Source organism: Bos grunniens, chromosome 19 (genome assembly GCF_055505025.1).
Source record: "Bos grunniens cultivar Pamir isolate PY7600 chromosome 19, Bosgru_T2T1.0, whole genome shotgun sequence".
NCBI lineage: Eukaryota > Metazoa > Chordata > Mammalia > Artiodactyla > Bovidae > Bos > Bos grunniens.
Window position 1 is genome coordinate 25,807,600 of NC_141183.1, and position 69,261 is coordinate 25,876,860.

General features: G+C 44.4%; 4 protein-coding genes and 2 long non-coding RNA genes across 15 annotated transcripts; 3 read left to right on the forward strand and 3 right to left on the reverse strand.

Moving 5' to 3' along the window:
- Positions 1-14,805: 14,805 nt before the first annotated feature.
- Positions 14,806-17,521, forward strand: ATP5MC1 (ATP synthase membrane subunit c locus 1). 6 transcript variants are annotated; one of them, XM_086358078.1, is made up of 5 exons: positions 14,806-14,935; positions 15,227-15,469; positions 16,370-16,447; positions 16,825-17,003; positions 17,304-17,521. In XM_086358078.1, exons 2-5 carry the CDS (start codon positions 15,431-15,433, stop codon positions 17,416-17,418), a joined length of 411 nt encoding a protein of 136 aa, XP_086214204.1. In that variant the 5' UTR covers positions 14,806-14,935; positions 15,227-15,430; the 3' UTR covers positions 17,419-17,521. The 6 variants fall into 6 exon arrangements, with proteins under 6 accessions (XP_086214204.1, XP_086214201.1, XP_086214202.1 ...); XM_086358075.1 differs by having other exon boundaries at positions 15,421-15,469; XM_086358076.1 differs by having other exon boundaries at positions 14,806-14,907.
- A 693-nt stretch (positions 17,522-18,214) lies between these two features.
- LOC147351812 (uncharacterized) lies at positions 18,215-24,479 on the forward strand. Its single transcript, XR_015147689.1, has 2 exons — positions 18,215-18,434; positions 24,256-24,479. It is a non-coding gene; the product is annotated as an uncharacterized LOC147351812 (long non-coding RNA).
- LOC147351813 (uncharacterized) lies at positions 21,077-25,433 on the reverse strand. The gene is made up of 2 exons (XR_015147690.1): positions 25,279-25,433; positions 21,077-22,022 (listed from the first exon to the last, which is right to left on the reverse strand). It is a non-coding gene; the product is annotated as an uncharacterized LOC147351813 (long non-coding RNA).
- UBE2Z (ubiquitin conjugating enzyme E2 Z) lies at positions 24,792-39,971 on the forward strand. Of its 2 annotated transcripts, XM_086358068.1 has the most exons (7): positions 24,792-25,135; positions 27,261-27,333; positions 29,284-29,471; positions 31,759-31,870; positions 34,259-34,371; positions 35,419-35,509; positions 37,915-39,971. In XM_086358068.1, exons 1-7 carry the CDS (start codon positions 24,813-24,815, stop codon positions 38,083-38,085), a joined length of 1,071 nt encoding a protein of 356 aa, XP_086214194.1. In that variant the 5' UTR covers positions 24,792-24,812; the 3' UTR covers positions 38,086-39,971. The 2 variants fall into 2 exon arrangements, with proteins under 2 accessions (XP_086214194.1, XP_086214195.1); XM_086358069.1 differs by lacking the exons at positions 27,261-27,333; positions 29,284-29,471.
- A 980-nt stretch (positions 39,972-40,951) lies between these two features.
- On the reverse strand, positions 40,952-48,839 carry SNF8 (SNF8 subunit of ESCRT-II). Of its 4 annotated transcripts, XM_086358070.1 has the most exons (8): positions 48,695-48,839; positions 48,291-48,341; positions 46,190-46,328; positions 45,260-45,364; positions 44,583-44,655; positions 43,492-43,633; positions 42,569-42,643; positions 40,952-41,554 (listed from the first exon to the last, which is right to left on the reverse strand). In XM_086358070.1, exons 1-8 carry the CDS (start codon positions 48,746-48,748, stop codon positions 41,417-41,419), a joined length of 777 nt encoding a protein of 258 aa, XP_086214196.1. In that variant the 5' UTR covers positions 48,749-48,839; the 3' UTR covers positions 40,952-41,416. The 4 variants fall into 4 exon arrangements, 3 of the variants coding, with proteins under 3 accessions (XP_086214196.1, XP_086214198.1, XP_086214197.1); XR_015147688.1 differs by lacking the exon at positions 43,492-43,633; XM_086358072.1 differs by lacking the exons at positions 43,492-43,633; positions 44,583-44,655.
- A 14,367-nt stretch (positions 48,840-63,206) lies between these two features.
- On the reverse strand, positions 63,207-67,629 carry GIP (gastric inhibitory polypeptide). Its single transcript, XM_086358080.1, has 5 exons — positions 67,520-67,629; positions 65,905-66,051; positions 65,262-65,351; positions 64,414-64,515; positions 63,207-63,351 (listed from the first exon to the last, which is right to left on the reverse strand). Exons 1-5 carry the CDS (start codon positions 67,609-67,611, stop codon positions 63,342-63,344), a joined length of 441 nt encoding a protein of 146 aa, XP_086214206.1. The 5' UTR covers positions 67,612-67,629; the 3' UTR covers positions 63,207-63,341.
- Positions 67,630-69,261: the final 1,632 nt, after the last annotated feature.

Consider the following 69,261-nt stretch of genomic DNA (forward strand, 5'->3'; position numbering starts at 1 on the left):
GTATAACCATCAGAGTGGGTATGAGTTCAATTCAGTTCAGTCGCTCAGTCGTGTCCCACTCTTTGCGACCCCATGGACTGCAGCACACCAGGCCTCCCTGTCCATCACCAATGCCCAGAGTTTACCCAAGCTCATGTCCACTGAGTTGGTGATGCCATCCAACCATCTCATCCTCTGTCGTCCCCTTCTCCTCCTGCCCTCAATCTTTCCCAGCATCAGGGTCATTTCCAATGAGTCAGCTCTTCACATCAGGTGGCCAAAGTATTGGAGTTTCAGCTTCAACATCAGTCCTTCCAATGAACACTCAGGAATGATCTCCTTTAGGATAGACCAGTTGGATCTCCTTGCAGTCCAAGGGATTCTTAAGAGTCTCCTCCAACACCACAGTTCAAAAGCATCAGTTCTTCGGCACTCAGCTTTCTTTATAGTCCAACTCTCACATCCATACATGACTACTGGAAAAACCATAGCCTTGACTAGATGGACTTTTGTTGGCAAAGTAATGTCTCTGCTTTTTAGTATGCTATCTAGGTTGATCATAACTTTTCTTCGAAGGAGCAAGCATCTTTTAATTTCGTGGCTGCAGTCACCATCTGCAGTGATTTTGGAGCCCAAAAAATAAAGTCAGCCATTCTTTCCACTGTTTCCCCATCTATTTGCCATGAAGTGATGGGACCGGATGCCATGATCTTCATTTTCTGAATGTTGAGCTTTAAGCCAACTTTTCCACTCTCCTCTTTCACTTTCATCAAGAGGCTCTTTAGTTCCTCTTCACTTTCTGCCATAAGCGTGGTGTCATCTGCGTGGTAGCTTATTGCAGTTTTGATTTGTGTTTCTCTGATGGCTAAAGATTGAGCATATTTTCATGTGCTTACTGACCATTTGTGTTTTGTTTACTTTTGAATTTTATTTATTTATTTAGGCTGTGCTAGGTCTTCGTTGCTGTGCTCAGGCTTTCTCTACTTGCAGCAAGTGGGGGCTACTCTCTGGATTCTCTTGTTGTGGAACATGGGCTCTAGGGCACATGGGCTTCAGTAGTTGCCACTCCTCTGCTCTAGAGCACAGGCTCTAGTTGTAGTGCTCGGGACTAGCTGATCTGAGGCATGTGGGATCTTCCCAGATCAGGGATCCAAACTGTGTCCCCTGCACTGGCAGGCGAATTCTTAACCACTGAACCAACAGGGAAGTCCCTGTATATATATTTTTAATTTTGTTTGTTTGGTTGGTTGGTTTTGGCTGCCCCGTGTGCAAGATCTTAGTTCCCCAACCAGGGACAGAATCCATGCCTCAGCACTGGAAGCTCAAGTCAAGTCCAGTCTAACCACTGGACTGCCAGGAATTTCCCCATTTATATATCTTTTTTGAACAATGTCTCATCAGATATTTTGTCCATTTTAAAATTGGTTATTTGTTTTTTATTATTGAGTAGTAAGCACTCTTCATATATTCTAGATATGTCTCATCAAATATATGATTTGCAAAAATGTTTTTGCATTTTGTGGACTGTTTCACTTGATGTCATCCTTTGAAATGACATCTAACTGTCATTGATTATATCCAATTTATCTGGTATGCTTTGTTACTTGCATTTTTGGTAAAATATGTAAAAACAATTAGTCTAAGACATGGTCATGAAAATGAATGCCTCTTTTTCTTTTAAGAGAATTATAGTTTTAGCTCTTATATTTAGGTTTGTCACCCATTTTGAATTAAGTTTTGTACACGGTGTGAGGTAGGGGTCCAACTTCATTCTTTTGCATGTGGATATCCAGTTTTTCCAGCACAATCTGTTGACACTAGTATTCTTCTCTGCCCCCCTCCCCAAGTTGAGTTATCTTAGGTCTCGTGTTTAAAATAAATTGACTGTAAATATAAGGATTTATTTCTGGACTCTTAATTCTATTACACTGATCTATTATTGTCTAACCATATGCTGGTACCACACTGTCTTAATTCCTATAGTTTACAGAAGTTTTGAAATTGGGAGATGTTAATCCTCAGACTTTGTTCTTCTTTTTTGAGATTATTTTTGTTGTTCTGGGAACCTTGAATTTTCACTTGAATTTTAGCCTCAGCTCTTCAATTGCTACCAAAAAAAGCCAGGTGGGATTTTGATAGAGTTTGCACTGAATCTGTAGATCAACTTGGAGAGTATTTTCAATTTTAAAATGTTGTGTCTTCCAGCACAAGAACCTGGGATGTCTTCTTTCTTTCAATAATATTTCTATTTTTCAGCACACAAGCCTTATAATTAATTACTTTGCTATATTTGTTCCTGATAATTTTATTCTTTTTGATGCTATTGTAAATAAAATTTTAATTTCATTTTTGGTTATTCATTACTAGTGTGTGGAAATACAATTGATTTTCATGTATTGCTCTGGGTTCTGCCACAATTGTTGAACTTAAAAATTTTTTTTATTTATTTAATTATTTATTTTTAGCAGTACTGGGTCTTCATTGCTACATGGGCTTTCTCTAATTGTGACAATCAAGGGTTACTCTCTAGTTGCAATCTGTGGGCTCCTCACTGAGTTGGCTTCTGTTTGCGGAGCACAGGCTCTAGAGCATGTGGGCTTCAGTTAATTGTGGCACGTGGTACTTCAGATTAATTCTAAATTAATTTCAATAGTTTGTAAAAACTTTACTTCACTATATCTTAATTCCCTCTCCTCTCCTTTGTGCTATTGTTATCATACAATAGCTATCATACAATAGTTATCATACAATAACATTACATCTTCAAGAGTCTCATGCTCTACCAACTGAGCTAGCTGGAGCTCCAAATTACATCTTTAGATGTAAGTAAAGTAAATTCCCTACATATGAACAAGTTCTGTTAAGAGAAAGCATTCATAAATCCAATTTGCCCATAAGTGCAGCAAAGTTAGCTTAGACACTCAACTAACACAACTGGCTATATCAGCTCAGTTAAGTCACTCAGTCATGTCTGACTCTTTGCGACCCAATGGACTGCAGCATGCCAGGCTTCCCTGTCCATCACCAACTCCCGGAGCCTACTCAAACTCATCCATTGAGTCGGTGATGCCATCCAACCATCGCATCCTCTGTCGTCCCTTTCTCCTCCTGCCTTCAATCTTTCCCAGCATCAGGGTCTTTTCCAAAGAGTCAGTTCTTCGAATCAGGTGGCCAAAGTATTGGAGTTTCAGCTTCAGCATCAGTTCTTCCAATGAATATTCAGGACCAATTTCCTTTAAGATTGACTGGTTGGATTGTAATAGGTTTATAATACTTTTCACACAAATAATACATTAAAAACAAACACAAAAGATAAAGAAAAAATTTTTAATCTTATAGTACAGTACCTTGAAAAGTACAGTGGTTCAGTACAATAGCTGGCATACAGGGGCTAGCACTGAGTAACCAGGCAAGAAGAGTTACCTACTGGAGGAAGGAGAGGATGGGGGACATGCTAGAGCTGAAAGATCATCAGCAATAGGATTCAGAGGACAAGCTGCAATTTCACTCACAGCTGATGATGATGGAACACATATTCGAATACTTGAAAGTTCCCAACTTGAAGGTTAGTATGTAGGGGATTTACTGTATTATAAACCTCATTAACACAACTTTATAACTGCTGCTCTATGTAATGGTCTCAGATCGGGTAGGAGAGGAAAAGAGCATGTAGAACTTCCCCAACCAAGGACTGAACCCATGCCCCTACATTGGAAGTATAGAGTTTTAACCACTGGGCCGCCAGGGAAATCCATCCTTACATTGTCTTTTATATTTACTTATGCACTTATATTTGCTAATGCTATGTATTTCTTCATGTGTATTTGAATTACTGTCTAATGTCCTATCATTTCCACCTCAAGGGCTCTCTTTAGCATTTCTTTTTTTCTTAATTTTATTTATTTCTTTTTGGCTGCCCTAAGTCTTCACTGTAGTGAGCTGGGGCTACTCTGTAGTTGTGGTACACAGGCTTCTCACTGCTGTGTCTTCTCTTGCTGCAGAGCACAGGTCTAGGGTGCACTGGCTTCAGCAGTTACTGCATGTGGCTCAATAGCTGCAGCTCCCAGGCTCTAGAACACAGGTTCAATAGCTGTGGCACACAGGCTTAACTGTTCTATATCATGTAGGATCTTCCCGGACCAGGGATCAAACCCATGTCTCCTAAATTGGCAGGCACATTCTTTACCACTGAGCCTCCAGGGAAGCTGTCTTTAGAATTTCTTGTAGGGCGATTCTGCTAGTGGTGAATTTTCTTAGTCTTTGTTTATCTGGGAATGTCTTAATTTCTCCGATAATTTTCAAAGGGTGTATTTGCCATAAACAGATCCTGGCTGACAGTTCTTTTCTTTCAGCACTTTCAATGTGTCCTCTCACTGCCTTCTGGCCTCCACAGTTTATAGTAAGAAATCAGCTGTTAATTTTATTGAGGATTCCCTTGTCCATAATCAGTCACTTTCCTCTTCCTCTTTTGAAGTTTCTCTTTGTCTTTTGACAATTTGGCTCTGATGTGTCTAGATGTGATATACTCTTTCTTTGATCACCTCATCCAGTCTCAGGGTGTTAAATGCCAACTATTTACTGATAACTCCCAAATATATATTTCAAGCCCAGACTTCTTCTGGACCCCAGACTCATATATTCAAACGCTGACTGTTGTCCTCACTTCAGTGTGTAACAGTCACCTCAAATTAATATGTTAAATTGAAATCCTAATTCCACCTTCAGAAAAAGAAATCTACTCTAAATATGGTCAAACCTTATCTCAGTTCATGGCAACTCCATTATTCCAGCTATTCAAGGCAGAAACCTTGGAGTCATCTTTAATTCCTCTCTTTCTCTCATCCTCGTCCATTAATGTGTTGTCTCTACTTTTAAAATAAAACCAGAACCCTATCATTTCTTACCACTTCCACTGCTACCATCTTGGTTCCAGCTACATCATTTTTCATCTAGATTATGACAGTAACCTCCAACTGGGGTCCCTGCCTGTCCTTGTCAGTATTATTTTCTCTGAATTACCCTTTCAAAATGTATGTCAGACTATGTCACTCCTCTACTCAAAACCCTCTAATGAGCCACCATTTCACTCGGAGTAAAAGTCAAAATTCTTATAAAGCTAATATTTACAGAGCTTCCTCTTCTACCCCCACGCCCACCATCATTATCTTTCTAACTGCATCTACCCAGTTGCAGCGAGCGGGGGTATCTGCACTTTACTGCCTCTTCTATGGTTGAGTTGTCATCTGAATATTGCGTTATCTGAAATTCTTGCTGTTTTTTAATGTTTGCTGATCCTTGCTCATTGTGGATTGTTTCTTAACGGAGATTACTTTTCAGTTATCATGAGAATCTTACACAGGTTCAAAGGAGTTTTATGTTGTCTCATACCAGGGACACCCCCAGCCTAGAATAACTTTTGATGTCAATTCCTTAGCTTGAGCATTCCTGGACCCAGGGTATATATCTGAATCCAAAACCAACATAAAGTATAATCTTGTAGTTATAAATTCTCAGGAAAGTTTTAGTTTAAAAAATATATATTATTTATTTATTCTTCGATGCCAGGTCTTAGTTGCAGCATGTGGGATCTAACTCCGTGACCAGGGGTCAAACCCTGCCCTGGGAGAAGAGAACCTTAGCCCTGGACCACCAGGGAAGCCCCTAGTTTTACTTTTTTGTTTTTCCCCACTGAGAGCCAGGAATAGGCAGACAAGCTTCTTTGTCACCTCCCTGTGGATGGTAGTCCACATTTAAGTCCACCCTTCAAAGGGTGTAGCCCTTTGATGATCTTAGGTTTATTTGGAAATTTCAATTCTAACTCCTCTTATACAGACTCCAAATCCTTTTCTCCCCATGGGGAATTAAAACTCAAGCCAGTTAATTTCTATAACTGATACCCCTTTCTCTATTCCACCATATTTCCAGACATGGCAGCTTCAGTTTAGTATACATGTTTACGGCTCTAATTTGCTTTCTCTCTCTTTAGGGTCTTTAAGCATGCTCCTTAATTTCTTGTGAGCTCAGCTATGCATTTAAAAGCTAGCATTTATCACCATGAATCGTCTCTCGCCTAACTACTCCCCTCCCCCCAAAAAAATCCTTTTATATTCGTTACTATTGTTGTCACAGAATATATCATCACCAGCTGGGTCATTTGACAAAGGAGGTTTTTTTTTTTTTTCAGGCTGTGGGAAATTAGCAATTTGGATATAATATAGAATGTATTTTCTTTTAACTGTCAAAAACAAGGTTATGGGACTTCCCTGGTGGTCCAGTGGTTAAGAATCTGCCTGCCAATGCAGGGGACACAGGTTTGATCCCTGGTCCAGGAAGATGCCACATGCCTCACAGTAACTAAGCCTGTGCACCACAACTAAGCCCTCATTCTAGAGCCCGTGCTCAGCAACAAGCGAATAACGTAACCACAGTGAAAAGCCCAAGCACCGAAACTAGAGATACCCCCGCTCGCTGCAACTAGAGAAAGCCCTGGTGCAGCAATGAAGACCCAGAACAGCCAAAAATAAACAAATAAAGATTTTTAAAAAACAAGTCTATGCAATATATGTGTTATATTTTATGTAGTGTTTTTAGATCTCATAGCAAGAGAATTTTCAGAATACTTAATCTGGCCATATTGCCAGAATTGGAGTGTGGCAGTGGCACCCCACTCCAGTACTCTTGCCTGGAAAATCCCATGGACGGAGGAGCCTGGTAGGCTGCAGTCCATGGGGTCGCTAAGAGTCGGACACGACTGAGCGACTTCCCTTTCACTTTATACTTTCGTGCAGTGGAGAAGGAAATGGCAACCCACTCCAGTGTTCTTGCCTGGAGAGTCCCAGCGACGGGGGAGCCCGGTGGGCTGCCGTCTATGGGGTCGCACAGAGTCGGACACGACTGAAGCGACTTAGCAGCAGCAGTCATATTTCTGCTGTCCCAAGACCATGACTGATTAGTCTAAGTTTGGCTACACCAACTCTCCTGGGTTTCTACACATATTGTTCACTCTGGCTGGAGTATCTTCATCCATTCTCACTCTCTTCCTTGACATATCTAGGTAACCTATTTTATCCTCAAAGCTAGTCCAAGGCTTCCCTGGTGGCTGGGTGGTAAAGAATCCACCTGTCAATGCAGGAGACACGGGTTCAGTCCCTGATCTGGGAAGATCCCACATGTCACAGAGCACGTGGGAAAGCCAGCGCACGGCAATTAGAGTCACCCCCACTTTCCACAACTAGAGAAAAATCCATGCAGCAACCAAGACCCAGCACAACCAGCACTAACTAAATAAAATTATATATACGTTTAAAGAAAAGCTCAGCCAGAATTTTTTTTTTTTTCAGAAAGGTCTTCCTTGGTTCTCTCCAAATGAAGTTCTTCCCTCCCTTCGTTGTATTTTGCAAGTAGTTTTCTTGTGACGCTCATTAAGATACTAGTATTTAGTATTTATTTGCCTATGTATTTTCTTGCTAATTCTGAGATTTCTGCTAATCATTGGAAGGACTGATGCTGAAACTGAAGCTCCAATACATTTTGGCTGCCTGACGCGAAGCTCCGATTCATTGGAAAAGACCTTGACGCTGGGAAAGATTAAAGGGAAAAGGAGACGGGAGTGGCAGAAGACTAGATGGTTAGATAGCATCACGGACTCAATGGACATGAATTTGAGCAAACCCTGTGAGATAGTGGAGGACAGAAGAGCCTAGCATGCTACACTCCATGGAGTCACAAAGAGTCGGACACCACTTAATGTGCAAACTGGTTCTATTCATCCATATATTCCGGCACAGTGCACCACTTGAAGCTGTTAAGTGCTTTAAAATGTTTGTTACGCTGAATTCCTAAAGGAAAAGTGAAACTGGATTGGAAGGAAAAGAAAGATGATCTGAGATAAGATTCTGGGTGGAAGAGGTAGGTTTTGAAGAGTCAAAAATGTCTTTAGAAAGAGGGACCTGAAAAAAAGAAAAAGAAAGAGGGAACTGCTGGTATTGTTATGCATTAGTTTGCCCTTTGTCACTGTCATCTAAAGCTTTTTTTTGCCATACAAATGAACTTATTTACAAAGTAGAGATCTACAGACATAGAAAACAAACTATGGCTACCAAAGGGGAAAGTTGGGGGCGGGGAGGAGGGATAAATTAGAAGTTTAGGATTAACATATACACACCAAAAGAGATAACCAACAAGGACTTACCGTATAGCACAGTAGGTGCTTGTACTTGTATAGCCAATATTTTGTAATAAGGAAAAGAATCTGTAAAAGATATATATATATTTTTTTATAAAACTGAATCAATCATTGTGCTATACACCTGAAATTAACACAGCATTGTAAATCAACTATATTTCAATTAAATTTTTTTTCTAATAAATCACTTTGTAGCCATTAAAAAAAAGCTTTTTTGCCTACTATGGAATCCTCTTACCTCTCAGAGTTCCCAAAGAAGTTTGTGGGCTTCCTCCAAGTCAGCTGGTACAATCCTGAGATGTCAGGTCTGAATTTGAGCTTTCCTAACTACCTTCCACTTCCTATAGCTTCTCCTAGCTTACCAGTACTTTTTACTTCAATAATTAAATGAGCACCTCTACATGTACTACCTCATTTACTCATAACAATTCTTTTATAGATGATGACAGAGCCTTAGAGAGGTTAAGAGCCTTGCCCCAAATCACAAGGCAGTAAGTGGCAGTGCTAGGACTACTGCTTCAGTTCAGTTCAGTTCAGCTGCTCAGTCGTGTCCGACTCTTTACGACCCCATGAATCGCAGCACGCCAGGCCTCCCTGTCCATCACCAACTCCCGGAGTTCACTCAGACTCATGTCCATCAAGTCAGTGATGCCATCCAGCCATCTCATCCTCTGTCGCCCCCTTCTCCTCCTGCCCCCAATCCCTCCCAGCATCAGAGTCTTTTCCAATGAGTCAACTCTTCGTGTGAGGTGGCCAAAGTACTGGAGCTTCAGCTTTAGCATCATTTCTTCCAAAGAAATCCCAGGGCTGATCTCCTTCAGAATGGACTGGTTGGATCTCCTTGCAGTCCAAGGGACTCTCAAGAGTCTTCTCCAAAACCACAGTTCAAAAGCATCAATTCTTCGGCGCTCAGCCTTCTTCACAGTCCAACTCTCACATCCATACATGACCACTGGAAAAACCATAGCCTTGACTAGACGGACCTTTGTTGGCAAAGTAATGTCTCTGCTTTTGAATATGCTATCTAGGTTGGTCATAACTTTCCTTCCAAGGAGTAAGCGTCTTTTTATTTCATGGCCGCAGTCACCATCTGCAGTGATTTTGGAGCCCAGAAAAATAAAGTCTGACACTGTTTCCACTGATTCCTCATCTATTTCCCATGAAGTGATGGGACCAGATGCCATGCTCTTCATTTTCTGAGTGTTGAGTTTTAAGCCAACTTTTTCACTCTCCTCTTTCACCTTCATCAAGAGGCTTTTTAGTTCCTCTTCACTTTCTGCCATAAGGGTGGGGTCATCTGCATATCTGAGGTTATTGATATTTCTCCCAGCAGTCTTGATTCCAGCTTGTGCTTCATCCAGCCCAGCATTTCTCATGATGTACTCTGCATAAAAGTTAAATACGCAGGGTGACAATATACAGCCTTGACGTACTCCTTTTTCTATTTGGAACCAGTCTGTTGTTCCATGTCCATTTCTAACTGTTGCTTCCTGACCTGCATACAAATTTCTCAAGAGGCAGGTCAGGTGGTCTGGTATTCCCATCTCTTTCAGAATTCTCCACAGTTTATTGTGATCCACACAGTCAAAGGCTTTGGCATAGTCAATAAAGCAGAAATAGATGTTTTTCTGGAACTCTCTTGCTTATTCAACCCCAAATCTCATGTCTAAGCATAGTAATGAAATATCTGATTTCCAGCAGGCCACAGGATAAACTTGACAGTGTTGAAGTTAAGCTATGAGTAGAGCTATGTAACAAATCTGGATGTGGAAAAAAAAATACATGCAAAGTTAGGGATTTCCTCATGAAACTATAACTTGTCCTAGAGTAGTAACAGAAAGGGAACATTCACCAAATATCAACCTATGCCTGGGATTTGTTTTATCTCACATTTCTAAAAGGTGAATAGTATTAACACTGTTTTATAGGTTCTCCAGTTTCAGGGAGGTTCAAGAACTAATGATTAAGTGCTTTGGACCCAGACCTACCTGGACCCACATACTGACTTTACCTCTTACCAAATATGCCAAACTGGAAAAAATGATGCTCTGTAACATGGGGGTAATCTGTAAAATGGAGATAATAATATCCACTTAAAGGGATGTTGTAAATATTAAATCATATAATGGGTGAATGCACCTAACCCAATGCTTGCTATATGGTGAGGCCTCAGTAAACAGTAGCTTATTACACTAAAGCCAAAAGAGATTTGGTAATCTGCTTAGAGAGAGACATATCTAGTTATATGATATAGCCATGATGGGAACTCAAGTCTGTGTGATTTCAAAACTCCATATTCTTTCCATTGTACCATTTTGGCAGGATATCTTAAATCTCAAATCTCAATCTTAAAATATTTTTTCTAAGAGTCCAGAGTTCTGACTTTCTGGACTGGCATAATTGTTAATACATACAATCAAATTGCCAACACCTGCTGGATCATGGAGAAAGCAAGAGAGTTCCAGAAAAACATCTATTCCTGTTTTATTGACTATGCCAAAGCCTTTGACTGTGTGGATCACAATAAACTGTGGAGAATTCTGAAAGAGATGGGAATACCAGACCACCTGACCTGCCTCTTGAGAAATTTGTATGCAGGTCAGGAAGCAACAGTTAGAAATGGACATGGAACAACAAGAGTACGTCAAGGCTGTATATTGTCACCCTGCGTATTTAACTTTTATGCAGAGTACATCATGAGAAATGCTGGGCTGGATGAAGCACAAGCTGGAATCAAGATTGCTGGGAGAAATATCAATAACCTCAGATATGCAGATGACACCATCCTTATGGCAGAAAGTGAAGAAGGACTGAAGAGTCTCCTGATGAAAGTGAAAGTGGAGAGTGAAAAAGTTGGCTTAAAACTCAACATTCAGAAAACGAAGAGCATGGCATCTGGTCCCATCACTTCATGGCAGATAGATGGGGAAACAGTGGAACAGTGTCAGACTTTATTTTTCTGGGCTCCAAAATCACTGCAGATGGTGACTGCAGCCATGAAATTAAAAGACGCTTACTCCTTGGAAGGAAAGTTATGACCAACCTAGATAGCATATTAAAAAGCAGAGACATTACTTTGCCAACAAAGGTCCATCTAGTCAAGGCTATGGTTTTTCCAGTAGTCATGTATGGATGTGAGAGGTGGACTATAAAGAAAGCTGAAGAATTGATGCTTTTGAACTATGGTGTTGGAGAAGACTTTTGAGAGTCCTTTGGACTACAAGGAGATCCAACCAGTCCATTCTAAAGGAGATCAGTTCTGAGTGTTCATTGGAAGGACTGATGCTGAAGCTGAAACTCCAATACTTTGGCCACCTGCTGTGAAGAACTGATTCATTTGAAAAGACCCTGATGCTGGGAAAGATTGAAGGTAAGAGGAGAAGGGGATGACAGAGGATGAGATGGTTGGATGGCATCACCAACTCAATGGACATGAGTCTGGTTAAACTCCGGGAGGTGGTGATGGACAGGGAGGCCTGGCATGCTGCAGTTCATGGGGTCGCAAAGAGTCAGACATGACTGAGGGACTGAACTGAACTCATAAAAATATAAATCAACTTTATTACACCATCCAGAAACAACTATTAATATTGTTTTCTTTTCTTTTTAATCTTTTTCTTGTTTTTCTTCACAATGCTATACAACTCTGCATGTACATCCTTAAAATTTGTCTTACATCATCTAGATTTTCTCAATATAAAATGTAAAACCAGAAACATGATTTTACTGGCCTTGCCTCAATTTTTGATGCTGTTTCCTTCTTCCTGGCAGCTGCCCACAGGGAGGGTTCACAGAGGACCTGAAGTAGAGCTAGGCAGGAGCTATCTTAATGCAACCCTGGATCTGAGAGCCCAGAGGAAGGCTGGGAAAGTGGAGTGTTGCAGTGGAAAGAAAAAGAGAGGAATGAGTTTCTTTCTTTCCCTTTCCTGAGAAAAAAATAAAATAAAAAGAACAGTGAGCAGGCCTGAACATTCCTAGTTTTTTTTTTTTTTTAAACTTTAACTGCTCCTAGCTCTTAACTCCGGAGAAGGCAATGGCAACCCACTCCAGTACTCTTGCCTGGAAAATCCCATGGGCGGAGGAGCCTGGTAGGCTGCAGTCCATGGGGTCGCTAAGAGTTGGACACGACTGAGCGACTTCACTTTCACTTTTCACTTTCATGCATTGGAGAAGGAAATGGCAACCCACTCCAGTGTTCTTGCCTGGAGAATCCCAGGGACTGCGGAGCCTGGTGGGCTGCCCTCTATGGGGTCGCACAGAGCCGGACACGACTGAAGCGACTTAGCAGCAGCAGCAGCAGTAGCTCTTAACTCTGAATGCATGTAACTAAGTTTGCTTTTCTGCCCCCTATCCCTGCAGGAACTACACTTCGCACCTATTTTCCTTTGACTCTATGCTAAATGCATCCTGTATCTGGTGTTTACCCTTACAACACCCTTCCCCTTGTAGTTAATATCAGAAAGAAGGCCACAGAGCACCAAACTGCCAGACTCAATTACTGGGTTACTGACACCAGCCTGCAACAATTTTTGAGAAGATCCTAACACCTTTGTCCCTCATCACCAACTCCTGACTGCAAGCCATCATCTTATATAAGCCCCTATACCCCTCATGGAGGGTGGCACAGTTCTTGAGGCACGAGTCTACTTTGTTTCCTTCTCTGCCAGCTGAGAATTAAAGTAGCCTTTCTATTTCCTCCAAACCCTGTCTCTGTAATTTTTATTCGGCTTCAGTGGGCAGAGAAAGTCAAGATTTTGGCCAGCAACAGGAGTTGTAAGAATGGGGCCAGGGATTGAGACTTTGTCTTTTTGAACCCACCCTGCTCATCTCGGAGGAGTGAGCAAGAACCCAGGCTACATCAAAACTGCACAAGATCTAGGCAGCCCAGAACATCTCCAAGACAATTGCCACATCACACTAACATACCTACCTCACTGCCGACAACCTTGTGCTGAACTTACACCATGAAAATTTCACCCAGGGAAGTGACATCAAGGGTAAGAAATGAGCCTGGTGACCCAGAACTTGGCCTCCAGAGAAGTGGATCTGTTTTGCCCCCCGATTTTTGAGGAGACAGTTTGGGGTCCAGCACACCCCCCTCCTTCCCCCTAGCAACATTTGATGGCTCCCCTAGCATCTGTCCTCCCAGTCCTTCTTGGATGAATGAGGACCGACCCATTTTCAGAGAAACAACTTTTCCTCCTTATGTGGGCCAGGGATGTTGGGACTGTGTGATTTCTCAGTGATCTCCTAGGGCTCGCTCCTCTAGAGGTTGGGTGCCCACAACCACTATCCTAGGGTTTTTTGTTGTTGTTGTTGTTCATTTGTTTATTCGGCTGTGCCAGGTCTTAGTTGTGGCACACAGGATCTTTGATCTTTTTGCAGGATGCGGGATCTGGATCCTGGACCAGGGATGGAAACTGGGCCCCTCGCATTGGGTCCCCCATCCAAGGAATTCTAAATAAATTTTAATTAAACTGAAAGGAAAAGAAAGAAACATAATTTAAAATATCTGCTTATTTCATCAAGTGAAAATATGGCAATTTATTTAACCATTTACTTGTTTCCAATTTCAATAAATTCTTCAACATCCTTTGAAGAGAATCTTTGCATTTCTGATTTTTTCCTTCAAGATAGATTTCTATGAGTGATATTCCTGGGTAAAGGGATGGAGAGTTTAAAGGCTCTCAGTTCCTTGAGAATTTCGGGGTCAAAGATGGGCCATTCAAAGTCTGTCAACAAATATTGCCAAATAGCTTTCAAGAAATGTTCTAATTCATATATTCTCACCAGCAAGTACACAAGTACCTGGCTCACATTAGTAAAAAGAACTCTGCACTTTTGATTAGTGAGAAAAGTTGCATTTAAACTTCTACTTCTTTGTATGGTTTAATTGAAGATTCTTTTCCTTCAATTTATATTTCTTTCTGCCTGTTCCCATCGTTTTCCTATCAGGATGTTAAGTGTTTTATCCTTGTAATGTTCTTTTTACAATACGAAAATACTTTAAACAAACAACCAGTTGCTAGTCCATGACTGCTCAACGTTGGCAGTGGTCCACAAAGCTGCGCCAGCCCACTAGCGAACTTACAACTAGTCAGCCGGCCTTTATGCTTCATTGCGGAAGCAAGCCGCCCACAACTCTTGAGGGCGGGAATTGCTGCAAAGGCGTTGGCTCGCCCAGCCTGGGAGTCTCGCGGGATCTCAACCACCTTTGGGGCCTCTGAAGCGACTACAAATCCCAAAAGACAACGCGCCTCAGGGCCCGAGCGCTCGAATGAAGGCTAAGGTCCAAGGTCATGTGTTTGTCTGCGTAAGCCGTCCGGCCTCGCTCCCATGCCTTTTTCTTCAGCTTTCCACCTTGGCCGCCATTTTGTGGGGAAGGTTATGAAACCTCTTAGTCCAGCAGACTCTATGGTCGAGCACTTCAGAAACCGGCCAATCGGAAGCCAGATCTCAAAGGAAAACCCCGCCTTTGCACTCATGGAGGCGGGAACTGCCACGAAGCTCCTGTGGAGAGAGAGAAAGAAGTTCCGCAAGACCAATAAGAAAGGAGGACTAGAGGGTGTTAACCAATGAAGGCGCGGGGGGATTGCGGCCAATGAGAGTTGGGGAACCCCGGGACACGTGGGTCCGGGAGCAGTGTGCCGAGTCCTAGAGCTAAAGCCGGGACGTGAGTCAGTCACCTTGAGCCGGGCGAGCGCTGTGGTCTGAGCAGGGGCAGCAGGGCAGTGGGAGTACAGGTGACTTGAAACCGAAAGCCAGCAATCGGCAAGGATATGGCTGGGTTGTATGGAGGGGCATTTGTCCGTAGGGCGGGGAAAAGCGATGGGTATCTGTAACCTTAACAATTAATCTTAATTACCAACGGTAATGAGCGATTAACTGTCCCAGCTGAGGCGGGCGGTAGAGTGCTGTTTGAAATGGGCAGGACCCTGAACGGCATCTGTCTAGTTCCTACCTCCCCAGTCTATCCCGGAGATCATCCTCTTTGAACATCATTTCCCTGCTGGGCTCGGGCCTTCTTCTTTTACTTCCAATCTCCATGACCTTTCTTTACAGACCTGTCGCGCTGAAAGAGGTGGAACGGGAGTTTGCGCTGTCCCTCTGACCTCTAATGTTCTTCTCGGCTGGGGCATGATTCGAGGAAGAGCGTGGTCCAGGGAGGACGGGCGGGGTGAAGGGGACGACCGAAGGTCACAACTGTAAGCAAACAACCAGGCTGTCAATGGATTTTTTTTTCCCCCCCTCTGCAGACTGAAAAAAATGCAGACCACCGGGGCACTACTCATTTCTCCTGCTCTGGTAAGCTGCGGCTCCTGGGTTCTCTGTAGCACCAGGTGTGGGAGCCATTCGTGTTTAATGAATGAACTGAGAGGAGCTTGCATCCTGATGATGTTGCTCCTTTAGCAAAGCAGTAAGATGGATGCAGTTAACCCCTGATTATTTGTGCATGTAAACCAAGCTATCTTGGCTTTGGAATGTGGTCAGAGTCTGGATCTGGCGTGTACCCCCAGTCTAGCTTGGCCACAGCAAGATTGCCCTCTAAAACAGTGATTCTCAACCTTGGCTGCACGTTGGAATCATATGGGGAGCTTTAAAAAACACTTGATGCCCAGGCTGCACCCTATGGGGATGAAATTCATGCATCTGTATTTTTTTTTTAGAACTGAGGTGATTATAATGTTCAACCAAGTTTGAGAACTGCCACATTATATTTCTTAAAGTAACTCAAGAAAGCTTTGTTACAGGAGTCTCTGCTTAGGTGACTGTTTCAGGAGCCTCACCAGGCTTACTGGCCCACTCCATTCAGGGTGTGTAACAGTGACTACATTTTTAGCAAAATAAGATTTTCCCTTTCTGATTCCTTTGGTGGTCTAGATACAAACCCTTCCTGTGCTTGATTTGATGTTAGTGTGTTTTTGTTTTGTTTTTTCTATTCTGGGATACTGATTAAGGACTGTGCCCATAGAAGTGAACTTTGTTACCCAGTTTTAAACAGAAAGATTTCCACTGCTGACTGCACCAGGGTCTCTGGTACAGCCATGTCTGATAGAAACAGTAATGCATTGATTGACCTTGAAATACCTTGGACTTGTTTTATTTATAATATTTGTAATCTTTTTTGACAGAAGCTCAGCAGTTAGAGGGGTTTTTTCTTTTGTCTTGCCTGATTTGGAGGAATGTGTGTTTCTGATTTTATAGATCCGTTCTTGTACCAGGGGTCTGATCAGGCCTGTGTCTGCCTCCTTCCTGAGTAGGCCAGAGATCCAATCTGTACAGGTAAAGGAGAATGGGCCCTCTAAAGAATGTCCCCAGACTAGGTTCCTTTAAGTTTGCCTTTAAGGCAAAGTGGGAGGACAGTCAGAGAACCGGGTGCTTTAATAGTTCTAAGTACCCACAAAATGAACATTGTAGGTGAAACTAGGAAAACTGAAATTGAGTTTTCATGAAATTTCCCTAGCCCTGTCTGGAAATGGACCTTAAGACTAATTCTAATCACACCCTGCAGTCTGAGCATTCTGTACTTGCTAAGCAGCCTTCCAACAATTTCCGAGCTCAGGTGGGTGGAGTGAGGGGCGGAGTCAGCCACCTGTCCTTGAGCCTCACTATCTCCTTCTCTCTCCTTCCCTACTTCCCTCTGTTCCCCCTCCTTCTAGCCTTCCTACAGCAGTGGCCCACTGCAGGTGGCCCGGCGGGAATTCCAGACCAGTGTTGTCTCCCGGGACATTGACACAGCGGCCAAGTTTATTGGCGCTGGGGCTGCCACAGTTGGTGTGGCGGGTTCAGGGGCTGGTATTGGAACAGTGTTTGGCAGCTTGATCATTGGCTATGCCAGGTAAGGTCCAGGGTGGTCTAGAGCATCTCCTACTGTAAATTCCACCTTCAGCAAAAGATCCTTCTAGCTTTGCGTTGATTTCATCTACCTCCTATTTTCTCAGAATTTAAATGTTTCCAACTTGGCTCCCTTAAAACTTACCATGCTGATACTCTGCTTGCCTGTCCAGTCCCCAGGATATATGCAAGCTGGGCCCTCTCCCATTCAGCACCCCCTATTCACCTAAACTACTTGAGTCTTTCACCACCACCCATGAGCCATGCCCTCACGCTTTTCTTTCCCTGTCTCTGTGTCTGACAGGAACCCGTCTCTGAAGCAGCAGCTCTTCTCCTATGCCATTCTGGGCTTTGCCCTGTCTGAGGCTATGGGGCTCTTCTGTTTGATGGTCGCCTTCCTCATCCTCTTCGCCATGTGAGGCTCCGTGGAAGTCACCTACCCACCCCTGCTGCTTCGACTCCAGGCCATGCCCGGTGCTGGAGTGTGCTAACCTTTACCATTAAAAACAATGTTTCTCTAAACTCATATGCCAATGCCTCAGTCCTTTGCCCTTGGGGAGGGCCTTCATATATTAATAGAAAGGTGAGACAAGGAAGTAGGATTGGGGCAGCCACTGGTGGTTAAAACTCCTCAGGGCTGAGAAGTAGCACTGCTGTGACTGTAATAACATCTCCCAGAGGAGAGAACATGGATTTGCCTAATGATGATTGGTGATTTTTCAAATTTAGTGTAATAATATGTAACATTTTTGAGGGGCTTAATTTGCACCAAGCTCTTTACAGAATGTTTTGCATTTCTTATCTCAGCAAGCCTATGAATTATAAGTGTAGTGATTATACCTGTTTTGCAAATGAGGGAACTGAGGCTTAGGGAAACAAGATAACTTGTTCATCATCTCAGAGCTGGTAAGTGGCAGAATTAGGGATTCCCACCTCAGGCCAGCTTAAGCCTTTATCTGCTGTGTTGTCCCATCTATTTTCATTTTGGCCACACAATTAAGGTGGCACAGACAGGGAAACTGTCCTAAAGAAGTTGTATAGCACCTTAGAGGTGGGCCTCCATCTGCCAGCATTTGGCTCCACTGTTTCATTTCCATTCTCAATTAGAACATTTAGAGTGCCTAAATGTTCTTGAATAAAGCTGATGAGGGACATGGTCTGTGTTCCTGGAGAATTTAAAATCTTAGCTCTGCTGATAAAAGGATCTTTTGGCAGGAGCCAGTGCGGGGTGAGCAGGCTCCGGGAGTTGGTGATGGACAGGGAAGCCTGGCGTGTTGCAGTCCATGGGGTCGCAGAGTCAGACACGACTGAGCAACTGAACTGGCTGAGTGCGTGGGTGAACAAACTGCTTACAGACCTCCTCACAGTATCTTCCTGTGGTCTCAGTCTGTTCAGCCAGTGTCCCACACTTGGCCGAAGTGGACTTATAACCCAGGTAAAAGAAAGCTAAGCTGATATATCCACAGAATGAACTCAAGGGTGCTGGTAGACATGACCTGCCTCAAATATGAGACCCACTTTTTGAAAGTGGTACTTAAATATACTGTAAAACTGTGAACTAGAAACAATAATTAACACCTTCCAGCTGAAGGGCAGCTAGCAAAGGTTAAAACACCAAAAAAAAATGTGAGTCAATAAGAATGAATTCAATTTACATGCAATTTAAATACAGTCGTGCAGGTATTTAGGTGTTAAGCATTCTAGGAGTTTGGGGGAATGCTGAAAACCAACAGAGTGGAAACAATACTGAACAAGGCCACAAATTATCGGCTCTGTGGGTAGACAAGCTATGTGCTGAAGAACAGGGAAAGCAAGGAGGCAAGTGTTGGTTGTAATAAAATCAGCTAACATTTGGGCACTTGCATGACAGGCATATATGTGTGTGTTAATCGCTCAGTCATGTCTGACTTTATGACTCCATGGACTGTAGCCCCACCAGGCTCCTCTGTCCATGGAATTCTCCAGGCAAGAATAGTAGAGTGAGTTGCCATTTCCTTCTCCAAGGGATCTTCCCCACCCAGGGATCAAATCTGGGTCTCTTGCATTGCAGGCAGATTCTTTACCATCTGAGCCATCAGGGAAGCTTCATGACAGGCATCAGTTCAATCGCTCACTCGTGTCTTGACTCTGCGACCCCATGGACTGCAGCACGCCAGGCTTCCCTGTCCATCACCAACTCCCAGAGCTTGATCAAACTTGTCCATCGAGTTGGTGATGCCATCCAACCATCTCATCCACTGTCATCCCCTTCTCTCTTCAGTCCTTCCCAGCATCAGGGTCTTTTCCAAAGAGTCAGTTCTTCACATCAGGTGGCCAAAGTATTGGAGTTTCAGCTTCAGCATCAGTCCTTCCAATGAGTATGCAGAACTGATTTAAGATTGACTTGTTTGATCTCCTTGCAGTCCAGGGGACTCTCAAGAGTCTTTTCCAACACCACAGTTCAAAAGCATCAATTCTTTGGCACTCAGCTTTCTTTATAGTCCACCTCTCACATCCATACATGACTACTGGAAAAACCATAGCTTTGACTAGGCGGACCTTTGTCGGCAAAGTAATGTCTGCTTTTTAATATGCTGTCTAGGTTGGATATAGCATGACAGGCATGGTGATAAGCATTCTCAAATAATAACTTTAACATCCCTAGGAAATAAGTCGCTCTATTGGTAAGGAAAATGAGGGAGGCACAGAGCTAAGGAATCCTATGAAGGTCATTCAGCTGGTCATTCAAACTCCAGAACCTGTATTCCAATCACTGTGCTGACTCATCTAAGGTTAGTGACATGCTCAAGGTCATATAGCAGACCAACAGTTTCAATCCTAGACTACCTAACATTCAATAATCATGGTCTTCTCCCACAGGTTTGCTCACCTGGCACATTGGAGGTCAGATAATTCATTGTATGAAGATGTTTAGTAACATCCTTAGTCTCTACCGCTAGATGCCAGTGACAACCATCCCCTCCCCGATGGTGACAGCCAACTGCAAAATGTCAGATATTGACAAATGTCTTCTAGTTAGGGGACAAAATCACTCCCAGTTGAGAACTATTGGTCTACCATAATCTGCTGCTTGTACTCTTAGCCTTTTCCCCTTATGTAACAAGATTGTCCACAGCAACCCAGTGATAGAACCTAAAGCAGAGCCCAGGAATTTCAGGGCCAAAGAGAAAGAACCAGACAGGTTGAAGTGGTAGCTCAGGTATTATCAAGGGAGCAACTGATCAACTGGTAATGCTGTTGTGGAAATGGAATACAGTAACCTTTTGGGATGTCAGGCTAGCATCCTTGCCAGGTCACTACCCTCGGGCAGTAATCAAGGAGCAGCCCTTAGGGAAGATGGTTGCCTTTTCCTTCCTGTGAAGTTCTGGGAACCTATTTTTTCCCAAGGGGCTGGTAAGAATTTCCTTTCATCATGGGTTCCAATCAGCTTTGAAACTGCTGGGGTTTCAGATCCAAAACAGCAGGACTGGGAATGTGGTTCGTGAGCCCATGGAACCTTAGAGTCAAGAGAGAATGTGCTCCTAGCCTGAGCCAGGCGAATAGTCCATTACCGTTGAGGTTCTTTATCTAAGGTCTATGGCCCATGGGTAGGATCATTTTGCTTACAGCAAAATATCTGAGTGGAGACAAGGGTACATCGTTCTTGGGACAGGGTCCTTTGTTTTCATTATATTCTCAGAGGAATAATGACATTGAGTAACCACTGCCTTAAGCATGGTGGCAAAGAGCACGGACTTGCGAGTTAGAAGGGAGTGCAAATCTCAGCCCTGCCATTTCCTATGAAGTTAATTTTCTCTCCTGAGTCTTGATTTTCTCAGCTCTAAAATGGGGATGAGAACAATTCATGGTGGTTGTGACAACAAAGTAAGATAATACAGGAAAATATTGGGTTTCCCTGGTAGCTCAGATGGCAAAGAATCTGCCTGCAATGCAGGAGATCCGGGTTCAATCCCTGGGTTGGGAAGATTCCCTGGAGAAGGGAATGGCAACCCAGGCAATCCCACTTGCCTGGAGAAATCCATGGACAGACCATGGGGTCGCAAAGAGTCGAACAGGACTGAGTGACTAACATTGGCCTCTAGAAGGAATCTACAAAGACCTTTATTAAGATGTCAAAAATATCACCTTTTGCAGAAGGAAATGGCAACCCTGGAAGGCTACAGTCAATGGGGTCACAAAGAGCTGGACACAACTGAGCAACTATCACTCACTCACATATGCAAATGATAATACATGTAATATATACATGTACAGATTTTTAATATACATGTACAGTATTAATGTAATATAAAGATGTATTGATATATGTAATAACAATACATATTTTCTTTAAAATTTTTAATTTAGCTATTATTACCTATAATCAGAAGTCTCAAGATACCCAGTCCAAGCTGATTTTTCTGTTTAGTCCCCAATTTACAACCTGGGTGGGAGTTCTTCATCTGTTCCTGGCACCCCAAGACAAAAGGCTAGGCACTGGGGAGGAGAGGCACGCCAGACAGCAGTGGGACACAGGACCCTGGGGAAGGACCATCTTCACGACGTATCGATTTAGAGAGGGTTGAGGCACAGCAGTGACCTAAACTCCAGGGTACTTGCTGGCCTCTGTCCTGGGGAAGAGTTTGCCAGGTTGCCATAAGTAAGGTGCTACCAAACTGCTGCCCTAAGAGATGGCTCAGTGCAGTCCAGTGTGTTGGGAAGGAGAGAGGCTTGGAGCCAAGTTCCCATCTCCCAGTTCTCCCATGGAGACTGCTTGGTTGTGTCATCTATCCCCAGAGGCCATGGGACTGGCTCCAGAAAGCACTCTTGCCCTCTGGCCAAGCTGCCAGGGAAAAGCGCCAGGTACTGCCTTGAAAAAAGTAGCACTGGACCAAGCAAAGTCCTGCTAGCCTCTCCCTGGTCCTTCTTCTTCCCAGTTTATAGGCCTTCTGGAGTTCCCTTGGGAGTTAGTGAGCTGGTCCTTTAAGCAGTTGCAGCCCTTCAGGCCTTGAGTTGATGAGTCTTTGTACAAGGCTGGCCAGCCCTTTGGAAAGAAAACAGGCATTTCTGAGGAAAAGGAAGTGATCCATGATAAGGGGAAGAGCAACTGGCTACCATGTCTTAATTTCCATTCTGTTCACCATTTCTTCAATAATCACGGACTGTCAAGTCCTGGAGATGAAGGTTACTCCATGCTTACATCCCAGAGAATGTCATGCAGTAACTGGACAGATGAGTAACCAAACCACCAAAATAAAAAGCAGTATGTGCTGTAACAAAAATCTGAGTTACTTCAGAGGATGGAGTCATTTTAAATGGCTAATTAATAATAATATTAATAATATGCCTGGGGGTATTAAAGCTTGGAAGAGAAAGTAATATTACAGCCAGCCTTGACAATGAGTAAGAATAATAAGAATTAATAATTACTGAACACTTACTCTGGCCAGGTATTATGTACATTCGTTATCACATTATCTCTTCTTTACAGCTGCCGTTACTTTATCAATATTACTGATGAGGAATAGAAGCATAGAGAGTTTAAATAACTAGGATTTTGCCTAATGAAGGGAAAGAGTATTCCAGGTAGAGAAAATCATGAGCACAGGCTCAGAAAAGGTACATGGGCAAGTGTGGTGCCAACTATTTAGACAATGCTTACCACTTTGCAAAACACATCTTAACGGGCCATACTTAATCTTCAGAAAAACCCTGAGAGGTAATAATTTATCACCATTCTACGGATGCAGAAATTGGCTAAAAGAGGATATTTGCAGAGTGCTACAGATCAAAGGTTGAACCTCATTCTTCTCTAAGGTTGTGTTTTCTGTCATTGTCCCATTGCTAATGGACCTTATACTTGAAAACAATGTCCCAGTAATAAGGAAGAGACTCACTGAGGGTGAGAGGGAAGAGACTCTCACCCATGGGCCTCTGCAGTCTGTAGCCCTGGAGAAGGTATGGAGTAGTGTTTTTCTTTGTGTGAGGTTACCCTGTGAGTTGACTTTTGATCATCTAAGTAATAACCAAGAAAAATTCTGGAATCCTTTAAAAACAAATGAAATGTATACTTTGAATAGGCAATAGACACACAGCACATATAAAAGGTACAAGTGTGTGAATATGTGTGTGTACGTATGTATGTTGCAACCAAATCATCAAGCGGCAACCACTGTTGCCAGTTTCTTGAGAATCCTTTCACAGATATTTGGGCATTTTTATTATAGAGAGGTAAAACACTATACCAACAAAACACAAAATCTGTATAGCGTATCAATTCATTTTGCTTCCTGTTAAGTACCTAAGTTTATGACAGGGCCCCTGCTAGATTCATAGATAATACATGATCTAAAGTCCCAAGAAACAGGGGTGGGGAGTAGAAAGCAACAGGTATCAAATTAGTTGTACCTTTATATACCATAATTAGTACAAGGTACAATGTGATAGTGTGAGAGAGTTCCAAGCTATAACAATATGCCACCTATCAGAAGGGACTAATAACAATACTCACTTCACAAGTTTGTTGAAAGGAATAAAGAAAACAAAGTATATAAAGCCCTTGGCACATATTAGGCACTCAATAAATGTTTTTTTTTTTCTTTTTTCTTTTTACTCAGTAAATGTTAACACAACATTTTAATTCCCAATAAATGCTGGCTATTATCATTCAGCTTCACAGTCCCTTGTTGGAAAATTCACAAAACTGTGAAGACAGGACTTCCTTTTTACAAACAAATTTGGCGGCAAAAATATAAAGTGAAGCTATTCGTTTTAGTATGAATATTCATAAATTACCAACTAGTATGAATATTCATATGCTTTCCGGCAGAAATATCAGTATGGTTACTCAGTGCTGCCCCAGGTCCCGCTAGGAGTGTTAGATTATGATCCTGTACTCTTGCTAGGAAGAAAAGGGAAGGCTTTTATTTCTTGATAGCTTGTGTTCCTTAGCCCATGTGTTTTTTCAGCTTACATATCTCAATAAAGTCCTGACAAATCCTTCCAGGATTTAAACTCACATCCCCTTGAGTCCTGCATATTCAAAGACTTGTGGGAAGAAATGCTGAGCGTGGAGTCAGGAGGCTTGATTTTTTTTTTTTTTTTTTTTAACCAAGCTTCTCTAGGTCTGTTTCAATATCCCTATGGCAACGCCTAGCAAAAGTGCCTGGCATTTAGCAGGCCCTTCATAAATATAGATCGAATAAATTCTAAAACGAGGTAGTTTTTCCACTCGCAGTTTCTGATTCCTTTCTTCCTTCCTCTTGCTTGTGTTGCAGGCAGGGGGCAATGGCAGCCCGCCCTCCGTGAGTGAGGGTGCAGGAAGGATAAATCACACAGACTTTTGGACAGGAAGGGCCCTAAGCGAGTCAACTCCTCTATTCAGCGCCTCCCCACAAAGAAGCTGGAGCCTCAATCCTCCCCCTTGCGCAGGTCTGAGGGTAGCGTTCCTAAATGTGGTAAATGGTCCTCCTCTCTTCCCCTTTCAACGATTGAAAACAAAACATTCCTCAGAGTTGGGCACCCAACCCACACCTAGGAGTTCCAACCGGCCTCAGGACCTACTCTCCCAAAGCGCGGGATGCGCGCAGGCCCAGTACACACTCTTGCCTGGCGAGCTCAGACCCCCACCCTCTCTGGAGGACTGTGGGTGGACGCTCTTGCAGAGCGCTTCTCGCTGCTCTGGGAGGGGAGGGGCGGAGCCAGCGCCGCCCGGGCCAGGGAAGCGAGGGTGGGGACACTCTGTCCCCGCTCTCGGTGGTGCAGGAGCGGGAGGGAGCAGCGGCCGCTCTGGTCGGCGGACGTGCTGCCTAGCAGTCCCGGAAGCGAAGGAGCGATGGCGGAGAGTCCGACTGAAGAGGCGGCGACGGCGACAGCAGGCGCCGGGGCGGCGGGCCCTGGGGCAAGCGGCGTTACCGGTGTTGTTGGTGTTAGCGGCAGCGGCGGCGGCTTCGGGCCGCCTTTCCTGCCGGATGTGTGGGCGGCGGCGGCGGCAGCGGGCGGGGCCGGGGGGCCGGGGAGCGGCCTGGCTCCGCTGCCGGGGCTCCCGCCCTCGGCCGCTGCCCACGGGGCCGCGCTCCTTAGCCACTGGGACCCCACACTCAGCTCCGACTGGGACGGCGAGCGAACCGCGCCGCAATGTCTACTCCGGATCAAGCGGTGAGCCGGGGTTTTTCCTCCCCCAGCCCCGGGACTCGACCTTCCCCGCCCCCCCCACCTTTTCCCACTACCACCTCCTCAACCCCCGCCTCCTCCGCGCTGCCCTCGCGGTGGCCCAACTCCAAGGCCCACGTCTTGCTTACCTGGAGCTTCGGGATCCAAGTCCTCTTTCCCCTCGCCCCACAAGCACCAAGCCCCTCCTAGCCTGTCCAGGTCCGACCCCGCCCCTCAGTAACCTCTCTTGAGCCCTTGGTCTCCAGTCCGGACACCCTCCCCCACACCACCCGACCTCCCGCCCGAAACCCGACCCTTTCGCGCTTCAGTAACACCCCCTCCCGCCCTCTGTACCGCCTCACTCCCCTCTTCCCCACCCGAGCCTTGCTAGATGCTGCCGGGAGGCCCCACCCAGCGGTCCCCTGCGTCGTCTCCTCCCGAGCCCCGTTTGTAATACACACACCGCTTGCTTTGCCCGGGCTGAGACTCCAGGCCAGTCTGGGTTTTTATTCCCGGCCTCCTCAAACCCCCTCCTCAGAGTCTCCTCCCCAAGTCTAGGTCTGTTCACCCATATGCCCGCAGCCTTCCCTTGAACCACTTTTCTAGAATCCCAGAACTGTCTGCTCTCACACCTGTTCCAGGAACTCAAGCTTCCTTCACACCCAGCCCCCACCCCTAGTCTCACTTTGGCTTGTAATATCCCACTCAAGACTTTTGTTTTCTGTAGTCTTTCCCCTGAGTCATGTGATTTACTTTCTGAAGCCAATATACCCAATTCAAATATAGGAACAAAGGTCCAAGTCCCTTCTGTCCTTATTTCTTGGGTGACTGGTCTTAGATCATATCATTTAATAGATAATGTTTTTGCGAAATTGTTTAGTGTATAGTACCTATCACAGAGGAAAAGGGAATGCTTTTTAGTTACTGTCAATCCTGAAACCTGTTTGCTGACAATCAGATTCTCTCCCCATGCCCCCATCACAGTCATCCTCATCTGGGTAATCACATTCCCCACATTCCAAGTTCCTTCAGATGTTTCTACCTACTGATTGTTCTGAAAATTAAAGAGCATACTGTGTGTAAAGTACCTGGCCCAGTGCCTGACACAGTTTGCCAACTCCATCGAGGTTGCCACCACTAACTTAAATTCAGCATTCAACTCCTGTACTCCTTTGGCCATTTTCAGCCTTCCAATCCTAACATACCTCTCAGTTCTACCAATACTTCTTTTCCTTTATTCTGTTGCTTATTTGCACTTTTTAATGTCCCTGTGTATCCTCAGTTCAGTTCAGTCCAGTCACTCACTCGTGTCCTGACTCTTTGTGACCCCATGGATTGCAGCACGCCAGGCTTCCCTGTCCATCACCAACTCCAGGAGCTTGCTCAAACTCATTGCAAGAGCAAGTCCCTAAACTTTCCAACTAGAACGTCCTTCTGTAGATAGACCCTTGCTCACAACTGATCCATTCTAGTTCATGAGTTATGACCTAGAAGTTTTCTCTCATCTTATGTAGTAATGGTTACATGTCCTCTTCCACATGTGCGATTCTCAGCAATTTCAGAGGATCCCTTCCCCAGCCTGAAGACATTTGTACCCTATTAGTCTCCTGGGCAAAAAGGCCGTTATTGCTCCCTGTTAGCTCACTTGCTTCATATAATCCACATGCCAACAACGATCTACTATGTGGTTTATAGAATTGGATTTTTAATGGAATTGATTAAGCCTTCCTAGTAACTGAAAAGTCTTCATTTAGCATTCAGGAGTAGTACCTGGGAATCTCGGAGGAGGGGAGTGAATGAAGTGCCATGTGGGAGGATGTGAGAGTAAATGGGATGTGGCTTTTCCAGGGTGACATCTGATGCCATCGGGATCTCTGAATTTTTTTCCCCCCTCTCACTACCCTCCCCCTGAGGAAACAGTGCCCCTTTGATGATAATTTGCTCTCTGCTTGCCTGACAAGTACTCCCTCAGCTGAGATTTCTCAGCCAACAAGACAGTGCAAACATTTGTGGTACCAAGCACCACCTTCTCAAACCCTGGCCTCATTGAGGTGACAACTGTCCTGCTCAAGGGATTCCCCTTTTTTCTCCTCTCCCTCACTCCCTTCCACTTCCTCTTGGTGTTATACAGGGATATCATGTCCATTTATAAGGAGCCTCCTCCAGGAATGTTCGTTGTACCTGATACTGTTGACATGACAAAGGTATGTACCTTGGTGGGGTTTGGGGAAGTTGGGGCCATAAAGTTGAAAGAGCCTGAAAGAGATTATCCAGTTCACATCTTTGATTATACAGGTGAATAAATCAAAACTGCAAGAGAGTAAGTGGCTAGCCCAAGGTCACACAGTGAGGTGGAGCAGAGCCTTGAATAGGTTATTTGTTTTTGGGGTGCCAAAGGGTTCTAGTTGGCTTGGAAAATCCCAGTTTATGCCTATTGTCCAAGCCTAACTATTAATAGGGCTCTCTTTCCCTCAAAAATGGTCCAGTTTGGGTGATAAATTATATGAACATCCTATTGTACCACCCAACTCTCCCCCTATCCTGCCATTCTTGACCTTTAAGGGTGGTGCTGTAAATCAGATGGAAAGATGGTTGGGGATGGGGCAAGCTTGAGTGAGCAGTGTTTGTAGTTGCAGGGCCTTGTTTAGGCTCCTGTCCTTACTGATCCTTTTGAATATCCCTTCCACCCCAAAGACCATTCCTGTCTTGTCCACACACAAACACAGAGAAAGCTTAAATTCTCTGGCATAGATACCTAGACTTCTCTGTCACTGATTACTCTATCTTAGAGATGAATTTTCACTTAAACTGATATTAGGAAGAAATTGGATTACATAAATCTTGTGTTGTTTAAATGAAAATTCTATCATATAAAGTATCATAGAAATTTCCTAGTATAGAAATTTCCACATGTTTAACCTAGGCAAGTCCAAATTTCTTACTGTAAGAAATTAGAGTAAAAATTCAGATTTGGTATTTTTTGTGTGTCTCTTTTGTTTTAAATAGGTTTTCCTTTAAATTGAGATTTTCCTTTTTATGTGGTTGGAAATTTTTTCTTGGGACATCTTGTCCTTAGTCAAATATCAGTGTTATATACTAGTCCCTGGGACCCCAGAGTTGATGTCATGTTGATACCATTTGAGCTTGCTATTCCGAAGAACTGAAGGCTAAAAGAAAACAAAGGATGCCACCAGGACAAGGTGGGGACTATAGATGGAGGCATTGGATTGCAGGTTCTTTTTCCTTTTGCTGTTTAAATTCTGAGCAGACTTAAGTGCCTAGGAGCCTTTGCAGATGAAGAAATATAACTGAGTCAGTTAAGGTTTTCCTCCCTTGGAGAAGAGAAATCTTGTTTGATAATCACAGCTGGAGGAAGAGAATTTAGTTCTAAGTGCTGATTTTTTTTATTATTATTTAACCTATGGTTTTGGGGGAAGTTCTGGGGATAGTCTGTGGCTCTGAGTGGACCCTGAGTTTCCCCATTTTTCTTTGTATCTTTCACACAGCTGGATGCTGCCTGAGCCACATCCTCTACAGTAGGTTTGATCCTCTGCAGAGGAAACAGATACCATAGGCCCCCATCACAAACCTCAGCTCTGCCCTGTGATTGGCACTGTTGTTGTGGCCTCCGATCCCTTTCCTCTTTTCTGCTCATCTACCTCCCCTTTGTGCTACATAACTGGAGGGTGGAGTTGCATCGTACACGTTTAACCTAGGCAAATCCAAATACTCGTACTCAGTTAAAAAGAAGTATTGATTTCTTAAACATTGCTAGGATAATATTTTACAGGTGTGTGTGATATTTTGTATGTTGGTGTTCTGTTTGTTACATAAAATGCTGATCAGCAAAGTCCAAATGGAAAACATACTTTAAGGGACACTCAAGGGTGATTTTTGGCTAGATCCAATGTTCACCCTGGGCTCTAACTTTAGAATGTAACCCCTGAGTAAGATGCCACTCCACTGTAGTGGGGGTTCGTAAAATTCCAAAAATATTAGTGTGAGTGAGCACAGGCCATTGATTCTGCATGGTGAGGATATGAAATATGGATTCAGATGAAGGTCCTGCTTCTGGTGTGGGTAGCAAGTGGAAGTCAGGAGGGTTTGGGATGGGACATCACCTCACAATTTTGAGATGGGGTTTTATTTTGCAGATTCATGCATTGATCACAGGCCCATTTGACACTCCTTATGAAGGGGGTTTCTTCCTGTTCGTGTTTCGGTGTCCGCCCGACTATCCCATCCACCCACCTCGGGTCAAACTGATGACAACGGGCAATAACACAGTGAGGTTTAACCCCAACTTCTACCGCAATGGGAAAGTCTGCTTGAGTATTCTAGGGTAAGAGGAGACTCCTAAGTGGCCAAGTTGGTTGTCAGCCAATACTACTCTAGGCCAGCCTTTATCAACCAGGGTTTCTCATCTGAATCACAGAACATGGAAAATAATTGGAATGACTGTTTCCTTAATTCTTCCCTGGATGGTACTTGATTATTATCATTCTAGATGCAAAAAACAGAATTTATGATGTACAATGGATGCCTTAGTGAAGTGGTTCACCCCGAGCAGCAGTAACACCTGGAAATTTATAGCCGTACAGAATCTGGGCCCCACCCTAGACTTAATATATCAAAAGCTCTGAGGGTAGGGCCAGCAGTGTGTCTTACAGGCTCTCCAGGTGATTCTGGTGCAGACTGCTGGAGAACCACTACCTTAGGGCATCAGGGCTTAATTCTTTTCTGAGCAGGTTGAGAAAGGCTGCAGACCCTGTGCCATTCAAGGGTGTGAATGTCTTATTTCTGAGTTTCTCGTGAGTGGCTTTGGAGGAAGTGGTGGTGGTGATGATGATTATTATATTTTAACAACTGAATAAAAAATGTTAGATTGGAAATCATACCAGATATGAAATGTTTAGAGTACATTTTTGTTTCTGGGTGATGCCAAGATTTTGTTTCATGTAGTTCTCATCCATTCCCTTTTAATCACCTTTGGGGGTTAAAAATTCAGAAAGAAAATATCTTCTAGCATATTCTGGATTGGTCTTTTTAGTGTGATCTGAATTTCCCTGAGTCAGAGAACAAGTAAAAACTGAAGTTAAGAAAGTTGCCCAGACTGGTGATACTGTTCTCTTTCTTCCTGTCCACTCCAGTACTTTTTAGGTTTGTGTAGGGAAAAGGCAGCTGAAACAAACTTCTCCTCATCCCCATTTCTCTCAAATGTAGGGATATGTTCCATGATTGTGGCAGTGAGAAAGTACTGTAAAGGAGATTGTCTTTAAAGAAGTCCTTTATCTCATTAGAGAATTGTCTGTGCTGGAAAGATGGTGATATGTGTGTCCCATAGTGGTAAGGAGATTTAGTTGTTGCTTCTGTATGGAAGCTGTTCTTGAGCATGTGTTTGTATTAAGTTTTCCTTCATTAGGCCAGTATAAAACTATTTTGAGCAAACATCAGCTCACAGTAGAAACGGGGGAAGTAAGAGGGTGTGGAGTAAAAGTGACACAGTATTGGATGGAAAGGAAAAGCAGCTACTCTGAATTTGAAAATTTGCCGTCAAGAATCAGAGGAGAATATTCCCATGCATACTTAGTTGTCCATTCACTTTATCACCATCATTCCTTTCCTCCTTAACTATAAAAAATATTGGGCTGACTTACAAAAGACATTGAAAGTTTACCCTGTTGACTTCAGTTCCCACATACTAGAAGCTTCAAAGAGTGTGATGTCTAGGGTTCCTGGGGGAGCAAAGCTGAGAAGTTGAGAGGCACTATTCCTCATCACTTACTGGCCTTTTCTCAAGACCAGCAGGGAGAAGGAAGTGGCCAGTTGACTTGAACAAGCCAGTACTGTTTTAGGTTATGTTCAGCTTCCAGCTCAGGTGCCATCTCTTCTATTAATTGAGCTAAAACATAAATGTCTTTATGTCCAAGCTTCCCTCCTCCTCCCAACATTCCATCAGGTTTATGAAAGAGCAGTAATTTTGGTGTTTCTCTGTTGTTGAAGATATTATTCATGTATTACTTTCAAATCCTCCACGCTCTCGGAGTGTCCTTTATTTCCTTTCTGTCCTTTGTCAGAGTTATGTAGTCTTCAGAGAATTTGACAATCTTTGGAGGCTTGAAAGAGACTGGATCCCCAATCATCAGTCCCATCACATGGCCTCTATCTAACCGATGGCTTCACTCCCTTCTCTGCCTCTGTGCTCAACTTCTCTCTTCTCTGACTCCATCACCACCCATAAATAAATAAGCAAGCCCTTTGAGATCCATAGAGGTTAACATTTAGACTGTCTTTGGAGTTGTTCTCTTACCTTATTTCTTTCATTTTGATGAAGGGAACCTCCCCTGTCTACTGTTTCTCTCCTAGCCCTGAGAAAATCCCTTCAAAGTTACCATGCTTGCTTTACCCTCTTTTGTGCCACTTGATAAGAGGATTAGTCAGTTGACTGATTTCTGGTGAATGAGAGGAGATGGAGGCTGGGAAATTCCAGAGTATTCATAGTGAAGGAGAAAGTGAGTCACTCACGATGGTGCTGCCAGGCCCCAGGGCACTTGTACACTGGTCTTTCTGTGTGGCCTTTCCCGTCTCTCTGCCTCACGTGCTCCCCTCCCCTCTGCTGTGTTTTGCAGTACGTGGACCGGCCCTGCCTGGAGCCCAGCCCAGAGCATCTCTTCTGTGCTCATCTCCATCCAATCCCTGATGACCGAGAACCCCTATCACAACGAACCTGGCTTTGAGCAGGTAAGGCCAGGTGGGCCCAGCTCTGCAGTGCAGAATATTGAATATAGGGTTTTAAGAGATCTGAAAGATCTGCTTGAGGGTTTTTGTTTCATTTTTGACCTGGCTCAGTCCAGTGTATTAAACTTGTCACTGTTGGAACTGGCATGTGTGTGTCTTAATAATGAATTTTTTTTCTTACTAAATTACAATAACATTATCAAGTTATTTCCATTGACTTGGATTAATCTACCATGTGGAAGTTAGTGGAGTCATTTGGAAATTGATTTCCACATCTTCCTTGGAAGGTTGCAGCCAGTGGGTTCTTCTGTATGCCTCCATTCTCCAGTATCCCTTTAAGGTGCTCCCAAGTGACTGCTGCTGAGCCAGACTTTCTTCTGGAATCCTGAAGTACTGTTACCTACAGAGCCAAAGGAGCAGTTGTTGGCTAGAGCAAGAATATTTTAGTCAGTGCTGCCAAAGAAAAGGTGGAGGAAACTCATGTTTTCCAAAGGGGGTACCGTATGCCAGCCACTGCCAAACATTTATATGTAACTTCTCACTTAATCCTCATACTACCTTTGCAAAATAAATGTTATCCCCATTTTCAGCTGAGGTAGTTGTGACTCAGAGAAGTTAGTTAATTTTCACAAGGATGCACAGATCAGGATGTAGTCCCAGGAGCCCAAAGTTTTACATTATTCCAGAGACCCTTCCAGGGTTACTCGTGAGCACAGGAAAAGAATTCCACTGATATCTCAAAGGATAATAATTCAGTTTAGGTGATTAAAACAGCTTAATTCATTTTGAAACTATTTGAGATAATGTTAACATTGGTGATTCCTTGGAGACCTAAACAAAGGGAAATACCCTTTAAGAATGAACAAAAATTATGCCCTAAGCCATCCTTTCAAACATATAGTGAATGCAATTTCAGGAGTAGTAGAAATGGAAATGGACCCCATTGGCTAACCAAGGAGCTTATTTTTACGTATTGTTTGGAAATTCAAGACATGCGTGCTAAGTCGCTTCAGTTGTGTCCAACTCTTTGCAACCCTATGGACTGTAGCCTGCCAGGCTCCTCTGTTCATGGGATTCTCCAGGCAAGACTGGAGTGGGTTGCTGTGCTCTCCTCCAGGGGATCTTCCCAACCCAGAGATCAAACCTGCATCTCTTATTTCTCCTGCATTGGCAGGCAGGTTCTTTACCACTAGCGCCACTAGGAAGCCCATGTCACTTTCAAGACGTGACTTTTATTCTTTTTGTGTGTGTGTGTGAGACTTTTATTCTTAAGTCTACCAAACATTCTTGGTTCATTGAACCCTCTTGTCTTGATGGTTTTTCAGTTTCCCAGGCAGAAAGAAATGCCAGACTCTTCATTTGTTAAATAGTTAGGTCTAAATCACTTACTTCCTTCTCCGATGACTACAGTGACTTAATAATAGGATGTGTACACCTGTTGAGTGCCACACAACTTTTAAAATCATGGAATCAGATCACAGCCACCACCCTCATTTCTCTTCCCTCCTGTTTTCTTATGGTACTTGCTATTTATCAAAGTAGAGACTGAAAATCCAGCTTCACAAAAATAGTATGTCATCAACAGGAATGTAATACAGGTCAATATTAAAACTGAACTGCTACCTCAGGGTAATAGTTAGCATGGAGTTTGCACAAGTGTTGAATACTCTTGTTTTCCTCAAAAAGTTTACAGTATCCCACATTGCCCTTGTGATTTTTCTCTGATGCACATTGGGAACTGAGATAGTAGGCTGAAAGCACGTTTCTCTTTCCTGTTCATTTTATGTTTTGATCAGGGCCAAGGCTCTCATTGATTGATGGTGGTAGGAGAGAGCAACAAGGGAAGGGTTAAAGGTTGGGATACCATGCTCTCACATTTTCATGTCAGCTCTCTAAACCAAGTTTGGAGTTTTTCTTTTGAAAATTTCAAGTTCTACGTCTGATAGATAACAGTTGATTCAATGATGGTGGCACCAACAAGCATGTAAAGGAGTTAACCGGGAAGCATCCTGCTATCTATAGGTTTTTCAGGTTGAGACTCCTAGCATCATTTATAACTTTTTGTCCCACCATTATTCTTACATATGGTTATTTCCCACTTAATCCTTTCTGCAAGGCTGTTCATTTCAAGCTTAGGGAAATTCGATGCATCTGGTTTGCTACTTATAGTCAAGTGATCCATAGCAGAGGATGGGTGTTGGTATGCATGGGGAGAGGTGAGTGGTCTCACGTACTTAGTTGCTCCTCATGTCTGCCATGTAGTGGGAAAGGTATCCTCATAGTTAATTTGCTTGGTTCATATACCGTATACTAATCTAAAGTCTCTTCCCATTGGGTTTTCTTTTTACCTGAATTTTATACTTGGATACTGTGCTATCTGTCACATTATAGGAGAGACATCCAGGAGACAGCAAAAATTACAATGAATGTATTCGGCATGAGACCATCAGAGTGGCAGTCTGTGATATGATGGAAGGAAAATGTCCCTGCCCTGAACCCTTAAGGTATGTGTAAAGAGAGCCCACTTGATACTTGGTATTCCTTTTGGAGATTTAGCTTGTTCATACCTTTGGGGCAAAGTCCAGTGGGAGATTAAAAGGAAAGATGTGGTTCATGCCTTTAAAGAGCAAGTGACCAAAGGGTTATCTAAAAGGAAGTTCAAAGAGTCTCAGTTTTGAGAGAGTGCCAGGCCTGATGGGAAAGATGTAGTCCATGCCCTCGGGGAACCCTTGTTTGATGAGGACCTGGACATATTAAAGACATGTGACTGTTACACAGCCAAATGAGATGTAGAGGACTTCATAATAAACCCATTTCTTAGTGTTCATGTCTACTTCTAGGTGTTAAAACTAGATGAACAAAGAGTTAATGAAACAAACTTTTCTAAGATTTGAAGGGGCTACTTTTATTTTTTTTAGGTTGATATAGGGTTCATGTGGCAACCCACTCCAGTACTCTTGCCTGGAAAATCCCATGGACGGAGGAGCCTGGTAGGCTGCACTCCATGGGGTTGCTAAGACTCGGGCACGACAGAGCGACTTCACTTTCACTTTTCACTTTCATGCGTTGGAGAAAGAAATGGCAACCCACTCCAGTGTTCTGCCTGGAGAATCCCAGGGACAGGGGAGCCTGGTGGGCTGCCGTCTATGGGGTCGCACAGAGTCGGACACGACTCAAGCGACTTAGCAGCAGCAGCAGCAGGGTTCATGTACAGTGTTTCAGGTGTATCTAGGAGAATTTTGAATAAGCTTTGGGATTAGGGATGGCCTCTGGAAAACGATTGGGCAAGTCATGAGTTGAGGTTGGGGTTCAGGTGATCAGTATTAACAGTCACTCTCATCTTAAAATCCTTAAAATCTAAGGGAAATAAACCATGGGCAGTCAGTGGAAAATAGAGAAAGTAATCTCTATTTTCTATTCAAAGATTTTTGTAGGAAACCAAATCTGGTCATGGGAACTCTAGCTGCTTAATTTGGCATTAAAGTTAGATGGTGAAGCGGTGGTGCCTTCCCCTCTTGTGCCTGACTTCAACTTCTCTGCTTGTTTTCCAGAGGGGTGATGGAGAAGTCCTTCCTGGAGTATTATGACTTCTATGAGGTGGCCTGCAAAGATCGCCTGCACCTTCAAGGCCAGACTATGCAGGTAACAACAGAGCCCCTGCTGCTAGCTCCGGAGACCTTACAACAGACCATTTAAACCCCCCAACAAGGGTGATGTCCACATCGTCATAGCATTCAGAACCAAAAGGAACCTGATGCATTTGAGTCACTGAGACCCAAAGAGAGTGAAGCCATCTGGAGTTAGTTCTAGGTTCCTGGCCTAAAGTAGGTGCTCCTGAGTAGAATCTGAATCATTCTACTTTCTATCCTGGAACTCCTTCCAATCTTGGTGAGCAGTCTTTTCAAACTAAGAATATCAGCCCTCTCCGAATTTAGGGATCATAGAGTCAGTTATTGGAATTTCATCCCTAGTTCAGAGGGGTGCCAAGAGAAAGGATGGTTAGGGAAACATGGAGTGTGCAGTTGTTATTGTTGAAAGATTCCTGTTACAAGGATGGTAACCAGTTGTTCATTCTCTGCCAGAAATGTGCTTCTGCTTCCAGTAAGAATGTAGAATTCAGGCTTGTTTAAAGGAAGAGGTTCTTATTAAACTAAGTTGTAAATAGACTCAAATATAAGCAATAGGTTGAGAATCCTCCTGTCCTGAAGGACCAGTCCTGTGTTTTTTGGATCCTTTACTTGCTATAGAAAAGTGGTGACTTGGCTAAGTGACTAAGATGTCATCAGGTTTTTTCCAGTTCTTTTTGGTCTGTGTTTCCACACACCCAACACCACCAGCCATGGGAGTAAATGTCCTGTTTCCTCAGGTGCTCCTCAGAGATGGTAGTTTCCCTATACTTCCTTCAAGGACTTCCTCCCTGCCTGCCCCATTTAAACTCAGAAGACAGGGCAAGTTCAAGGTTGACTTGTTCCTGAAACTTTTCTAAGGGTACATTGAGGATACTGCATGCTGTAGCTTGTTCCCCATCAGGAATTCTCTTTGCTGGCATCTAGCAGTATTTCTAATAGTCTGTGAAGGAAAAACAATTTCTGATGAGGGAAGGGCAGGAAAAACAGCATCTGGGGAAGAGGAGAGTGGGTGGAAATGGAGCCAGTGATGAAAGGAGGAAGATTTGAGAAATTGACAGCTCCAGATTAAGTGTGAAGTTCAGCCTCTGGGGACCATAACCCTCACATGTGGAAAATGCAAGCTGTAGTCTCGAGACTGCTTTCCATCCACTGGCCCCAATCGTGAGGGTAGTGTGTGTACAGAAGTGTGGCCGGAGTTTATGTGGGAGAGGCAGGCGTTATGTGAGAGGAAGGAGCATATACTTTTTTGTAACTGCCAAGGAAAGAGGTCTCCATTTGTGTAAACTTTGGCCCAGCTACATTGCTGCCATAATCCCTATTTAGCATTTTTAATTCCTTTTTTATATTCTCCACCCCATCCATAGTTATTTTTGAGACTTTAAGGACAGTTATCCCCTTTCCACATGATGTTTGGTGATCTTTGATCTTGAATGACAAGAACTGGCTGCTGCTGCTGCTGCTAAGTTGCTTTAGTCATGTCCGACTCTGTGCGACCCCATAGACGGCAGCCTACCAGGCTCCGCCGTCCCTGGGATTCTCCAGGCAAGAACACTGAAGTGGGTTGCCATTTCCTTCTCCAATGCATGAAAGTGAAAGTGAAGTCGCTCAGTCGTGCCCGACTCTTAGCGACCACATGGACTGCAGCCTACCAGGCTCCTCCATCCATGGGATTTTCCAGGCAAGAGTACTGGAGTGGGTTGCCATTGCATTCCCTGGACAAGGACTGGAGTGATGCCCAAAAGTCGGGACAGGAACGTGGTGACTAATCCCTGGGGAGGAGGGCAGGTTCTTATCCAGAAGTCAGAATTCCTGAGTTCTCTACCTGCCTGTGATCTTAGAAAAGTAAATTTCCCTTTTGAGTATAGGGAATGAAGGACAGTTTTTCCCTTGTATAGTTTGTATGAAAGTGAAGTGTTAGTCACTCGGTCCAACTCTGCGACCCCCATGGACTGTAGCCCACCAGGCTTTTCTGTCCATGGGATTTCCCAAACAAGAATACTGGAGTGGGTTGCGATTTTCTTCTCCAGGGGATCATCTGACCCAGAGATCGAACCCAGGTCTCCTGCATTACAGGCGGACTCTACCATCTAAGCCACAGAGAACCTCTCATAGTTTTATGAGGTTACATTGAAAACATCGCCATACTTAATGATTCAGTCCTCGTCTTGAATTTCTCTTCTCTCCTCCTGTTAGTGTGTCCCCCTTTTGCATGTTTGCTTGCTTTTGGGGAATGCAAACACGTTTTAATGTTAGCCCAAGCCAGACCTGTCTGGTTGTTGAACATGCCACAATATTCCTTCCTCTTTCCCCATGCTCAGAAGTTGAGTGTGTACTTCATGTGGGCCTAAAGCTGTCTCTCTAGGGTGAGCCACCCAGACTTGAATCTTCCTTCCCGATTGTCTCCTTTCCCCCCCACAGGACCCTTTTGGAGAGAAACGGGGCCACTTTGACTACCAGTCCCTCTTGATGCGCCTGGGACTGATTCGTCAGAAAGTGCTGGAGAGGCTCCATAATGAGAACACCGAAATGGACTCTGATAGCAGCTCATCTGGGACAGAGACAGACCTGCACGGGAGCCTGAGGGTTTAGACCCTGCTTCCCTCTCCCCTCCCCCAACTCGAGAGTCCCAGCAAAGTCCCTTTCCCCCACCCCAGAGATGGAGAGGCACTGTGTATCTCCCTCCAAATGTGACGCCATCCTGCAAGATGGCAAGAACCAAGCAAGCTCGGATCCCAGGGTGTGGGAGAGGGGAGGCTGTTTCTGATCTGACCTCCTTGGCTCTCGAGCATCTGGGACTGTGTTCATCCCGAATCAGGGGCCAAGGTACCTATGCAGAAGCACCTAGGGCGACGGCCTCTGGCAAAAAAAACAAAACCAACACACCTCTCCACAGGGCCAGCTCCTTAGGGACAGGTGGGAGATGGAAACTGCAATTCCTAGAGGGAGTGTTCCCAAAAGATTTATGGGGATATCTGGAAGGGAGCTTGGGGTGGGGGGCTGTCTGTGACACTTCAGCAGTCTGGGTGGTTATCTGTCTGTCTGTCTGCAGTCTTGAAGCAGGGCTCCCCAGTACCCTTTTCCTCCCTGCCTCTACCCCCATTATTTCCCATGGGCCAGCATAAAAGTTTTTCCTAATTTATAGTCACTGTTCTAGACAGACCAAAGAGAAGGAACAGTGGTGGAGTCTAGGCTGCTGATGAGTAAGCTTTACCTAGCACCTGAGCACCTTTCTCCTGTGTCCCCCATTCCCTCACCCATTTTAGATTTAAGACAGAAGGCAAATGTGACTGGGACTGAACCAAGGTCGTGGTAAAGCCTGCACAGGCACCGTAAGAAGCTGAAAATGCCATTTGTTCCCACAATCACTGATTAGAAAAGGCCCCAACACAAGCAGCTGCTGTGTGTATGGGATTAGAGCCACTACGTAAAATAGTCTCTTTAACAGATTTTTCATAAATACTAGTCACAATGAGGGTATTTCTCCAGGGGGTGGGATACAGAGAGGAGGCTGATGCTAGTCCTGTTGTATTTTGTTTGGCTGTCCTTGTGTATTCTCACTTCAGCCTGTAGTCTCACCTCCTCACTTCAAAGCCCAGGGAGTTGTGGGGAACGAGGGTAGCCAATGGCAGAGGGGATGGGGGCTGGGACTCTGCAGACTCCTCCCCTTCTCCACCCCCCTCACCTCCAGCTGCTCTGTCACTGACTGATGGGTGTTTCCCTGGCTGTGTTGCTTCTCTTATCTGTATTTAGCTGCAGTGATCCTTTAGCTGGTTGGCTCAGAAAAATGTGCTTTAGGTGTCCTGTGATACTGGGCATCAAGGGAACCCATCCTTCCCGGTTTTGATGTATTCTCCTGTACTTTCCAGATTCTTACTGTTAGGGCTCCCAGTGGGCTAACAGTGAGCCGCATGACACAGGGCCTCAGTCAGTATCCAGCCACATGTAAAGGGGAGGATACTGGTAATTCGTACCTGCTCTGCCCGCTGCTAGGGAGGCCTCTGCCTTGTGGATCATGGGACCTCCCAGGGGTGGGGGGTGGGAGGGTGGGCACAATGGAGAATGTCCTACTTGGGAGGGCAGGAAGAAAAACTGGACAGTAAGTGGGCTTGGGGGATGGAGGTTTAGCTTAGTACCTAAAGGCTGGGTCTTTTCACAAGGAGACTCAAAAAGGGACCCTGCTTCTAATTTTCCCTCTTCCATTCCCAGCGCTAGTACAGGGCTTGGAAGAATGCCCTTGGTCTGTTGGTCCAGTGTCATCTGTCATCCATTTAAGTGTTCCCACTTTCAAGTGACAATCCTCCTTGGCCCTGCCATGAGCAGAGCATGTCTGGCATACCAGCCTGACTTTTACGCCCTAAATCTTGAGTTGAGGAATATATATGCACAGGAGTCAAAGAGATGTCTTTATATCTGACTGTATATAAATGAATTTTTTTTTTTTCCTTTTTGGTGCAATAAAGTTTGTTTTGGCAGAAGGAGGAAGCGCCTGTGGGTGTGGGAGGGTTTGTATAAAAGGAAGAATGTGATCATTTTGACAAACTTTTCACCTAGGCCTGAAACTGTCGGATAAAGATAGTGCTCATCGGAAGCCAGAAACTTGGGTTACGTGATATGGTGTGGAAGCAGAACTGCTAGTGACAAGAAGTTTCCATCCATCAGAAATACAGTCCTTTTTTTGAGGCTGTAACTTTGGCAGGCAAGGAGAGGAATGCCACCTTGGTCTCAGTTGCTTCCAAAGAAATACCTATTCTGGAAGTGAACATGTCCTAAAGGACAGGCAGAGCTAGAGACAGGCTCAGACTATATATCCCCTTGGTAAGGGAAAGGTGTGTCAATGTGGATATCCCAAACCATTGGGTTTTCAGTTTTCTGACAGCAAACCAACCCTGGGGAATTTAGAATTAAAGACCATGAAGACAGAGCTTAACTTTGGCCACCCAGCTCATCACCTTCTCTATTCGCTATGGAAGGCTCTTGCTTTCTGGTACAGAGGCTTCTCTGGATTGACCATCTGTATAGGAAGAAATTAAATATAAAATCTATTAACCTGTGCCATGCAAAGCTAGATAAAGGCAAGTGTGGGCTCTGGGGTTAGTTGGCCTAGGCTCTAACTTGAGCTCTGCTTAAGGTGGTAGGTGGCCCCTGTCAATTAAGATTCCTCACCTGAAAGGTTAGGGCACCTACTTGACATTTACCATTGTGAGGACTATATAAAAGGTATATAAAACTGGGTGTCTCACGGGTGTTCAATAAGTGATTCCCACCAATAATAATGCTAGAGGGACCTGGTGGTCAGTATAGAAGGGAAAGTCAGTCAGGAATTTGAGACGTACCGTATCCACTATTGGTTGATTCCCCTCAAATTCCATTTTCTCTCTAACAACCATTGACCTGTGTTTCCTTAACACACACAGCCGAGTCTGCGGCCATAAGCTGGAACTTCTACAGATGAAGCTGGAAGAGGGAAAGTGAATGTTTATTGGCCTATTAGGGTCTGCTCGTTTGAGATAAGGAACATCTTATGAGGAAGGGGTTGGAATTAACAGACTAGAATTTATGTTTCAGGGCTACAGAGACTAGACTGTCTTAGCCAGGAGACAAGACAGCCTTCATTCTAGGCCCGGCTCTACCGACCTTATAGTAGATGACCTGTGCAAGTCATTTTATATGTGCTCACTGTGTTCTGTTACTCAGGTTATCCTTAGTGGATAAACAAGGTTTTCTCCAATAAAAATGCAATGTGAAGGCACTTTAAAAAAATAATAAAGTAATAAATGAAGAATATTAGGGGAAGAAAAAAACTTGGAATTTTTTGGGGGGTTTTTTTTGGTTCTTTTTTAAAACAAAGTTGTCCAGGTTTTATTCACCACCAGCTCCTCCCTCTTCTCCCTGCCTGATGCTGTGCCCACTTCATTCCCAGTCAAGGGAGCGCTTCTCTGGCCTCCTCTGCTGTAATCTCCTGGGAGTAGAGGTCAGTGAAAAGAGCTGGCAGCCAGTAGTGGGCCTCCCCTGGGGCCTGCAGGTCCAGCCAAGCCAGCCCTTCCTTCAGCAGGTGTTCCTGGTGGAAAAAGGAAAAAGTCAGTTGAGAAAGGGGAGTTTCCACAAAGTAGGGTATATAACCCTCAAACCTATCTTGGCTTCAGTAGGGTTTTCAAACTAAATCTACAAGAGTGCCTTCACATATCCACACAGCCAAACTGGAATGATGTGTTTAACCTAGATCTTTTCCCCCTGTGTGAGAAATACTACCAAGTTGCTTAATCTGTGCTGCTGGGAAAGAGGATCATGACAAAGGGGGATGTTGTGGAAGGAAGGTAGGGCCACAGATACATTTGCTACATGGCCTTGAGTAAATCACTAACTCCATTCCCTAAAGCAAATGGAGATCACTAACTTTCAGTCAACTTACTGGGTAACAGACAGCTACAAGACAGGGAAACCCTTTTGGAAAAGTTAATGGAAAGTCTGCATTAGAATGGACTCATAGTTCCTGTAACTGGAAATATGCTCCAGATGGGTTGGTTTGACCCAATATTATTAAACAAATGTTTATGTCATCCCCACTTCACAGATGAAGTTAAGTCTTTAACTGCCTGGGTAAGGATACTGAAAGCCAGGGCTCCTACATGTTCATGCTACTCTCTCTTCACACTAGTCTTTGGTTAGTACCAGGAAACTTGCATATATAAAACTATATATAAATGTACTAATTACAGAAATCTAATATCATTAGTTAATAATTCCCTTCACTCTGTATCCACTGCTAATTTTAGTCAAACCACATTAACCATCTGACCAGGCTCTACAGGTCATGAGAGAAGGTGTTGGTGACTCCCCAGTGGCAGTGGCAGGCTGGTTGTACCTGTGTGCCAGTGTTCGAAGCCCCTTTGTGAGTTCTACCTCTCTGTGCCATCTGCAGAGAAACACTGGGATTACTTCTGTGTGGTAGCAACAGCCTTCAAGGCAAGAAGTTAGCAGAAAGAAGCTGCAGCCCTTGCCTGAGTGGTACCTGTCTACCCACCTCCTCCCATCTGGGGCCCATCTTTTCTCAACCATTCCAAAAGTCACGTACCAGCACTTGCCGCGCTCGCTCCGTCTCCCATTTAAGACTGGCCTTGATAGCACTGACAGTCACATAGCCATTTTTCTGAAGGAAGGAATGGGGACTGAGTTAAGTGTGTGCTTTCCCTTAGAATCCAGCATCTGCCCAGGGACAAGTAATTTATCCAGACAGTAGGGGGACCTGCCCTTGGGTAAAGCCTAAGGGAGCACAGAAAAGAATGTTTAGAGGTCCCAGCAGAGAGTAAGAAGTGATTTTCAGGATGAGAGAGGTAGGCAGACTGAGGTGCTCAGTCTTAAGTAGAATCCCTGGTACTAAATATTAATGTAGACTTTTATCAGCAAACTCGAGAGTATGGCAAAGATTCAGAATGATTAACTGATAGGAATGATGATCATCAAAACTGATCATAATTGAAAATAATTAAGAATTCAGCCCTTGTCCAGCCTCACCCGAACCATTCCCCAACCCAGAAAAGCCCCCTCCCTTGTTCAGTTCTAGTCTCCATTATAGCACTGAAAACGTGTCTTCCCTAAACACATGATAAGGATCTGAAGGAAGATGGTACAGCTTAAGGCCCTATTAAGGAACAGGACAAAGACATCAAAAAAATCTGTTCACCAAGGATATTCAGTTAGTTGTCTGCATGTCTGTCCACTACTCCACTAGAATGTGAGCTCTTTGAGAGCAGGAACTATGTGGTACCCATCTTTATTTGCCCCTCCAGCCTGGCCCAGTGCTTTGCACTGTAGCTGCTCAATAAACATCTGCTAAATAAGCACAGGTCTGAGTAGTGCATCCGTTAGACAGTTTCAGCAAACGCATGAGTGATGGTGGGGAGGAGATCAGAAAATACCTTGCTAGACTGTCATGCACACACATGCACATGCATGCGCGCACACACACACACTCTCTCTCAGAAGGCACACTAGTACCTCTGCCAGCTGCAGCACCACAGTGTGATCCATATTGAGCTCAGCAGGAACAGACTGAATGAGGTAAGTGCCACCCACAGGGATGATGCTGAAGCCAGTGCCGAGTGCCTTTAGTTTCTTGATGGCCCTGATCAGGTCGTCTCTGAGGTGAGGAAGAGCTGCATAAAGATCCCTGGCAGACCAGACCTAGCAACAACGCAGTTTCAGCTCTGCCCTAGGCAGGATACCCTGATGGAAGACTCACATGTCTGTACAACATTTAACTACATTGGTAAAAAGGCAGGGTTAAAGTGCACCAAATGGTGCCTGGACGTTCAAGGGAGATGGTAGAGGAGTCAGGCTTTCCATTCAGCAAGCCATTCCAACACCAGAGGTAAAAAAACATGCTTCCAGGAGCCCATCAGGACATGTGAATAAGCGAGCTGAACTTAATAGGGAGTAGTGTGAACCATGGCAAAATACAGAATGCTTATCCATTTGAAAGGGGGCAACCCAGCTGATTACTGCCATCTGGAAATTCAGACCCAGCAGTGTTCGATTTTCTGATTTCTTAGTTGACAATTAACTGAAATTAGAAAAGATAACCCACGTCTGAAAATGTGCAGACCACATATGCAGTCTACATACTGATTAGGTTTTTTCACCTTTTCTCAAATTGGAGTCATGTATAAAGGCTAGTGAACCAGGGCCATTTAGACCCCATCTTCTGAGCTCAACTCCTTTCCCCAGCCTTTCTCAGTGCCTGCTCTAATCTCCTTGACCACAAATAATGTCAAGAGTATACACTCCCTCAAGTATGTTTATTAAAAAAAATGTGTGTGCATACACACACATTCACATATTTATGCATGCTTAGAAGGAAATCTGTCAAAATGTTTGATAGTTATAATCTCTCAGCTGAGAAACAATGGGTGGTTTGGTTTTTTTTATATCTCTTTTCAGTTTTCTAAAATAAAAATGTTTCTTCTGATCATAAAGAGGAATAAAAGATTTCTAAACTAACCTAGATCTACAAACAGTAAGGAGAAAAGATTTCCACCTGATTTTTAAAGACCTTTCTATACTCCAAGAGGTTGGAAGACAAAACCTACTGGCTGACATCCTGGGCGAATTTGCCCCTTCCTTTTAACACCTGTTGATGCAGTTCCTCCAAAGTTATCAGACCTATTGGAGAGGGGGGACAGAAAGCAGTTGAAGGATTACCTTTATGACTTAAAAAAGTCAGCATCATATCTGAAAAACTATAAATGTTCTCTTGACACCAGGGCTGTGTCTACAGCCAATGATTTCTAACTGGTTTTAAGCTTTAAGACCATTCAGTATGCTTATTAAGATGACACCACTGGATGACCATTTTGAAGGTCACATTTTGGGTAGCACAGAGACTCCGTTGACATCACCACACCTTGGAGAAGCAGAGCAGGCCTATGGTTACTAATGAGAAAATCATAATCCAGACATATCATCTATCAGGAGGAAAGGCCTATTTTCTACCTCCCTATATGTTCTGTAACAACTAGAAGCTAAGCTTTCCTGACCAAAGACCTTTGGAGAATACAGAGAATCCTTGATGTTTACCGCTGGCCATGGAGACCAGCCATGAATTCAACTGCATGAAGCACTAATGTGCTTCTCAGGACCAAACAGCTTCTCAAGACCTTATTGGCCTGCAGACTGCCAGACTGGAAAGATCATTTTTGAAGACTTTTTTTTCTTTCTCAGAGAAACCCAAAGCCCAGTCCACAGGACTCCATTCAACCACCCTCACCTCCATTCCGGTGCTTCAGGGCCAGGCACACTTCAATAATCTGGACACCCAGCTCGTAATAGAAGTCTCCCACGCCTAGCATCTCAGACCAAAATCCTTTTCCAGCTAAAAGACAGAAAAACAACAGCTAGGTTATTCATTAGTTAACAACTTTTTCTTTCAAAGCTAGATTAAAACATCTACTATATAAGCAGTCTTCTCTGCCCAGTGTTAAGCCCTTCTGGACTCAGGATACTCAACACCATCTGACTCTTGGTTATTCCTACTAAACAACAGGTTCAGAAAGTTTTAAAGGTGGGCAATCTAAAAAGCAGTTCTATTTGGCTGATATCTCTGGCTCAGAGTCAAATACAATGGGATATATGGTCTAGACAAAGCTAAGAGTATAAGCAGACCTGGTATTCGAAAGTCCACTGGAGATATTTTATTGAGTAAAAAATGCAGGTTATAAAGTAGTAATTACAGCGTAATCCCATATATCTTTAAAAAATAATTTATAAATATGATGAAGTGAATATGATTTACTTTCTATGTCTAGAAAGTAAATATACCTTAACCATACTTTATCTCTGCAATAACAGGCAGGGTCAAAAGACTTCTTTCTCATTTTCTTTTATTTTCTTTGTTGACTGAAACACATACCACTTTTATCAAAACTAAAATTTTTTTTAATAAAGGGAAAAAAGTCATAAAAAAGTTTTAGAGCACGTCATTCCAGGGAAGATCATGTACACTGTCCACTCAGCCTGCACTCCAACCTCTCCATCGTTCCCATCAAACTGGACATTCAGTTATCCTGCTAGGTACTCCCTATCCTGCTAGGATCTCCCTGTAAGCCTTTACAGAAGATGTTCCAGCAACAGTGATGACAACTAGGTGAACTCTGTCCCTTAGCAACCCTAGAACACTGTACCCCTACAGATTCCTTACAGGCCAGAGGATCCACGCCAATGGTGGCACACATGTCTTGAAACTGCACCCGGAACTCAGGATTCTTCCGGATCTCCTGCTTGTGTTTGCTGGCAAATTCTTCCAGGTTGGTCTTGAACATGTCCAACTGCTTTGACATCTGCAGGATGAACAAAGGGAAGGTTAGGGGCAACCCAACCAAATGATAACTAAATGCCAAGAGTAGGTCCCCGGGCCAGTGGCACAGCAAAGGCTGAAATAACCTACTGTCTTCAGGACTACCATTATACTGTTAACTGTTCCCTTCCTTTTTTTTCCTGCCTCTCCTTCACAGTTCTGCTATAACAGAAACAAGATGCTGTAATGTTGCTTCAATTCTAAAATACACATTTTTTTCCCTACGTGTTTCTGTTCTAAAGTCAGTATGCATCTAACAATTTTTTCTTTCCCATTCTTTCTTTTTTAAAAAATTTCGTATTTACTCATTCGTTCACTTTCTTCCAGTTTTATTGAGATAAAATTGACTTATAGCACTGTATATATGGCATTATACGGCATAATTATCTGACTCACATACATCATGAAATGATCACAGTTAAGTTTAGTGAACATCCATCATCTCATACAGACACAAAATTAAAGAAATAGAAAAAAAACATTCTTCCTTGTGATAAGAACTCTTAGGATTTACTCTCTTAACAACTCATTATATAATATGTTGTAAGTGCTTTTCTTTTTCCCGGGGGGGTGGGGAATGTTATTAAACTGAAGGACCTACAAACGAGGACCTACTGTATAGCATAAGGAACTCTACTCAATATTCTGTAATGACCTATATGGGAAAAGAATCTGAAAAAGAATAGATATTGTGTAACTGACTCAACATGCTGTACATTTGAAACTAACAGAACATTGTAAATCAACTATATGCCAATATAAAATAAAATCATTTAAAAAAATCTAATGAAATTAATTGAAGATGCACCTAATAATCAATTTTGCAGCATTCACACAGTGGGAAATCTTCAGCAACTGACAGAAAAGCTAGATAGGGGAGTAAGCAAGCCTGGCATGAATCAACATGTTGTTGAATCTCTGGGTCAAGGACCTCCTTGAGGATAACCCTGGATAAAGAATCTCTGAGGAAGGGTTTTGAGTCTACAGTCTACCACATTACATTCTAAAGCTACATTCTTTTTAGCTTCAGGGGCTATTCTGATTTCCTATTTGCATTACTCCTCTTTCCCTAATTAACAAAGCCTATCTTCAACCCACCAAGAATAACCACTCCTGGCCCAGCATCTCCTCTCATTTTCTCCTATTAAAAATGTGTATGTTGTTATAGTCACCATTTCCAGTTGATCTCCCTCTATGACTGGGACTTTTTGAAGAGCACAGCCTGTGTCTACCTTCTTTCCTCAGTTCAAGGGCCCCATTTCCCTGCCTTACTGCCTCCTTTTCTTCACCAGGAAAAATAAATGAGTACACTAGAGGGCATGTACAGAGAAGGAAATACTAGAGAAGGAAACTGTAGGAACCACACCCTCATCACTGTCACACACTTCTGGTACACACCTAGATGTGATGGTGGTGGGTGCCAGAGGTTAGGCAATATTTCCATGTTATTCTTTGGCATTTAAAGTAAAAACTCAAAAGACCCAAATCAAAGACGCGCCTAATAATCAAATTTGAAGCATTCACACAATAGGAAATCTTCAGCCACTGACATGGCTTAAGTTTTCTACCACTTACTTACCAAGTGAAATCTTCTACCACTTACTATCTATGTACCCTTGGATAAAGCACTTAACACCTCAGCGCCCTCAATTCTAAACTGCAAAGAACAGAGTTCTTTCTTGATAGAACTGTCAAGAGGAATGAAAAAGACAGCGTACCTAAAGAAAATGGACATATGCCTGGGATGCTGAAAGTAGGTAATCATTCAAAGATGTCAGCTATCGTTGTTATTAGCAAGTCACCTAAATGATCTGAGCAGCACAGAAATCAGGATTTGCCAAATACTCTATTTTTGGTTGATCCAAACACTCTGGTTTATATCAGAGGGGTCCTGCCCAGCCTCGTGGGATCTCTCTTGCTACCTGGAGCCCTCCAACCTACTCACCTGGGCCAGCTGGTCCTCAGCCAAGACAGTCCCTCGCTCCTTGTACTTGGCCTGTCAGGCAAAGAGACCAGGATGAGTTGAGAGAATGGATGCTGGGGGCTCCCACTTGTATCGCTTCCGCAGAAGTATGAAAAGAGGAGGGTCTCGCAAATGGTTTTTCTTAGGGAGAGGAGGGAACAGACGACTCCCTTGTAATCAAATTGAGGGGCGTGGGGAAAAGGACTGATGGGTCTGGGGATGGTGCCATTCCAATCCACTGGAAGCTGGAGAAACTCAGCTCCCCGGGATCCGAGAAGCCCGCGTCAAATTCTTTCGGGAGGCTATTTGAGGGTATAGAGCTCTGCTCGGAGAGATTTGTCTCTCGCGAGTCAGGGGTGGCTGTGGGTCCGCCTTCTTCCCCTCACCTCGGCAAGCTTCTTCTTGGCGATGGCGCCAGCTCCCACCCCACGACGGTGCATCCCCGCCGTGGCCCGCGGGCCGCCCCGCTGCCGGGACCCCGGGTCTCCACTTCCCGGGATCCGCCACCGGCTCCCCGACGCGGAAGCGCGTGTCGTACGTCATCTTCGCGCGACGGAAGTTACGTCCCGACTTCCGGCTGCGGGGCTGATATCGCCCACCGCCAGGGGCCCAGCGGCCCCGCCTCTTGCGCCAAGAAGGAGCTGCAAAACTGCGACCGGGTGTTCCCACCCACGTGTACTCCTCGGATCCTCTTAACTTCCTGTGGCCGTCCTCAACTGCCACCCCAGCTTCCAGGTGGAGGTCCGCCACTGCTCACTGGATGTCTGCCGAGTGCCATACGCTGAGTTGGATACCAAGGATTCCGTATCAAGCATACAGCAATCCGTTCTATGCTAATAGGGTTTACCTTTTGGAATCATTCAGAGCTTCTGACTGGGGAATGCCTTACAGTTAAGAATTTGGACTCTGAAATTAGTTTATCTAGCTCGTAGCTTCCACTACATATGATCCAGTTGTTTAGTCTCTTTAAGTGAAGTGAAGTCGCTCAGTCGTGTCCGACTCTTTGCGACCCCATGGACTGTAGCCTACCAGGCTCCTCAGTCCATGTAATTTTCCAGGCAAGAATACTGGAGTGGGTTGCCATTTCCTTCTCCAGGGGATCTTCCCAACCCAGGGATCGAATCCGGGTCTCCCGTACTTCAGGCAGACGCTTTACCGTCTGAGCCGCAAGTCGTGTGCTACTCGTAAGACCCCATGGACCATAGCCGGCCAGCCTCCTCTGTCCGGGGGATTTACTGGAGTGGGTTGCCATTTTCTTCTCCAGGTGAATCTTCCCCACCCAGAGATGGAACTCGTGTCTCTTGCATTGGCAGGTGGATTCTTTATCGCTGAGCCACCAGGGAACTTCAGGCAAATACCTTAATCACTTGTGTTCCATCCACAGTTGTGAAAGAATAATACCTACTCATGAAGTTATGAGACATAAGCCAGAAAATATATAACAAAGCTCATGAATATCAGCTGTGTTTGTTATTCATCAGGTCTGTGATACAATCAGTTTTCTTTGTGTTTAGAAAGCTCCATATGTGATTTCCAAGGGCTCTCCTTGTGGCTCAGATGGTAAAGAATCTGCCTGCAATGCAGGAGACCTGAGTTTGCTCCCTGGGTCGGGAAGATGCCCTTGAGAAGGGAATTGCTACCCATTCCAGTGTGCTTGCCTGGAAAATCTCATAGACAGAAGAGCCTGGTGGGCTACAGTTCTTGAGGTTGCAGAGGGAGACAGGACTAAGCGACTAACACTTTCACTTTTTTTTTTTTTTTAAAGTAGGTGATTTCCATAACATTATTGAGTCTTGCAAAGGAGGAGCCAGTAGAGGTTTGGAGGAGCCAATGGAGGTTTCTTAAATCAGAGAGTAGTAATAAATTTTTGTTATAGGAAAATTAGTGGCAACCTAGACTTAATTTTTGAGTCAGTTGTAGCAGTCCAAAGAAGAAATGGTAAGGGGGGAACTAAGATGGTGGCAGTAAGGATAGCGAGAATGGGACAAATTCAGGACATATTAAGGTGGGATGGTAAAACTGATAAGATGGGGGCACCGAGTGAAAGTTGCTCAATCGTGTCTGATTCTTTGTGACCCCCACGGACTATACAGTCTGTGGAATTCTCCAGGCCAGAATACTGGAGTGGGTAGCTGTTCCCTTCTCCAGGGGATCTTCCCAAACCAGGGATTGAATCCAGGTCTCCCGCATTGCAGGTAGATTCTTTACCAGCTGAGCTACCAGGGAAGCCTGAGATGGGGGCAGAGTGGGTGGGAAAACTTAGCAGGATGTTCAGCTTCCTGGCTTAGGCAACAGGGTGGTGCCATTCAGAGAGGTAAAACAGACTACAAGATGAAGTTGAGAAAATAACTGAGTGGTTTTGAAAATGCTGAAATTGAGGTTTGTGTGACATCACAGGAGAGATGGCCAATTGTCATTCAGATATACTGGTTTGAAGTTCTGCGCAAAGATATGGGCTGGGCTATAGGTCAAGGCAAAACCATGAATGTGACTAATGTTACCAGAGTGTTTTCAAGTAAAAGGATAAAAACAGGACCTGAGGGACTTCCTTGGTGGTCCAGTGGTTAGGAATCCACCTTGCAAAGAGGAGGATGCAGGTCCATCCTTGGTCAGGAACTAATATCCTAGATGCTGCAGAGCCACTAAGCCTTTTAACAAAAGAAGCCCATGGTGCCACAGTGAAGACCCAGAGCAGCAAAAAAAAAGAGGATGGGAGCAGGGACTTCCCTGGCGGTCCAGTGGTTAAGACCCTGTGCTCCCAATTCAGGGGGCACAGATGGGGGAACTAAGATTGTGGGTGCCACAGGGCACAGCCTCAGGAAACAAAGAGGATGGGAGCAGAGATAGGTGGCAGGATATTTAGTTGGCATTTGGGGCCTTGAGGGATGGTGGAGCATGAGCCCAAAGAGTCTAGGTCCCTGAGGATTTTATGGGACAAGCTGTCACACCAGCCCTAGGCTACCTGCTTCTAGGTAAAGAAATAATGCTCTATCGTGCTAAAAATATTTAGCACTGTTATTTTGTATTTTCGTCTCTTTTGAAGCAGAATGTAATGTTAATAGGTTCAAGGACTAAGGCTGAAACAGTTATTCAGGCTATCATAGTCATACCTTTAGGTTCATTCCGATGCATACCCTCAGATACTGAACATAGATAACATAAGCCCCCTTAAACACAAACTTAATTTCACAAACACAGATTTGTCCCCTCCAACACATATATTTGACACTCTTTCATACACACGCAATCCTCCATTATACCTACCCACCCCTGACTATGAAAAACACGCTAATCTCATACATACACACATTGATTTTGAGCTCATATTTTCATACTCTTACTATACCACTGCTTAACACAAAAGACTCAGTCCTTTAGATCCTCACTGATGCCATCTAGACACACTGACCTCATTTTTCACTCTGTGACTCCTTAACATGTACAAACTGACCCCCTCACACTCATTACTTCAGAGAACTGTGGTGTTGGAGAAGACTCTTGAGAGTCCCTTGGACTGCAAGGAGATCCAATCAGTCCATCCTAAAGGAGATCAGTCCTGGGTGTTCATTGGAAGGACTGATACTGAAGCTGAAACTCCAATACTTTGGCCACCTGTTGCAAAGAGCTGACTCATTTGAAAAGACCCTGATGCTGGGAAGGATTGAGGGCAGGAGAAGGGGACGACAGAGGATGAGATGGTTGGATGGTATCACCAACTCAATGGACATGGGTTTGGGTAGACTCCAGCAGTTGGTGATAGACAGGGAGGCCTGGTGTGCTGCAGTTCATCGGGTTGCAGAGTCGGACACGACTGAGTGACTAAACTGAAGTGAACCCTGGGTTGGGAAGATACCCTGAGGAGGGCATGGCAACCCTCTCCAATATTCTTGCCTGGAGAATCCCCATGGGCAGATGAGCCTGACGGGCCACAGTCCATAGGGTCACAAAGAGTCATACACGACTGAAGAGACTTAGCACGCCTGCACCTTCAAATGCACGAATGCTTCTTGAAGTACACACTTTGGCCCTTGATAAACTTCATTGGCACCCATTAGCAGACATGCTTATTCCTTCTTCAGATACATTTGTTCTCCTCTATAAGAGAAAGTTTGTTGACCAATAATATGCTGGTAAATAATCACCTCTCTAGGTTGGAAGAGAGGTGATCTGATTTACAGCATTTGCCAATTTCCATAGTGTAAATACTCTAAGTATGCCCTTTCAAGCTATTGTTTCAAGTTATCAGTGCTTTTGCAACCTGCTCACAAAATTACTGCCAATTTCACAATGCTCTTAGAAGCACTTTGGTTCAGTACACCATTGAATGCTGACCAACCCAGATGCCCTCACTTGCTTTAAGTGACTAGTGAGTCTGGGTCTTACTGCAAAATGGCTTAGAGCATGGGCTTATAATTCTCTGCCTCATGGAGGCAGTATAGTGCGTAGTTAACAGCTATTACATTACCATTATCTTGAAGGATTGTGATGAGGCTTTAAATTAAATGAGATAACCATGATTTTTAAAAACTGATATTTACAAGTATGAACAAAAACAAGAGTAAAAAAAACACCAAACGTTGAAAAAAAAGATGTTTAAAAGTCCTGAGCACAAATGTCTGGCATTTGTAAGACAGTTGTACAAAATTTTTTAAAATAACCCTTTCAGATTCATTGACTCACAGAGACACCCAAGATTGCAGAAATACAGATCCAAACTCCTCCTCAATGCAGTCAGCTCTATCATGGAGAATCACTAAAATATATCCTCTGAATAAAGGCATGCTCTAAATTGTGTGATGCATACTTTTAGAACTCAAGGAGGTTAAAGGAAAGGAAACCCAAAATGTTACAACTGGAAGAGATTGCAAACTGGCAGCCCTGAGGCAAATTCAGTTCTCCAAGGAGTTTTATTTGGTCATCAGAATGCCTTTAGGGTCACATTTCTTTCCCATTTTCACAGTCCCAATCTTTCGCCTTGTTTTACAGGGTCCTCACTTAGCTTCGGAGAAGGCAATGGCACCCCACTCCAGTACTCTTGCCTGGAAAATCCCACGGACCGAGGAGCCTGGTAGGCTGCAGTCCATGGGGTCGCTAAGAGTCGGACACGACTGAGCGACTTCACTTTCACTTTTCACTTTCATGCATTGGAGAAGGAAATGGCAACCCACTCCAGTGTTCTTGCCTGGAGAATCCCAGGGACGGGGGAGCCTGGTGGGCTGCGGTCTATGGGGTCACACAGGGTCGGACACGACTCAAGCGACTTAGCAGTAGCAGCACTTAGCTTATTTGGTTTACCAGCCCAGCCATTCAGCCAATCCAGTTTCCCAGTCCCTGAATTTAAACTAATAACTTTAAGGTTTTTGGTTTTTTTTTTCGCCCCTACATGCAGCATGAAAAACTTCACTGTGCAGGGATAAAACCATTTACCTCTGCAGTGGAAGCACAGTATTTTTTGTTTTGTTTTTTTAATTATGAAAATATGATAATACATACAGGAGACTTGGAAAATACAGAACAAGGTTACATATAGATCCACTATATATTGAAATTAGTTTTTAAGTAGATAAATTAAGATTTTTAGTTGGAGTTTTAATATCAAACTCTCAAGAATTAATAAAATGAATATACAGAGAAGTAGAAGGATATAGTAGACCTGAAAAGCATTATGAACCAGTTCAACATAATTAAGATTTATACAGTTTTCACACAAGAGTAGGATACAAGTTCTATTCAAGTTCCCATAGACTAAAAACTAGGAAACACAGGAAAATATCCAGGGACATAAGACCAAGTGCAAAAACTTGATGGTCTAAATTCCCATTTTTCTTTTTTTTTTGCAACATAGTATTTCTTTATATTCTCTGCATTAGATTCGAAGTTTCAAGCCTCATTCAATTTTTTTTTTTAAATCAGTAAGATAATAAACTTTCCAGACTTTAATCGGTAATACTACTAGATACCAAAATACATGAAACTATATCAAAGTTTTGAGTGAATATAAATTAGAAATCTAGCATTCTATTCATATTAAGTCAAACAAGTAGAATCAAAATGTCATAAATTGTTTAGCTAGTCAAAGATTGTAAGTTTTCCAAAATGTATATTATATATATTTTTTATGTATACATATGAATACACAGAAGAACTATACAAAAAAGATGACCCAGATAACCACGATGGTGTGATCACTCACCTAGAGCCAGACATCCTGGAATGTGAAGTCAAGTGGCCTTAGGAAGCCCACTTGAATCACTAAGAACAAAGCTAGTGGAGGTGATGGAATTCCAGTGGAGCTATTTCAAATCCTAAAAGATGATGCTGTGAAAGTGTTGCACTCAATACGCGAGCAAATCTGGAAAACTCAGAGGTGGCCACAGGACTGGAATATGTCAGTTTTCATCCCAATCCCAAAGAAAGGCAATGCCAAAGAATGTTCAAACTACGGCACAATTGCACTCATCTCACACACTAGCAAAGTAATGCTCAAAATTCTCCAAGCCAGGTTTCAACAGTACGTGAACCGTGAACTTCCTGATATTCAAGCTGGTTTTAGAAAAGGCAGAGGAACCAGAGATCAAATTGCCAACATCCGCTGGATCATGGAAAAAGCAAGAGAGTTCCAGAAAAACATCTATTTCTGCTTTATTGACTGCCAAAACCTTTGACTGTGTGGATCACTATAAACTGTGGAAAATTCTGAAAGAGACGGGAATACCAGACCACCTGACCTGCCTCTTGAGAAATCTCTATGCAGGTCAGGAAGCAACAGTTAGAACTGGACATGGAACAACAGACTGGTTCCAAATAGGAAAAGGAGTACGTCAAGGCTGTATATTGTCACCCTGCTTATTTAACGTACATGCAGAATACATCATGCGAAATGCCGTGCTGGATGAAGCACAAGCTGGAGTCAAGATGGCCGGGAGAAATATCAATAACCTCAGATATGCAGATGACACCACCCTTATGGCAGAAAGTGAAGAGGAAATAAAAAGCCTCTTGATGAAAGTGAAAGTGGAGAGTGAAAAAGTTGCCTTAAAACTCAATATTCAGAAAACTAAGATCATGGCATCTGGTCCCATCACTTCATGGCAAATAGACGGGAAAACAATGGAAACAGTGACAGACTTTATTTTTTTGGGCTCCAAAATCACTGCAGATGGTGACTGCAGCCATGAAATTAAAAGACGCTTGCTCCTTGGAAGAAAAGCTCCAACCAACCAACACAGCATATTAAAAAGCAGAGACATTACTTTACTAAAAAGATCCATCTAGTCAAAGCTATGGTTTTTCAAGTAGTCATGTATAAATGTGAGAGTTGGACTATAAAGAAAGCTGAGCACCAAAGAATTGATGGTTTTGAACTGTGGTATTGGAGAAGACTTCTGAGAGTCCCTTGGACCGATGGAGAAGCTCTATACAGTCAGCAAAAACAAGACCAGGAGCTGACTGTGGCTCAGATCATGAACTCCTTATTGCCAAATTCAGACTGAAATTGAAGAAAGTGGGGAAAACCACTAGACCATTCAGGTATGACCTAAATCAAATCCCTTATGATTATACAGTGGAAGTGAGAAATAGATTTAAGGGACTAGATCTGATAGACAGAGTGCCTGATGAACTATGGATGGAGGTTCGTAACATTGTACAGGACACAAGGATCAAGACCATCCCCATGGAAAAGAAATGCAAAAGGGCAAAATGGCTGTCTGGGGAGGCCTTACAAATAGCTGTGAAAAGAAGAGAAGCGAAAAGCAAAGGAGAAAAGGAAAGATATAAGCATCTGAATGCAGAGTTCCAAAGAATAGCAAGGAGAGATAAGAAAGCCTTCCTCAGCGATCAGTGCAAAGAAATAGAGGAAAACAACAGGATGGGAAAGACTAGAGATCTCTTCAAGAAAATTAGAGATACCAAGGGAACATTCCATGCAAAGATGGGCTCGATAAAGGACAGAAATGGTAGGGACCTAACAGAAGCAGAAGATTTTAAGAAGAGGTGGCAAGAATACACAGAAGAACTATACAAAAGAGATCTTCATGACCCAGATAATCATGATGGTGTGATCACTCACCTAGAGCCAGACATCCTGGAATGTGAAGTCAAGTGGGCCTTAGAAAGCATCACTATGAACAAAGCTAGTGGAGGTGATGGAATTCCAGTTGAGCTATTTCAAATCCTGAAAGATGATGCTGTGAAAGTGCTGCACTCAATATGCCAGCAAATTTGGAAAACTCAGCAGTGGCCACAGAACTGGAAAAGGTCAGTTTTTGTTCCAATGCCAAAGAAAGGCAATGCCAAAGAATGCTCAAACCAATTGCACTCATCTCACACGCTAGTAAAGTAATGCTCAAAATTCTCCAAGCCAGGCTTCACCAATACGTGAACCATGAACTTCCAGATGTTCAAGCTGGTTTTAGAAAAGGCAGAGGAACCAGAGATCAAATTGCCAATATCCGCTGGATCATTGAAAAAGCAAGAGAGTTCCAGAAAAACATCTATTTCTGCTTTATTGACTATGCCAAAGCCTTTGACTGTGTGGATCACAATAAACTGTGGGAAATTATGAAAGAGATGGAAATACCAGACCACCTGACTTGCCTCTTCAGAAACCTGTATGCAGGTCAGGAAGTGACAGAACTGGACATGGAACAACAGACTGGTTCCAAGTAGGAAAAAGAGTATGTCATGGCTGTATATTGTCACTTATTATTGCTTATTTAACTTATATGCAGAGTACATCATGAGAAATGCTGGGCTGGAAGAAACACAAGCTGGAATCAAGATTGCCGGGACAAAAATCCTCAGATATGCAGATGACACCACCCTCATGGCAGAAAGTGAAGAGGAACTAAAACGCCTCTTGAGGAAAGTGAAAGAGGAGAGTGAAAAAGTTGGCTTAAAGCTCAACATTCAGAAAACGAAGAGCATGGCATCTGGTCCCATCACTTCCTGGGAAATAGATGGGGAAACAGTGGAAACAGTGTCAGACTTTATTTTTGGGGGGCTCCAAAATCAGTGCAGATGATGACTGCAGCCATGATTTTAAAAGACGCTTACTCCTTGGAAGGGAAGTTATGACCAACCTAGATAGCATATTCAAAAGCAGAGACATTACTTTGCCAACAAAGGTACATCTAGTCAAGGCTATGTTTTTTCCAGTGGTCATGTATGGATGTGAGAGTTGGACTGTGAAGAAAGCTGAGCGCCAAAGAATTGATGCTTTTGAACTGTGGTGTTGGAGAAGACTCTTGAGAGTCCCTTGGATTGCAAGGAGGTCTAACCAGTCCATCCTAAAGGAGATCAGTCCTGGGTGTTTGTTGGAAGAACTGATGCTAAAGCTGAAACTCCAATACTTTGGCCACCTCATGTGAAGAGTTGACTCATTGGAAAAGACCCCAATGCTGGGAGGGATTGGGGGCAGGAGGAGAAGGGGACGACGGAGGATGAGATGGCTGGATGGCATCACCGACTTGATGGACATGAGTTTGAGTGAACTCCAGGAGTTGGTGATGGACAGGGAGGCCTGTGTGCTGTGATTCATGGGGTCGCAAAGAGTCGGACACAACTGAGCGACTAAACTGAACTGAACTAGACCACAAGGAGATCCAAGCAGTTCATCCTAAAGGAAATCAGTCCTGAATATGCATTGGAAGGACTGATGCTGAAGCTGAAACTCCGATACTTTGGCCACCTGATGTGAAGAACTGACTCATTGGAAAAGACCCTGATGCTGGGAAAGATTGAAGGCGGGAGGAGAAGGGAATGACAGAGGATGAGATGGTTGGATGGCATCACTGATGCGATAGACATGAGTTTGAGTAAACTCTGGGAGTTGGTGTTGGACAGGGAAACCTGGTGTGCTGGAGTCCTCGGGGTTGCAAAGAGTAGGACATGACTGAGGGACTGAATTGAACTGACTGACTGATGAATACAAAAACTTTTCTAGTATGCTTGATAAAGGCTTGAGAAAGAACATAAAAAAAAAAGATGGAGAAATTGGAAAACATAAGCTAAATTAAATGGGAACACTGAATATGAAATAGAAAAAGTGAAAAAAAAAGAAATAGAAAAAGTGAAACAAACTAGATAAAAGTAAAAAATCTTCATATAGTCTAATTGTTTTTAAACATAGCTGCTCATTAGAAACACATCTGGATCTTCGTAGGAAAAAAAGCAATACCTGGGCATTTGTATTTTTCAAAAAAGTCCGAGATAATTCTGATATGCATCTGAATTTTAAAAAGTGATTGCAGGTTTTTCTATTAAACAGTAGTTTTAGTGATTTAGAATTCTATCATTTTCTGTTGGCCAGTCATGATACAATGCTATTAAGTGAATAATAGTTACATAATTATAATAGTAAAAGATGCTTATCAACTTTCACAATCAATAGTCAGGCAAAAAAGAAAAGATAATTACAGTTGCAAGCCATAATGGAAACATGATTAACCTAACAATATAAAATAGTTACATACAATTTGGGGGGTTAAGTAAAGTGTTGTAAGTGGAAGTGCATACATGTACATATTTTCATCCAGCCAGCCAGTCTATGTCTTTTGACTGGTACATTTAATCCATTTACACTTAAGGTAATTATAGGTATGTATGGTCCTCTGGGTGGAGAAGGAAATGGCAACCCACTCCAGTATTCTTGCCTGGAGAATCCCAGGGGTGGGGGAGCCTGGTGGACTGCCATCTATGGAGTCGCACGGAGTCAGACACGACTGAAGTGACTTAGCAGCAGCAGCAACATGGTCCTCTGGGTGGCATTAGGGGTAAAAAACCATCTTACCAATGCAGGAGATTTAAGAGATGTGTGTTTGATCCCTGGCTCGGGAAGATCCCCTGGAGGAGGACATGGCAACCCACACCAGTATTCTTGCTTGAAGAATCCCATGGGCAGAGGAGGCTGAGGGGTTGCAAAGAATCGTACTCTTGTACTGAAGTGACTTAGCATGCACATTATCATTTTGTTAATTGTTTGGGTTTGTTTTGTGTTGGTCTTTTCCTTCTCTTGTGTTTCCTGCCTTGAGAAGTTCCTTTATCATTTGTTGTAAAGCTGATTTGGTGATGCTGAATTCTCTTAACTTTTGCTTGTCTGGAAAGTTTTCCTTGCTGAGTGGAGTATTCTTGGTTGTAGGTTCTTCCCTTTCAATACTTTAAATAATCTTGCTATTCCCTCTGGCTTGTAGTGTTTCTGTTGAGAAATTAGCTGATAACTTACAGGAGTTTCTTTTTATTTGTTGTTTTTCCCTTGTTGCTTTTAGTGTTTTATCTTTGTCTTTACTTTTTGTCAGTTTGATTACCATGTGTCTCAGTGTGTTCCTCCTTGGGTTTGTCCTGCCTGGGACTCTCTGTGCTTCCTGGACTTGGTTGACTATTTCCTTTCCCATATTAGGAAAGCTTTCAGCTAATATCTCTTCAAATATTTTCTCAGGTCCTTTCTCTCTCTCTTTTCCTTCTGGAACCCTATAATGCAAATGTTGGTGCCTTTAATGTTGTCCCAGAGGTCTCTTAGGCTGTCTTCTTTTTTTTTTTTTTTTTTTTCATTCTTTTTTCTATATTCTGTTCTGCAGTAATGATTCCCACCATCCTTTTCTTCAGATCACTTAACTGTTCTTCTGCCTCATTTATTCTTCTATTGATGCCTTCTAATATATTGTTCATTTCTGTTTGTTTTTTAGTTCTTCTGAGTATTAGTCATTCAGTCATGTCCTACCTTTTGCAACCCAACCCCGTGGACTACAGTCCATGCGACTCCATGGACTGTAGACCACCAGGCTCCTCTGTCTGTGAAATTCTCCAGGCAAGAATACTGGAGTGGGTAGCCATTTCCTTCTCCAGAGGATCTTCCCAACCTAGTGGATTAAATTTGAGTCTCTTGCATTGCAGGCAGATTCTTTACTGTCTGAACAACCAGGGAACCGTTCTTCTAGGTCTTTGATAAAAATTTCTTGTATCTTCTCCATTCTGTTTCCAAGATCCTGGATCATCCTCACTATCATTCTGAATTCTTTTTCTGGAAGGTTGCCTATCTCCATTTATTTAGTTGTTTTTCTGGGGTCTTATCAGGTCCCTTCATCTGGGACATAACTCTCTGCTTTTTCATCCTGATTAACTTTCTGTGGTGTGATTTTCATTCTAACTGCTGTGAGATTGTGATTCTTCTTACTTCTTCTGTCTGCCCTTTGGTGAATGAGGCTTGTGTAAGTTTCCTGATGGGAGGGACTATGTGGGGAAAACTGTGTCTTGTTCTGGTGGGTAGGGCCTTGCTCAGTAAAGCTTTAATCCAATTATCTCTTGATGGGTGAAGTTGATCCCTCCCTTTAAGTTGTTTGGCTTAAGGCCACCCAGCCTTGGGGTCTCTGGGCTCTATGGTAGGGTTAATGGTGAACTCCAAGAGGACTTAAGCCATGGGCCTCAGGACTGCTGCTGCCAAGGCCCCATCCCTGTGGTGAATCACTGCCAACCCATGCATCCACAGGAGGCCCTCCAACACTAGCAAATAGGTCTGGTTCAGTCTCCTGTGGGGTCACTGTTCCTTTCCCTCTGGTCTTTTTTTTTTTTAATTGGTTTTGCCAAATATCGAAATGAGTCCACCACAGGTATACATGTGTTTCCCTCGGGTCTTGGTGCACACAGATTTTGTTTGTGCCCTTCAAGAGTTGAGTCTCTGTTTCCCCTAGTCCTGTAGAAGTCCTGTAATCAAATGTGGCTGTCCTTCAGAGTCAGATTCCCTGGGAATTCCCAGTCCCTTTGCTGGATCCCTAAGCTGGGAAGCCTTACGTGGGGCTCAGAACCTTCACAACAGTGGGAGATTTTCTTTGCTATTATTGTTCTCCAGTTTGTGGGTCACCCACTTGGCCGAGTATGGGATTTGATTTTATCGTGATTGTGACCCTGCTACCATCTCTTTGTGGCTTCTTCTTTGTCTTTGGGCGTGGGGTATCTTTTTTGGTGGATCCAGCGTCCTCCTGTCCATGGTTGTTCAGCAACTAGTTGCAATTTTGTTGCTTTTTTTTTAGGGATGAGTGCACCTCCTTCTACTAGACTATCTTGAACCAGAAGCCAGAAGCGCAGTCTTAACCACTGGACCACCAGAGAAGTCCTAATACCCCCACCCCATGTTTTTAAATTGATGCTTCATGTGTGAATAATAATAACAAAAGTTACTTTGTGCCAAGCATTATCTTAAAATTCTTCAATTCTATGAAGTGAGTACTTTTTAATCTTTTTACAGACAAGAAACTGAGCATCAGAGAGAGGGAGGAACTAACTTGCCAAGTCACAGACCTAGAGAGTGATTTGAATCTAGGTGTGTTTGACTATAGTCTGCTAAAACATGACTAGATCAAGGGGATGGAGGACATTGCTATGCTAAGTCATTTCAGTTGTGTCCGACTCTGTGTGACCCCATAGATGGCAGCCCACCAGGCTCCCCTATCCCTGGGATTCTCCAGGCAAGAACACTGGAGTGGGTTGCCATTTCCTTCTCCAATGCATGAAAGTGAAAAGTGAAAGTGAAGTTGCTCAGTCGTGTCTGACTCTTAGCGACCCCATGGACTGCAGCCTAACAGGCTCCTCCATCCATGGGATTTTCCAAGCAAGAGTACTGGAGTGGGGTGCCATTGCCTTCTCTGAGGGGGACATTAGCAAAGATAACTAAGTGGGAAGGAGAGACAGCCTTGCTTTCTGTGGATGCAGGGCAGTGAGAGAAGGCAGCACACCAAGGTGGGAAAGTCTTGAAATGCAGAAAGAAAGAGGTATTGACTTGTGGACACACTGAGTTCTCCCACTTTGCTTCACCTTCCCTGCCATCTCCGTAGTGTGAAATTTGGAATCCTGCAAGAGGCATTTCATGTTCATTCCTCTTCATCTCAATATAATTCTCACCATCATCAGTATGATTGGAGATGCAATAGATCTTCTCTGACTTCCCCCTGCTCACACTCCTTCAAGGACCTGCCCTTACACTAAGGATAAAATCCCAAAGCTTTAATGTGGCCTTTGAGGCCCTGCTTCTGCCCACCTGCCCAGTCTCCACTTGTGCTCTTCTCTCCACCCCATTGCCCGTTTTGCCATAGAACAATACTACCAGCTAATATTTATTGTCTCTCTTCACCAGTTGGCCATTTTATCCTTCAGATCTCACTCAGCTTAGGGTTTCCCTGGTGGTTCGGTGGTAAAGAATCCACCTGTCAATGCATGAAACATGGGTTCCATCCCTAGTCTAGGAAGATCCCACATGCTGCGAAGCAACTGAGCACATGAGCTCTAGAGCCCACGTGCCACAGCTACTGAAGCCTGAGCACCCTAGAGGCTGTGCTCCGCAACCAAAGACGTCACCACGATGAGAAGCCAGTAAGTCACAACTACAGAGTAGCCCCCACTCACAGCAACTAGACAAAAGCCCACACAGCAAGGAAGACCCAGCACAGCCAAAAAGAAATAAATAAACATTTTTAAAAAAATCTCATTCAGCTTAAATGTCATTTTCTCAGAGAGGCCCTCCTGATTGCCTACTCCATCTATGGGTTCTCTGTTGCATGCAGAAATCTTCAGCTGTGGGATCTAGTTCCCTGACTAGGGGTCAAACCTGGGCCCCCTGCTTTGGGAGTGCAGAGTCTTAGCCATTGGACCACCAGGGAAGTCCCAGTTTGTATAAAGATTAAGGTAAGTCTCCATCACTAGACTGTAAAACCCTTGGGGACAATGATTGTGTCTGTTTCCATCATTGCTGTATACGCAGTGTTAAGCATAATCCCTGCCTGTGTTAGGTTTCCAATAAGTGTTCATGGAAACAATAGATGAATTAACAGATAGGTAAGAGCCATACCTCCTTTTCAGAGTAGTGCACACACAGACAAACGTCCAGTTAGTCATCAGTAGACACATAAGTTTTGACAATGAGCACAAACATTTATTTCAGCTTAAACTTAGTTTGATTTCTTTGGAGTATCTTGGAGTGGAGCTGAAGCAAGAGCTGAGTAAATGAAGGGCAGAGTCCAGTTCTGAGCTTGGGTTTGGTCAGAGTCACTGAAATCTGTGCAGAGTGGAGAGAGGAGGGGAATATCGGCTTAGAGTCAGCAAAGTAAGTGTATTCTGGCACCCAGCCATAGTTCAACTCCTCCTACCTCCAAATTACCTTTCTAATGGTAATTATTCCAAAAAGTGCTTAGACTGTTACCCACTTTACCAAGGAGATTTTCTCATACTTTTTTCTCCATTGTTCTGGCCACATAGGGTCCTTCTAACCCTCTTACAGGAAGCCATTCCAGATTTGTTCCCTCAATCCCTCAACTTCCCATCACCGGTCTGAATTTGTTTTGGTTTCTGCACCTTGGCGTCTGCATCTTGAATGAATGTCCTGTCTCACTGTTCGAGTGGCTGGATCTCTCCATGGTTTTGAGTCATCCCTTTGCTTCTAAGACATGATATTAATAAACTGAAAGACTTCCTAGCTGAGGAGGAGGATTCGAGGATTATTGAGACCAGCTGGAGCTACAGAGAAGGGCAACGTTCCTCCAACTCTAGGGGTTTCATCACTGAGAAGCTGCCATGGCACAAGGGTACTGAGGGAAAGCTGAGGATGCTATGGTCTTGGGTGGGTAGGGCAGGTGAGAGCAGCGTCTCACCTGGAGGAAACTGAGGAAGAAGTGAAAGTGGTACGAATATCTGTCAACATTGCCAAACTCTTAATACTCTGCAGATGTTGCTGTCACCCTTTTCCTAGCATTATCTTATTCAAACCCCACCAAATCCTATGAAGTGGTTTAAATAACCCTGACTTTCACAAAAATGCCTCTCTGCGACCCCATGGACTGTAGCTACCAGGCTCCTCTGTCCATGGGATTTTCCAGGCAAGAGTACTGGAGTGGGTTGCAGTTTCCTTCTCCAGGGGATCTTCCCAACCCAGGGGTCGAACCCGGGTCTTCTGCATTGCAAGCAGACGCTTTACCGTCTGAGCCACCTGAGAAGTCTCAAGTTTCAGAGAGTGTAAGTAATTTGTCAGCCTGTGTTGGGGTGAAGATCTGAGCCCACGTCTGACTCCAGAGTGAGAGCTCACAGCCAATATGCAATATGCCCAAAGCTGCTAAACTCCCACCTGAGCCTGCAGAGCTCCATCTGATCCACCATCCAGGCCAGCAGCTCTCGAATCAGTAAATGCTTTAGCAAATCTTCATCACTGGGGTTCTTGGGCAGGGAGCTACAAAGAAGAAAGCCTCTGGCAGGCCCCTTAAGCCCAGGCCCCACCCAGAGAGAGTAAACACTGGGGCTGGGACTGGTGGGACAAGGTGGGGCGGGGGTGGGGGGTGCGAGTCAACACAGCTGCCTCTCAGTTGTCTCAGCTTTCAAAGCTCCGCCCAGATCTGTCGGCCAGGGAATATAGGCTCTTCCATACAGGCAGACAAACAATTCTGGTGGGAGACATCCCACCCACCCACCTCTACAGTTTTCCCAGAGTGTATTCCAACCCCCCAGAGATTACTTTGGGAATGTTCACTCTTTAGAATGATCTGTGTCAATTCCTCAGCTTCCTCCAGAGACAGGGTAACTGATTTCAGGGGACTGGCCTTGGGAGGGTCCTTGTTCCATAAAAGCCTTCCTGAAGTTTAGCAGACAAAAGGGAGAAGCCAGTTTCTGAAGTCCCTCCTGGAGCCTTGAGCTCCTGGACTTGAGTCTCTCCTGGACTTGGTGACTCTGCACATTGTCATCAATCTTAGAAACTCTAGCCCCAAATCCCCTCCCAGGACCCCCATCCCCATTCCTCCTAGGCTATTCCCTTAGGCTTGGGCTGATCTCCAGGAGCTCTGTGAAGACCCCTCTTTGAATTCTGGGTAGAAGAGGATGCTTGTCTGGGGCCTAGCCCTGCTCCGGTCTGGGAAAGGGAACAATGAGGTGGGAGTGAGTCGGAGGCCCCACCCCCACCCCTTCCCTTGCGGGCAGACTCACCCCTGCTCCTCCTTTGCCTCCTCCTTCCTGTTAGACTGATGGGCCAGCTCTAGGGCCCCAGCCTCCCTCTGGGTGATGTTGTGTATCCAGCTGGTAAAATAAAGATTAGGGAATAGGTAGGGCCAGGGGCGATTCCAGATATTCTCCAGTCCAAAGAAGCTCCAACCATTTGGTACCTCAATCCAAGGAGCAGAGGGTACCTCTTTCTTCAGTCAACCTCCCAACTGCTTGTCTTCAGCTGCCAGTGAAAAGCTTTTCAAAAGCTACCACGCAGGTCAAACAGCAAAGTCAGGGAAAGAGACTTTGCAAAGAGAAGACCGAGATCAGCTCGTCTTATTTCCAAAGTCTGAAGCTGCCACCACTGAAGAGTCACTGGCAGCAGTTCAGCTCCTCTGCCTTCATCCCCAGCCCCCTAGGGATCCTCTCTGAGCCCAAAACACCTTCCCTGACCCCTCCCCTTAGAAGCAAAGGATTGGAAAATTGCCCACGTCCTGCCCTCAGACCGGACTGCTGCCTGAGCCAGGAGCCCAGGCAGGACTGCCGTGCAATTCAGCTCCCGATCAGCACCTAAGTGAAAGACGACATTGGGCTTGTGCATCACATGGGGCACAGGGAGCAGGGGTTGGGGGTGCACGTGACTCACTCGCTCTTCTTCCCCTTCTGCGCCAGTAGCCAGTTCACAAAGTCTTGTTGGCGGATCTTGTCCATGGCGATACTGTAGTCACTGATGAAGGTGCCCTCAGCATACCTGGTTGCTCGAGGCTGGGAGCCACTGGCCTTAGAGTGGAATCTGAGAGGCAGGGAGGGGAGAGAGAGGGAAACCGAGGTGCCATAGAAGGAGCAGAGAGCGCAACAATAAATGATTGTCACCACCATCTGAAAAGGAAGCAGCCTATTTCTTGGGAGTCAGTTTTTATGGAGTCACCCTTTTGTCCATGCATCACGCCCCTGGGACTTTATCCTTAACTCAAGAGCCCACTTCCTGCATCCTCAGTATGTGAGGCTCTGGCTTCTGGGCAAAGATCAGAGGTTCCCCTCATCCCCAAGGACTGAATCAGAGTTCCCTCCTTCACTCCTTTTGTCCTGGTGCCACCCAATTCAGTTATTCGGTTCTCAGTTTCCTAATAATGGGCTTCCCTGGTGGCTCAGACGGTAAAGCGTCTGCCTGCAATGCAGGAGACCTGAGTTCGATCCCTGGGTCAGGAAGATCCCCTGGGGAAGGAAATGGCAACCATTTCAGTAGTCTTGCCTGGAGAATTCCATGGATGGAGGAGCCTGGTAGGCTACAGTCCATGGGGTCATAAAGAGTCGGACATGACTGGGTGACTTCACTTTCACTTTTCCTAATAAGAGTGAGCTCTTATAAAACAGGACTTAATATGAGTCAGGTCCTGTACAAGTCCTTTAAAACATAAATTCATTGTGTAGGAGGTAGACACTACATGTCTTTGGCGAGTGAGGCAACCACGAAGCAGAGAGATTAATTTAGCGCAAGCGTGAGCAGGGCTGACCCTCAGCTAGTCTGGGTCCAGGTCTACGGTCTTTAACTTCTACACGATGTTGTCTCAAACTTCCACGACCAAGGTGATAGGGCCATATGGCTTGTCCTTGCATCTGAGAAGGCCTAACTCTACTCAGACGTGTCTCTCTTGGTCTCCCCAACACACAAACAGAGTCCCCTACTGTGTGTGTGTGTGTTCAGTTGCTAAGTCGTGTCTGACTGTTTGCAACCCCATGGACTGCAGCACACCAGGCTTCCCTGCCCTTCACTATATTTCCCCCTATTATATTCACTCATAACCTTCTCTGCCTCTCCTCACAGCACTCATGACAGTTTGAAGTTTGCTTAGATGGGTCTTTGTCTTTCCCTTGGATCTATACGCTCCATGAGGACAGGTGGCATTTGCGGACCGCTCTTCATGTGTATCCCTTGTGCCGAGCACACAGGAAGCTGCCTATAAAATCTGATCAAACGCACAAACAAATGAGCAGTTAAGGCTTTCATCAGGGAGATACTTTCACCTACTTCAGCCACTTCACTGCTGGGAAGTCCTTCCGGAGATTTAACTGCAATCTCTCCAGCTGCAACAGTAGCTGGTAAAAATACTCCCTGGTGCTAGCCTCGTTCTGCACCCCGATTACTGTAAGGTTTTCCCTCGAGCATCTTTCTTCTTGGCCTGGGATTCCTCCCTTTCTTACCTGTCTCTTGAAAACCAGAACCCAGTCATCCCCCCAGCCACCTGACCCCTCCTTCTCACCCCAGCTTGGAGTGATCCTCTTCTTTCTCCCCCAGCACCACTGCCAGGAGCAGGGACACCACCAGCAGGGAGAAGGTCTTCATGGCCAGCATCTTCCAAGGGTTCTTTCCTGCGATAAGAGAGAAAAGGACAAGGGTGAGAAGAAAGCCCTGTGCTGAGGGGATAGCCAGTATGGTGGTGCACTTAGGAGCCCTGGAGCCTGTGGGGAATCTGGAAGCTGGGGGCCAGGCCTTGGGAGTTAGAGCTTTTCTAAGACCCTGGAGAAATACCTTGGGGATGGTGAGGGGTGCTGGCATTACAGCTAGAAGGGACACTAGAAGGCACATGGAACATGGCCAAGAGTGAACCTGTTTTGGGGGTTTTAGGAGGAGTCTAAGCAGGGAGGAAGGAGGGCAGCAGGGAGCGTTCCTGGCAGGAGAAAGCAGTGAAGGCTTGTATGTCTGGATGGCCCCCTTCCTGGCCCCCATGGCTAGACATCATGGGCATGTGAACTGGCAAGATTTTCACCTCCAGAGTCTCCAGCTCTTAAGTTGGCTGTCACCTAAATCATCGCAGCCCTCTGGCCCAAAGTGAAAATCGCAAATAGAAGCCCTCTCCATTTCTCAGACTTCACTGTCCCCACTCAGGGACGTCTGATGCTTCTGCCTAGGGCGAGCCCCATTTCCGCAGGGTATCTTCAGCAGAACTTTCCTTCCAAGCCCTGAGCACCAAAGCTAGCTCTAGAGATATGTCGGCTGCAAGACCCTGCCTTCCTGCCTCGTCACCTGAGTATTAAAGGAGCCCTTAAAGCCACCTTCTTATTACCTGCATAGAAGAAAAGTGCTAGGTGCCGAGACCCACCCCTCAGCATCTCATCCACGGCCACCCCTTCCCAGCTGCTCTTCTACCAGGCTTCCTTTCCAGCTCACCCAGAAGGACAGGGCAGGGGTCTTCTCCTCCTCCCTCCTGGCCTTTCAGAGCCTCAGGAAAGTTTGCCCTGGCTCCTTTATATCCAGGCATCACTGATCTGCTGATTAGCCTAAAAGCATCTTATCTCAAGAAATTAAGCCCACAGCTCCCGCCACATTAAGTCCATTTTACATGTAATAAAGTTGTCCTTTCCACTTGGACTGTGCTAATTGGTGATTAACATTTGGGGATCTCCAGCTGCTGTCTGGGCTTGACCTGTGGGCAGGGTACCTTAAGTGCCCCTTTTCTTCTCCCCTTCCCCTTCTGGGCCCCAGTATCCCCCCCACTTCCTTTATAGGTGCTCTCGCTTAGAAGGATGCCCCTGGTGAGGGCAGATGCACGTAGGGTGGCACTAACTGGAGTGGGGTCACTCCTACCAGCATCAGGCTACTCCTGGGTTGGAGGGCGTGGGGCCACAGTGGCCTAAGGCTTAGTCAGTGCGGCAGTGTCTCCATCTAGATGTCTAGGAGGGGGTCCAGCTGGCTGGGGAAAGGGCGGAGAGTGATGGGCAGAGGGTTAAACCCCCATGAAAGATGGGGGTTTCCTGGTGAGAGCTGTGAACTGAGAACTTCCACTTGAGCTGCCTTCCTGCTGAGGGACAGGCAGAGTTGGGAAAAGAGGATCATGGACACCGTGAGGACGCAGAGCAAAGCGGGCCAGCTACTACTCGTTCCTAACTGGAGAGATTTATGAGCTCCAAATCTCTCTCCTCAAATGCTCTGCTCTCCTCTAAGAGAGAAGTATATGCCCCTGTCTTTGCTATGGGAGTGGGGCCCCTGAGGCCCTGCTCTCCT

Coding starts and splice junctions, on each gene's coding strand:
- ATP5MC1 (XM_086358078.1), top strand. CDS start 15,431: ATGCAGACCACCGGGGCACTACTCATTTCTCCTGCTCTG. Junction 15,470..16,369: donor TACTCATTTCTCCTGCTCTG/GTAAGCTGCGGC, acceptor CTGATTTTATAG/ATCCGTTCTTGTACCAGGGG. Junction 16,448..16,824: donor CAGAGATCCAATCTGTACAG/GTAAAGGAGAAT, acceptor CCCTCCTTCTAG/CCTTCCTACAGCAGTGGCCC.
- UBE2Z (XM_086358068.1), top strand. CDS start 24,813: ATGGCGGAGAGTCCGACTGAAGAGGCGGCGACGGCGACAGCAGGCGCC. Junction 25,136..27,260: donor TGTCTACTCCGGATCAAGCG/GTGAGCCGGGGT, acceptor GGTGTTATACAG/GGATATCATGTCCATTTATA. Junction 29,472..31,758: donor GTCTGCTTGAGTATTCTAGG/GTAAGAGGAGAC, acceptor TGTGTTTTGCAG/TACGTGGACCGGCCCTGCCT.
- SNF8 (XM_086358070.1), bottom strand. CDS start 48,748: ATGCACCGTCGTGGGGTGGGAGCTGGCGCCATCGCCAAGAAGAAGCTT. Junction 46,329..48,290: donor CTGAGGACCAGCTGGCCCAG/GTGAGTAGGTTG, acceptor TTCATCCTGCAG/ATGTCAAAGCAGTTGGACAT. Junction 43,634..44,582: donor TTCGCCCAGGATGTCAGCCA/GTAGGTTTTGTC, acceptor TCCTCACCTCAG/AGACGACCTGATCAGGGCCA.
- GIP (XM_086358080.1), bottom strand. CDS start 67,611: ATGCTGGCCATGAAGACCTTCTCCCTGCTGGTGGTGTCCCTGCTCCTG. Junction 65,352..65,904: donor CAGAAGGGGAAGAAGAGCGA/GTGAGTCACGTG, acceptor TTATTTTACCAG/CTGGATACACAACATCACCC. Junction 64,516..65,261: donor GAGGCAAAGGAGGAGCAGGG/GTGAGTCTGCCC, acceptor TCTTCTTTGTAG/CTCCCTGCCCAAGAACCCCA.